Source organism: Pelobates fuscus, chromosome 1, assembly GCF_036172605.1.
Source record: "Pelobates fuscus isolate aPelFus1 chromosome 1, aPelFus1.pri, whole genome shotgun sequence".
Taxonomy (NCBI): Eukaryota; Metazoa; Chordata; class Amphibia; order Anura; family Pelobatidae; genus Pelobates; species Pelobates fuscus.
In genome coordinates this window covers 63,007,496-63,079,584 of record NC_086317.1, presented here as the reverse complement: position 1 = coordinate 63,079,584, position 72,089 = coordinate 63,007,496, and the positions used below count along the sequence as shown (strand labels likewise).

Here is a 72,089-nt window from a genome sequence, read left to right as displayed (position 1 = left end):
AAGCAGACAATGCATTAGCTGAGGTGGCAGTGACATAGTTAAGACCTGGCTGGTAGAAAGCCCAGCCATATATCTCTCCATTAGGTTTACCGTGGTTCCACTGAACATATTTCATTTGTGCAAGATTGTATATATATTTTATTTTACAACAGAACAATTTATTTACCTTCCGGTGTTTTGCCAACAAGCCTCCATCTGGACCAAACACAGCGCATGTATTGTACAATTTCCCAGCATCCTCCTCAGGGATTGAACCTGTAGAAAGGGAGAATTAATTTCAGGAACAAAAATCGCAAATACAGGACATGCGGTTTTTATATTTTCACATTCCTGAAAAGAAAGTTCCTTAACATATTTAGTTCCAAAAAGAAGTGTGTCATAATTTAAAATAAACACTTGGCTCATTAAAGGCCAAATGGATTGTAAGGTTATTAATATTGGATAACCATTGCAATAAAATATGACAGCTTATTATTTTCTTACAAGAATTATCACATTCACGCTTATGTTCATTACATAAATACAGTGTTAACAACAACAAAATATCTGTATTTTCTGGAATTAACAGGTCTAATCCAAAATAGCCAAACTGAACATTTTTCTAATTCAACTATTGTGGCCTAGAATTTGATATTCACTTTCAATTCCTCACAATTCTGAATAAATAAATCTGTAAGTGTCACTGTCTGATTCCTTCTGACTACAGGTATTTCATAGTAAACCATACGATCGATAGGTAGAATCCAGTGAAATTTGATTTTGGCAACAATAACAACATAGAAAGGTAACTGTGTAAAGCTAGGCTTTCACATTTTATCTTCTCACTCAAAACCAGTCTGGATTGGTGGAATCTATAGCGAAATAATATTACACAGTACAGTGCCGTGTGACATTTTCTGTATTCAGCACTAGGCATGAAAAAAACCAAACCTCCGACAACATAGACGCCACATTCTTTAGCTACTTGGGACAGCATCTGCGTAGATTGCCCCGGAATCGTCTCTGCATACTCCGCAAAATATTTAGTCCCATACGGAGAATTAAAGCATTCCTAGGATCAAAAAATAACAAATAAATAAGGATGTGTGTGACAACCAGAAAGACTGACAGTACAATAAAGAACCAGGCACTATGCATTACAGGAGATTGTAATATTAAATCAACACCATTCTCATTATTACTAAATAGACTCGGAAACCTCATAAGAACAAACATATTTTTCAGGTACTATTCCTGTTTGTGTTTATTTATTTCCTTATTTGTGCCAAAATATTCCTTACTGCGCCTCTTCTCTTATTTAAATTTTTGGTTCCCAATTTTGTCGCTTACAGTGTAAATAAAATAAAAACTACAAAAGAGTCCCTTCTTTTTCTCAGATTGGCGAGTTATCGTGACAAGAAAGCAGGTTTTACAATTTTCCTTTTTTTTTTGTTTAAGGATAAACAGTTAATGTGTAATAACCATTGTCTTATTTTGTGAATTTAATCAGTGGTGCAATCACATGGAAGAGACAAAGAGGGCAAAAAAAAAAATGTACACAAAAATGAATTTAAAAAAATTCAGAAAAAAAGAAAGTAGCAGAAAGATGGATTGAAAGGTAAAACAAGTCACCAATGTATAAAGATGTCTTCAACATAAGGCACAGTATTATAAATAAGCAAATGTGAAAGTGAATCTGATCATGTTTATACATAACTCCAATGTATGTATTGAAGAAAACATACTATCCTAACCTTCAATGGAAAACCACAGAGCTTTGGGACTGTGGACAAATACACGGGAGTAGAAATTGTTCAATTTCAAAATGTTTAAAGTGAACCTGTCCTTTTTCTCAGGACTGCTTCTCATGGCTTCCCCGCACTTAGCACAGTTCTCTAACTATGCGCCTAAAGGTTAAACGCTTTAAAGGTTTGAGAACAGCCAGATGGCGTGTTTTCTTGCAGACAGACATGGGCATCGAGTCTATGCCGATAGCCTGTCTGCCTGGAGGGAGGGAGGGAAAGCGAGGTCTTAGCATTGTTTTATAGAGAACACTATACATTAGCACAATTTATATATGAAATCTGAAGAGGAATTACTTTCTGCCAAGTTGATAGTGGTATGATAGGTACCATTTAAATGGGAAAAAAATACGATACTCACAGGCAGCGCTACGACATGAGCTCCTTGTTGTGCGGCATCTTTTATTAACTGGCTTGCTCTTTTTAGGTTCTGGGATTTGTCCGAAGTAACAAAAAGCTGAACTACTGCTAATCGGAATTCTGGAAATAGGAAATGTGTAGAGCAGTCATCAACTTGATTAACATACAAATCGAAAAACATATGACTGTTTAACCATGATTTCTTCTGCCATTTTACCTCACTCCCCTTAGAACGAAAGCTCATTTGAGCAGGACCTTCTGTTCTTGTACGTCCAACCTGTCTTGTTACAACTACGTATATGATAGTCCACCTATTGTACAGCTCTCCAGAATATGTTGGTGCTTGCTGTAGCAGTTATGTTGTCCACAATGTGTTATTTTCCAGTTTAATATGTACCGGTATACCTTTTAAAAGCAATAAACCCTTCTATTTCCCACACCGGGAACCTGCCCGTTTCTTGGCACACTGAATATGTAAAATTAAATCTTTGGCATTATCAATAATGTCCCACCAAGATGACATTGACAGTCTAAGATTGATGGGGACAGGTTAGTCCAGTTCTCTCAGCCAAGCAGTCCCCAGACGCTGAGAAGATTTTTGTTATAAATTGAGCTGTAGTCTGTGCATTGCTTAGCGTGTACCATTAAAACATGTGAATGATTTATTTAAGTTTGCATAATCTTTACATGAATTCTTCTTACCCATCAGCGGGTACACTCTACCTTCCAAAACTCTAAAGTCCATTTTGCCTTTTAGAACAGAACAGGTTACTCAATAATAAAAATAAATATTTGAAAGGTTTGGCTGAGTATGTTAGACCAAAGTTTAAACGGGATTAAAATTATTTTATTTCAGAAAAATAAATCTCTCTGCTTCTCAATGTGCAGGTTACAAAAACTGCTCCTGTAATGCTAATAACATGGATGGCACCATTACTAAGCTGATAAAAGCTACACAGTATTTTCCATTTTGTGCTATTGTTTCATTCATATATTTTCAAGAATGAAGCTGTTGCTGCTACGGAAACTACATATCTCAACATTCCCTGCTTTGCTGGAGTTTCGGGGATACAGAGAGCACTTGAATTTCATTTAATGAGAATTTTAGGATCGGCTGAAAGCATTTCCACTGCTTCCTTCATTTCGCAGCGCTCATTGCAGCAGAGGCTAATCTGAAGGACATGAAACTTCATTATCATTTAAATCTTTATGTTAAAATCTTTCAATCCAGCACTTCACTTTATATTATGAATATTTCACGCAGGTTTACCCTGTTCCTGTTTGTTTGGGTCCCCAGAAATGCTCCACGTATCCAACGCTTCAGTAAAATGCCTAACACGACCTACTAAACGTACCGTTCCCCCCACCACATGTCACCGGATGACCGCCTAACAGGCATAGACAACCTTCACACCCTGGCCTAGGTTATGTACATTCGTACTGAGTGGCCAGCACTAACCCAGGCCTACCATATTCATGTAATGCGGATTCCTATCGCGAGAAATTTACAGTTAGTGACTCCAGGTGAACTACCTTCCCAGTCAGGATAACCCAGTGTATTAAAATTACTTCAGCGTTTCTCTACGCATCTTATTATATCGTGTATGCCTTACTTTTCAAAAATGAGGCAGGTCACTAAGAGAGATGTAAATTCTACATTCGATTTTGTGTTGTTTTGATGTCGCTGACATGACTTTATTCTTCCTTTCTGTACCATATTTTTTGATGCCTCAATAAAACTAAGATTGAAAAGAAAAAATGACTAACGCTTTATAAAAAAAACTCTCTCTTTTAATTTAGAATGTCCAGTAGGGTAATAGTAATAAGTCGTTCCCTGTTAAAAAAACAAGCAAAATTAGGTTAAACGTACCTAGAATCCAGAGCGATTGAAGCTCCCTTCACTGGATTCCATGCCCTGTTTCAATTACATTAGATTGAACCATTCTCCAGAATCAGGGCACATGCCCTGCGCTGGGGAAGGAGGACGAAAAGATGGTATAAGGACTTTTAAAAAACAATTTCAATGCATGCAGAGAAGTGGGGTGGGTCAGCTGGAGTGAAGGAGAGGAGAGCAAGGTTTCCCTTTGCAGGCTTGTTGCATGCTAGGGAGAAGCTGATTACATCTGTCGTCAGTGTGCTGACAGCAGATGGACATTTTGCACAGAATTACTATTAGGCATTTCAGAACTATGTACCATGAGCGTGTGCTGGGGATGTAACTAGCCCCCAGAACATAGGTGAATATGTCTCTATATGTGCACGGCTTTAAAGCAGAAATGCTGTACATTCAGACACAGACTACAATGACGTCTTCTAAAAGCAGACCTGGCCATGGAGGGAGGATTAAGCCTTTAAGTTTGTTTTTGGTACATAGTCCTTAAAGGGGCACTATAGGCTCCCAGACCAGTATAGCTCATTGATGTGGTGTGGGTGCATATTGCCAGGTCCCTTAACCCTCCAGTGGTAATTAGTGCAGTTTTTTAATAAACTGCAATAATTACCTTTGTGGGTTAACTCTACCTCTAGTGGAGAGACACTAGAGGTATTTAGGTAGGGTCGGATTGGCCCACCGGGATACCAGGAAATTTCCCGGTAGGCCATCAGCACCTGGGGCCGGGCAGACAGCAGTCTGTGCTGACGGCTGCAGGGGAAGCTGTGATGGCAGCCGCAGGGGGAGCGGTGCTGTCTCTGCTCCCCGCGCTACTTAAAGGACCACTATAGTGCCAGGAAAACATACTCCCGCCGGGCTCTAGGGGGTGGAAGGGGTTAAATTGACCTATTTTTCCAGTGCCGGGCGGGGGACTCTCCTCCTCCTTGTCGTCGTTATTGGCTGAATGCGCATGCGCGCGCATATTCAGCCAGTCCATAGGAAAGCATTCTCAATGCTTTCCTATGGACGCTGGCGTCTTCTCACTGTGAAAATCACAGTGAGAAGCGCGGAAGCGCCTCTAGCGGCTGTCAATGAGACAGCCACTAGAGGCTGGATTAACCCTATTATAAACATAGCAGTTTCTCTGAAACTGCTATGTTTATAGAAAAAAAGGGATAATCCTAGCTGGACCTGGCACCCAGACCACTTCATTAAGCTGAAGTGGTCTGGGTGACTATAGTGGTCCTTTAATGAGACCGGGGCTGGAATATGACGTCATATTCCGGCCCCGGTCTCATTAAGCTGCGCACTGGTGAGCAGAGCAGAGACAGCACAGCTCCCCCTGCAGCCGCCAGCACAGACAGCTGTCTGCCCTGCACGACCCCCTGGCCGGTCGCCCACAGGTAGCAATTATGTGTGTCAGTCTGAGTGTGTGTGTGTGTGTGTGTGTCATGTAATGTGTGTCTGTCATGGTATGTATGTGTCTTATAAGGTGTGTGTGTGTCATGTGGTGTGTATTTTTAAAAAAAAGCGTTTTTCCCACGACGTGCAGGTCCCCCCTCGACTGGCCCTGCCTCTATGGCTGAGATCATCAAGCCAATCCAATGCTTTGCCATGTAATTGGCTGAAAAACGTTACACCAATCAGCATCTCCTCAATGTATCTCTATGGGGAACGTTCAGCGCCTCCAGAGTGTGGAGGCCCTGAATGTAGGTGCTGCACACTGTGCAGCACTGACACAGGAAGCACCTCTAGTGACCGTCTGAGTGTCTGTCACTAGAGGTGTCACTAGGAAGCAATGTAAACACTGCCTTTTCTCTGAAAAGTCAGTGTTAACATTGAAAAGCCTGAGATTGTTTGTCTATGAGGCTGTGCATCAATGAGATTGTCTGTGTCTGCATATTAGTATGCATAATTAAAGTTGTACTCTGAAAGGACCAATATTTTATATTAGAAAAAGATATATATATATATATATATATATATATATCGCAATCATATCATCTGGGGTGGCAAGACATCACCGAAAACCCCATAGAGGAAGTATTATTGTGAGCGCTGCACTTGCCTCGCATGCACATTAGGTCTCCCCCGGCCAGCATGGGGGATGAGGGGCTTGACATAGGGGGGCACTATAGGGAGATATCGTGCCAGGAAAACAACTTTGTTTTTCTGGCACCACAGTTTCTCTTTAATCCTGCATTGTCTCAATGTAGAGCATCAGAGTAATGGCAATGTTTACATTAAGCCATAAAAAAAAGTCTCCAATGACTGTCAAACTGACCGCACTAGAGATGCTTCCATATTGAAGACTATAAAATTATTGAACACCTTCACTATCAGTGTCGTTATGCACAGCATGATAATTTTGTGAGAAACGACACTGATTAAAATCTGCAATTTCTAAACCTACTAGGGGCTTCCAACACAAATGATTAGTGAATTATTTAACCAGCATGCAAAGAACACTGATGCTGGATATTGTGTGTCCCCAAATGCTTCTCTATGAGAACCACAAGATCTCATGCTTTCCATGGAGAAGCACTGGGTTGGCAGATTGTACCAGCTGTGCCGGGTCTTCTCAGAGAAGCATCCGATTAGACTAACATTACCAGGATTGACAGTAGAGGAGGAGTATAAGGCTGCAGGAGTCTGCCAATCATTGGTTTGAAGGTATTCATTAACCCCATGATGGAAATGTTTTATTTATGAAGCTGTATCCTTAAGGGGTTAATCTAAAATAAAGGCACACACTGAAATATATAGAGATAATCTATGCAATACACAATTCTCAACCGGAATTGTTTAGTTTACTTTATGTTTATAACCAGCTGACTACATACACTTTGCTGGTGGTGTGTGCTTGTTAGAGGTCCTGCAAATAATATTAAAATAGACTGAAGATAAAACAAATGCATATATCACTTATTACAAATAGTTTGAACAGGAGTAACACATGAACATACTAATGTCACTTACTTGTCATGGCTCTGGCTGCTTGCATTCTGTGACCTGCTCTACAGAGCACTAACATGTAACTCAGGCAGGAAGTTCAGCCCTCTCTCTACCAGCAGAGGGTGTAGGGAAATGTAGTTTATAGCACAATCCATGGACAATCCATAGCAAACGTGGACAAGAGTAATAACAGAAGCACTTGATTTATGTGGATTTGACGCATGGTTTTATTGATTGAAAGGTTTAAAAATGAGCCTGGAGACCTTATACTTACAAAAAGAACAATAAATATCTATTTTCCATTATTTTTAGTGTTTTCCAACTTTAAAGAGCAGCTATCACTGTTTTTATTGAATAAGTTACTTTGATAAGTTTTAAGTTGTGTTAACCAGTTTTTCACGTGATGTCTCATTTTCATTCAAATAAAAAAAAAAGGGCCCACTAAAGCACTTCAGCACTGTATGTCCCCTATGTCCCAATTCATAAAATCGCCATTTTCAAGATAAAATTACACTTCTATGAATTGATTTAGGAGCTGACTGACAGGAAAGCTTCCTGGTTCACTCTGCATAAACGTCTGCCTCAATTTTGTCTTAAAAAAAAAAGACTGTGTCACTGACAGTCTCCCAGGGGTGGAGTGGATCAGCAGTGAGCAGGGCCGGACTGGGAATTAAAAGCAGCCTGGAAAAAAATATTTACCAGCCCCATAATGCGTCGCGCCAGCATAGTGTGCAGATACAGAGTTAGAAAAGATAACTTAAAATTAAAATTATTACTCCAACGTGAAAAAAATCACATATAGGCTTAAAAAAAAAGAGTGCAGATTTATTTTAAGCAGACGTGCCTTTGCATATAACCAATGTTTCAGTCCAACTACCATGACATATTAAAGGGACTCTATAGTCACCATATAAAAGCAAGAAAGACAGGTCCCCCAGCCTTCCTTCTTGCTTTTATATGAACTTTCATTCATTAAAAAAAAAAAATCGGTGTTTTTATATTAAAAACTTACCTCCGTTCCAGCGCCGAGCTCCCCGCTAGGCCGCGCCCCCTTTTTCGTCAAAATGACGAAATCGCGGGGCCCAATGGGACGGCTTCGCGCTGGACCAATCGCGTTCTTCATAGAGCGGCATTGAATGCCGCCCTATGAAGAACCTGAGCGCTTTACCGCGCATGTGCGCGGAATGCGCGTTCGCGAGCTGAGCTGTCTGACTGACAGCTCAGCTCGCTTTCTAAAATTATCAATAATAATTTAGGGCCCCCACCCGCCCTGTGCGGCGGGTGGGGGCCCTAAAATTATCAATGAGGGGGGGGACCTACTGTCCCCCCCCCCGGCCCCCACCCCTGTGCGGCGGGTGGGGGCCCTAAAATTATCAATGAGGGGGGGACCTACTGTCCCCCCCCGGCCCCCACCCCTGAGCGGCGGGTGGGGGCCCTACAATTATCAATGAGGGGGGGGACCTACTGCCCCCCCCCGGCCCCCACCCCTGAGCGGCGGGTGGGGGCCCTAAAATGATCAGGAGGGGGGGGACCTACTGTCCCCCCCCGGCCCCCACCCCTGTGCGGCGGGTGGGGGCCCTAAAATGATCAATAAGGGGGGGGACCTACTGTCCCCCCCCCCCGGCCCCCACCCCTGAGCGGCGGGTGGGGGCCCTAAAATGATCAATAAGGGGGGGACCTACTGTCCCCCCCCCGGCCCCCACCCCTGTGCGGCGGGTGGGGGCCCTAAAATTATCAATAAGGGGGGGGGACCTACTGTCCCCCCCCCCGGCCCCCACCCCTGAGCGGCGGGTGGGGGCCCTAAAATTATCAATAAGGGGGGGGGACCTACTGTCCCCCCCCCCGGCCCCCACCCCTGAGCGGCGGGTGGGGGCCCTAAAATTATCAATAAGGGGGGGGGACCTACTGTCCCCCCCCCAGCCCCCACCCCTGAGCGGCGGGTGGGGGCCCTAAAATTATCAATAAGGGGGGGGGACCTATTGTCCCCCCCCGGCCCCCACCCCTGAGCGGTGGGTGGGGGCCCTAAATACAAAGGGGGGGGGACCCTAGTTAACCCTCCCCCCCCCAAAAAAAATATCTCCCTACCTACCCCCCTCACCCTAAAAATAATGAGGGGGGACCATTAACTAAAAACCTGTAAAAAAAATGAGATAAAATCAACTTACCATTCGATGTTTTCTTTCTTCTAAAATCTTCTTTCTTCAGCCCCAAAAAAGGCCAAATAAAAATCCATAATAACCGACGCAATTAAAAAAAAAAAAAAAAAAACGAGCGCAAAAAAAAATAATCCATCTTCACCCATGGAGGGCTCCGCGCAGACTGAGCTCCGCAGGGCGGGGGAAGGCTTATAAAGCCTTGCCCCGCCCTGCAATTAGGCTAAGAACACTCTGATTGGTGGGTTTAAGCCAATCAGAGTGCTCTTTGTCATTTTACAAGCGTGGGAAAGTTCTTTGGAATTTTCCCACGCTTGTAAAATGACACAGAGCACTGTGATTGGATGGATTTCAAGCCATCCAATCACAGTGCTCTGTGTCATTTTACAAGCGTGGGAAAATTCCAAAGAACTTTCCCACGCTTGTAAAATGACAAAGAGCACTGTGATTGGATGGATTTCAAGCCATCCAATCACCGTGCTCTGTGTCATTTTACAAGCGTGGGAAAGTTCTTTGGAATTTTCCCACGCTTGTAAAATGACAAAGAGCACTGTGATTGGATGGATTTCAAGCCATCCAATCACAGTGCTCTTTGTCATTTTACAAGCGTGGGAAAGTTCTTTGGAATTTTCCCACGCTTGTAAAATGACACAGAGCACTCTGATTGGCTTAAACCCACCAATCAGAGTGTTCTTAGCCTAATTGCAGGGCGGGGCAAGGCTTTATAAGCCTTCCCCCGCCCTGCGGAGCTCAGTCTGCGCGGAGCCCTCCATGGGTGAAGATGGATTATTTTTTTTGCGCTCGGGTTTTTTTTTTTTTTTTTTTATTGCGTCGGTTATTATGGATTTTTATTTGGCCTTTTTTGGGGCTGAAGAAAGAAGATTTTAGAAGAAAGAAAACATCGAATGGTAAGTTGTTTTTATCTTATTTTTTTTTTCTTTACAGGTTTTTAGTTAAAGGGTCCCCCCTCATTATTTTTAGGGTGAGGGGGTAGGTAGGGAGATAAGTTTTTTTTTTTTTGGGGGGGGGGGGGGGGGGGAGGGTTAACTAGGGTCCCCACCCCCTTTGTATTTAGGGCCCCCACCCACCGCTCAGGGGTGGGGGCCGGGGGGGGACAATAGGTCCCCCCCTATTGATAATTTTAGGGCCCCCACCCACCGCTCAGGGGTGGGGGCCGGGGGGGGGCAGTAGGTCCCCCCCCTTATTGTGAATTTTAGGGCCCCCACCCGCCGCACAGGGGTGGGGGCCGGGGGGGGACAGTAGGTCCCCCCCTATTGTGAATTTTAGGGCCCCCACCCACCGCTCAGGGGTGGGGGCCGGGGGGGGGGGGGGGCAGTAGGTCCCCCCCCTTATTGTGAATTTTAGGGCCCCCACCCACCGCTCAGGGGTGGGGGCCGGGGGGGGGCAGTAGGCCCCCCCCCTTATTGTGAATTTTAGGGCCCCCACCCGCCGCACAGGGGTGGGGGCCGGGGGGGGGCAGTATGTCCCCCCCTTATTTTTTATTTTAAGGCCCCCACCCACCGCACAGGGGTGGGGGCCGGGGGGGGACAATAGGTCCCCCCTTATTGATAATTTTAGTGCCCCCACCCGCCGCACAGGGGTGGGGGCTGGGGGGGCAGTATGTGCCACCCTTATTTTTAGGGCCCCCACTCACCGCTCAGGGGTGGGGGCCGGGGGGGGGGGGAGGAGAGTAGGTCCGTCCCCCCCCTCCCTTCAACCACTATTGTGGCCAGACAGCATCCCTGTGGGTTCGGGCTTCAGCTGTCAGCTGAAGCCACGCCCACAGCAGTGCTGACAGGCTGTCAGCACACAAAGCGCGTTCACAGTGCTTTGTGTGCTGATAGCCCGTCTGATGCATTCACCCAGAATGCATCGGACGAGAGGCCTTTTTAGGGCCTCTGAACTCGGAAGTCCCTCTGGTGGCCGTCTGATTGACTGCAACAAGAGGTGTTCCAAGCTTCCAATGTAAACACTGCATTTTCTCAGAAAATACAGTGCTTACAAGAAAAAGGCTCCGGGTAGCTGTAGCACTCACCTAAACAACCTCATTAAGCTGAAGTTGTTCAGGTGACTATAGTGTCCCTTTAAGGAAAGCTTGGTAATGGGACTGAAATGGTGAATGTATGTAGGGCACAACTGTAAAAAATTACGATATCTTGTTTATTTTGAAGTCCTGTGGGTGCGCTCTTCACTTTAAATATGTTATTGTGCTGGAGTATGCACCTAGCAACAAGACTGGGCCAATATCTGCTCATTACATATTGTACATATCAATTACATTTCTCTGTGTATTATGCATATATAAATGTACATTAACCCCTTAAGTCCGGAGGGCGTACTATTACGTCCTTTTAAAAGCGGCTCTAAACGCCGCCGGACGTAATAGTACGCCCTCCGGTTTTTAGTAACTTACCCGGTCGCTGGCGGTCCCACGCCGGCGATCGCGGTTCGGGGGACTCCCAGGGAGCCCCCCGCGGCACGTCCGCCCTCCAGGAGCCCTCCCGGCCATGTGAGAGTGAGGTCCTTGCGAGGACCTCACAATCACATGGCCGGTATAGCTGCCTGCTGCATTGCCAGCAGGGGGACCAACTGTAATGACAGTTGGTCCCCCTGCTGGCTGAAAATAAAATAAAAATGTTTTAAAACAGTGTAAAAATAAATAAATTATATACTTAGATCATATATATATATTATATATATATGATCTAAGTATATATATACACATATACACACATACACATACACCGTCTAGGTGTATTTTAATATTAATATATATATAATTATATATATATATTAATATCAAATTACACGTAGACTGATACTGATTAAATATATATATAATTATTGTTATATATATATTTATAAATAATATAAAAAAAATTAATATGTAAATACGTAAAAAAATTAAATAAAAAAAATAATTAAAAATAAAATATTAAAAAATATATAGATGTGTTTTATTTCGTTCTAACTGTATTCTGATATTAATATATATATATTTATATCAAAATACACTTATAACGAAATAATATATATCTATATACATAAATATATACGTATATATCACTATATATATATACCTATATATAAATAAAAATATAAAAAAAAATATATATATATATATACGTATATATACACATATGTATATATATACATATATTAATTCTACACATATATTTATGTAATAATTTTACATAATTAGGTATCCTAATTAATTACAATTAGCGGGACCTGCCTGACCACCCATGCCGAAAGTATAGGGAATTTAATTTGCTAGCACTATATTTAACCCTATAACTTTCCAAGACACCATAAAACCTGTACATGGGGGGTACTGTTTTACTCGGGAGACTTCGCTGAACACAAATATTAGTGTTTCAAAACAGTAAAATGTATTACAACCATGATATCGCCAGTAAAAGTGACGTTTTTTGCATTTTTCACGCACAAACAGCACTTACAGGGACGATATTATTGCTGCAATACTTTTTACTGTTTTGAAACACAAATATTTGTGTTCAGCGAAGTCTCCTGAGTACAACAGTACCCCTCATGTACAGGTTTTATGGTGTTTTCAAAAATTACAGCGTCAAATATAAGGCTTGTGTTTAATTTTTTTCACATTAAAATTCGCCAGATTGCTTACGTTGCCTTTATGACCCTATGGTAGCCCAAGAATGAAATTTACCCCTATGATGGCATACCATTTGCAATAGTAGACAACCAAAGGTATTGCAAATGGGGTATGTCCAGTCTTTTTTAGTAGCCACTTGGTCACAAACACTGGCCAAAATTGGCGTTTTTTGCATTTTTCACACACAAACAAATACAAACGCTAACTTTGGCCAGTGTTTGTGACCAAATGGCTACTAAAAAAGACTGGACATCACTTATTTGCAATACCTTGGGTCGTCTACTATTGCAAATGGTATGCCATTATGGGTGTAAATTTATTTCCTGGGCTACTATACAGTCTCAAAGGCAACGTAACCAATCTGGCGAATTTCAATTTCAAATGTAACACGCTATATTTGACCCTGTAACTTCCCAAAACACCATAAAACCTGTACATAGGGGGTACTGTTTTACACGTGAGACTTTGCTGAATACAAATATGTGTATTTTATTGCAGTAAAAGCAAACAGTATTATGACATTGACAGTTAAAATGTCATGAAGAACGAAAAAAATAAAAAAAAATCTTATTTTCTCCCATTTTTTTGATGCAGTATACATTTGTGTAGCCGAGCACCGGGCAGACACGCTTGGATAGCTGGAGTGCAACTCCCATCAATCTTTGTATGTATTTTGCCCTATAGACACTAGGGTTTGGTTTATGCACCCGCTCCATTGCTTTTTTTGAGCAATTCGTGTCATTGTCGAGTTCATTCACTTTCATGGGATTTTTTACTTTTTTTATTTTTTCTTCACCCGTTTGCTGAGGCAGTTTTTTAAAGTGATAAATATTAAAGATTTTTTATTTTTTATTTTTAAGACGGATCTGCTTATCTCCACTAGAGGCTATTAAGGATATTAATATATTTGGATATATAGCCAGATGGATAATAATTTTTTTGTTGAAGCTGGGGCCACAGCGCCACAAGCCCTGACACTCCAGTTCACTGAGGAGGAAACCAATGACATACTGTGGGAGGTTACAACAGCTACACTACCTAATACTACGACGGTGAAAGATGTTTATTTCCAATTGTTGAAATTAAAAAAGAAAGAGATTGATTTAGACCTGCATGGTCTGTTTCTCTCAGACTATCACCGGGCCAAACAGATCCCACGGGGATTCTGTGTGAATAATATTCCCACTATAGGTCGCCTGAAGGCTCACGTCTGCAGAGACTGGACGGCCGTCCTAAATAAGTGTTCCCTGGACCTCATGTTGGTCATTATTAAAGACGTAAAGGATGACTTACAGAATATTTCCAACAAGATCCTAGAACTAGAAGATCAACATGCAATACTTTTAAGCTCACCAGAGGGTGTCTCCCTGAAGTTGAAATTGGCCGAGGAAAGCCTGAAATATAAAAACCAACTGATAAAATTTAAAAGACAAAAGCAAGAGAGAGTCCAGCAGGACTATAAGGAACACCAAGTATATCGGTGGCTCTCAGGCGATAGGCGCCCTAGACCAAGGCGCATGAGAAAACGTATTGTTAAGCCAAACATCAACACCATTGATATCACATCTGGTGAATCTGGCTCTGAACAAGAAAATACCCACACCCATAAGACGGACAATTTTTTAGCCCTAGGGATGTCACAAGACCAACAGGGCACGGTCACAAGGAGCAGACACAAAAACGTAAACGAGGGAACACAAGGAGAGGCCAGAAAGGGCACTTACATTGGTCTCGGAGGGAAACCTCCGATACGACCCTGACTCCAGTATTCAACCTTTCAAACAGAACATTGACAGACCCGGAATTGGACATCCTCAGTAAAGGACTCTCTTTTATTCCTACCTCTCAGCCGAACAAATTCCAATGGCAAGTAGAAATGTTTAAATTTGGCAGAAACCTCCGGCTCAAGGAATTCTTTGGGAAAGACAATAAGCGGCAACAACAGATTAATCCGACATCTAGATTTAAAATTAAAAGTTCATTTGATCCCCCGACAAGCCATCCTGCCATTAAGACCTTCCTTACATCTTTGAAGACAGATACGGATAGAGTCCTCAAGGAACATCGAGTTAAACACAGCAATTTTTCTAGAACCCAACATAAACTCATACAGGGTCTGTCCAGCGATCCATCTATCGTGCTGAGACCGGCGGACAAGGGAGGAGGGATAGTGCTCCTTAACTATAAGGACTATGCAACCGAAATCAATAGGCAACTAGCAGATCGTAATACATATACCCCTTTGAAACACGATCCAACTATTGAAGTTATGCAAAAGATTGAAGATACTCTCATCACTGGACTACGAGCAGGCTATATTGAATTGGAACTATTTAATTTTTTGAAGAAGAATAATCCCAGAACGCCAATCATTTACACACTGCCAAAAATACATAAGAATCTGCAGTCTCCCCCTGGGCGCCCGATAGTCTCAGCTATTGATGGGGTCTTAGAACCGATTGCAAAATATCTCGACTTCCTATTCAAAGAACCAGTGGAGCATCTTCCAACATGTATAAAGGATACACAAGATTTGATTGGGAGACTAAAGAAAATTGAACAGATCCCCACGGACCTAGTGCTGATTACATTAGACGTACAGAGTCTTTACACCACCATCCCTCACGATGGAGGTATAGATGCCATGCGACAAATACTTTGTGAGTCTCCGTTCTACAAGGGTCCCCCCATAGAATTTATCATGGAACTACTTATGCTTACTCTACAACTCAACTATTTTAGATTTGAAACTCGATGGTATATGCAATGCTCGGGAACATCGATGGGCCCAGCAATGGCGCCAATGTATGCGAACGCATACATGCATATATTCGAAAAAGAGTATATTCTCTATCCATATAAAGAACAGATTGTACAGTACGTACGTTTCATTGATGATATCTTGATCCTCTGGAAGGGCTCTACTATGGAAGCCGAACAGTTTGTGAAGGACATCAACGACTTACCTTGCCCTATTAAAATCACGGCTAATATAAATGGCAAAACTGTACAGTACCTGGATCTGGAGATTTTCATCGAGAAGGGCAAAATTGAATACCAATTGTATTCGAAGCCCACAGATAGAAATACAATACTCCATTTTTCAAGTGCGCATCCAGTACACTGTAAAAGATCATTACCATACACCCAGTTTCTCCGGGTTTTTCGGAACAACTCTTTAACCGAACGTGTTGAGAAACAAGTGGAGATTATGTACAACAAATTCCTTACGAGGGGATACAATCGGCATACAATTGATACAGCGCTGAGCAAAGCTCGTTTGGAAGTTGGCAATACTACGAGTACTCAGACACCATTAAAAGCACCTAGATTGACGTTCCCGATGAAGTTTAATTCGGCTAGCACCAAATTAGCGCAAGCGGTGAACAGAAATTGGAATACCTTGACAGGAGATCCAACCTTACCAACAATCTTTACTCAAAAACCGATGTTTTGTTATAAAAGGGAAAGAAATTTGCGAGACTTGTTAGTCCGCACTGATCCGGAACAGAGTTATCTGCGAGATCAAAGTCAATTTCTTAACCCAGGATGTTTCCGCTGCCTAGGATGTGTCACGTGTGGGCACTTGATCCCCACAAAATCATTTCTTCATCCACACACCCAGAAGAAATATCTGATCCGACATCGCATTTCGTGTAAAACTGACCATGTTATCTACAAGCTGTCATGCCCCTGTGGATTGAATTACGTGGGGAAAACGGATACACAACTTTGCGAAAGAATTAGGGGGCATCGTTCGAGTATACGGACAGCAATCAGGGATGGCCACACGGATAAACCAGTGGCACGTCATTTTCTTGAACAGAAACATCCGCTGACAACTCTCAAATGTATTGCCATTGACCATATTCCAGCGCCCAGGAGAGGAGGAAATCGATCTGTAGCACTACTACGCAAAGAGGTCTTTTGGATCCGAGAACTTAACACATTGGCACCGCTAGGTCTCAATGAAAAACTGTCCTATATATCCTTCCTTTGATGGAATAAGCACCCTTAATTTAATTAATTTTAATTATTAATCTCTCTGTACTTCATATGAATATGTATGCTTTGTGATAAGGCCTGATGAATTAATATATAATTATTTCACCTTCATCACCTATAACTCAGCTTAGAAGCTGTTGACTTTATTATAAAAAATAAGTCATAAAAAATAAGTTATAACTGTAATGATTTTGGTAGAAAGTACCCTACATTAAGGCCTAGAACTCCACACGGGAGTACAGAGAGTAATTATTTTATATATCCAGTGTGTGACCCACACCCAACTTATGTCTTATTTTCTTTATTATTTATATGTCACTCTGCAACCCCAAATAGCGTATCGTCCCCTTTCGATAGTGTTCTATAAATAACATGAATTACATAGAGTAATACCTAGTATCAGCATATGTCACCTTAGAGTTAATTACTATCGTATTTGAGTACATCAGTACACGGCACTTAGAGTGGAGATTAATCACACATTTGTATATTTTCACCATATTTTTAAGTTTTTTTTCATACAACAATGACACACAAATATTTAAGTGTTTGCATGTTGAGCACAGGATAACTAAGAGATATATATTTAGACCCTATAATTTGGTCCATACATGGAACCACGTTCCCTTTAAAAGTATTTGATTATACTAGAGATGGAAGTTCACATTAGATTTCACTTAGTTTAGATTAGTACACATAGATCATAGACTATTTTGAGTATGGTCTTATATTCCTAATATGATGATTAGCACATATCGTCTGATAAGATTATATGTATTCATGTAACCATGGTGATTGGCACGGCACTGCAAATGCCTTGAAATGCTTTGTAAATAGCTGCCACCTAGGCACTTTAGTAATTTAAGTAATTTTCCACACTATAAACCTCACAGTGTATATATATTCACTTGATGCACCCCACCGATCTAACTGGGTACATAGCCAGGCTCTATACTCTATGTGTATACACGTAACCATGGTGATAGGCACGGCACAGCCGATACCCGGAAGTGCTCTGTGTGGAACTGCAACCTAGGAATGTGAGTAATCTAGGCAATCTTCCACACTACAAACTTCGTAAGTGGAGACACATTTATTTGATGCACCCTATTGATCTAACTGGGCACATAGCCAGGCTCTATCTTATGCTATTCAGCAGACATAGATCGCAGTGTGGCGATTTGTTGATATGTCACCATGGTGATAGGTGGTGACGGGGTTAACACAGACACACCGGAAGGGGAAGTACCGAGAATCACACTTGCGCACTGGGGAACAGACCACGCTAATACACAGGTGGTGGAGGTTAGGTAAGTTAAGTATCTCCTATTTAAACTGAATGTTGTTACATTGTATTTTGTGTCCTGATGAAAGTCCACAACGGTGGACTGAAACGTCGACCCACAGACATTTCGGAATAAAAGGTTTTTACTTTTTATTAATTACAAAAGTCCTTGAGTGCTGGCTTTTTTTGATGCAGTATACATTTGTGTAGCCGAGCACCGGGCAGACACGCTTGGATAGCTGGAGTGCAACTCCCATCAATCTTTGTATATATATATATATATATATATATATATATGTATGTATGTATGTATGTATGTATATATATATGTATATAACTAATACACACATTAATATACATGTCATATACCAGTGGAGGATCCAGAGCCTGATCCCGGGAGGGGCACTTGTAGATAATTTAAAGAAAAAATCCATGCACAATAACCACTACTGCTCTGTGTAGTGGTTATGGTGCAAGGAGTGCCGGCACCCCCTCACAGAGTAAGTAGTCAAACCGTTTAAGAACAGTTTGACAACTTACCTGGGGTCTGCTGGGATATGGGGCTGTAGTAGGGTATAGGAGCAGTGGTGCAATGTGTGAGGGGTGCAGTGTGTGTAAAAGGTTCAGTGTATGTGTGGGGGGGAGAGGTGTAGTGTGTGAATGCGTAGGGTGTGTGGGGAAATGTGTGTATGGTGGGGCTGTGAATGTGTGTGTGGGGGGCTGTGTATGTGTGTGGGGGCAATGTGTGCATGGGGGCAGTGTGTGAATGTGTATGGTGTGTGTGTGGGGGCAGTGTGTCTATGGGGCTATAGTTCACTCTCAACACTGCGACCACCAGGAATTCATGGTGGTCGCAGTGGTGAGAGTTGTCAGGGTATTTATATCGGCAGACATTTTGTGCTATGATAGAAATTAAAATGTATATTGTCAGAGTCACTCTGAACAGAGCAGACTCCATTTTGTTATTTTCAAGCTAACAAAAGACACAAGATTTCTATCCTTTCTGTAACGCTAACTACTGAGCTGGGAGCTTAGGAATGTTTGTATATACAAATCAAGTGATAAGAAATGAGAACGGGGGATGGACAGACTGTCTAAATGCTAATGGAATAGAATAAATTCTAAACCCAGACATTTGTGACAGAGAAGATTAAATAATTTAATTTTACTTTCGATATTGTATAAGATCCCATTGTAATTTAGGGGTCATATTTAGTCATAACTGTCATATTAGAAATTATAGCAGAATTTGCCAGACACATAGTCTGAAGAAAGCCCAAAGAAACTCTTTGAACTGACAGAAAACTTAGATTATAAATAACCATAAAGATAAGCTAAATGACGTCAAAATAGCCACCAGGAAAAAGTTAACTCTTTCCTAGATAGGTATGTTTAGTGGGACGAGACTGCCCTCTATAGACCAAATACTTACATTGCTATCTGGAAGGTAACCACACCTCCAGTTTTCTATTGGTCTATCACCTAGTGACGAACAGAGAATTTTTCCCTTTAAAAAAAAGTTAAGACAAAGGGAAGAGAAAAGCAGGAAAAGCAAAGGAGTGAGCAGTCGGGGGAAAAAGTCGGAAGAGTCGGAAGCAGGCTAAGAAAGAAAAACAGAATCAGAGCGAGAAAGAAACATTCCTTGACACTTAGCTACCTGAGAACATCTGATGAGAATGTATACTCAACTGGTAATTATACTGGTTTCATTTAATTAATCTAAATTAATTAAAATTTTTCTAATAGCATGATATATGACTGGATAAATCACGATCAGATTTCGATATTTAGAAATCTTAGTTAACTAAGAAGTATATAGTTATAACCATTCCATTCTGCAGATGGGATTAGAATAATTATGAATAATTATGTATTTATGTGATTTATCACATGTTAGCATATCGTGATATTTATCCGGGTGTATTGATTTGCTCTAAAATAAGATAAAATATCTGTTTAGGCAAGTTAAAATTCTGCTTATAGAACATGGTAGATTACTCTTATTGGATGGTTCCAGGAAATGACTAATGAACTGGTTTAAATGTTATTTTATTTAAAATTACATGAGAATAGATCTTAATTACCTAGGAGGTCTAGCCAGCATTGAAAGGGTTATTCTAACTGTTAGCTAAGTTTTATGGCCTTACGCTGCAAGCTCTGTGAAACACCGTCATAAATCTTGTTTGACAATTGCTATGTTAACCATTGGAATGTATTGCCATTGTATTGCATACTATGTTATACTAAATATTCATTGATTATTATCACGCATGTTACATATTATTATTATTTAATTTGTCACAATAAATTGTATCTATTTTTATAACAAATTGTGATTTTATTTATATGGAATACATTTCACTTACATGATAACGATCTTTGGGATCTGAGAATTGAAATAGTGGGCAATTCTCAACTGTTTACTATTATCATCCCATAAATATCCCCACAGAGTGAACTCTAGCCCATAGCTCCAGGGCTAGAGTTCACTCTCGTGAGAGCCGGAGCATTGCCGTGGTAACCGCGGCAACGCTCTGTGCTCGTGCGAGAAGGACGCAGAGGAGCCGGCTACCTGCATGGTGCCTGTGGAACGGGGAGGGAGATCGGCTGGCAGGGGAGAGCCTCGTGGGGGGGGGTCTCCCCTCTCCTTCCCAGTCTCTCTCTTCACCCTCTGCCTTTCCCCCCCTCCCCTTGTGTGTCTCTCTCCTTTCTCCCTCTGTCTCTTTCTACCCCTTTTCCCTGTGGCACTCTCCCTCCCCCTCTGTCTCTCTATTCTTCCCCTCTGTCTCTTTCTCCCTCCTTTCCCTGTGGCACTCTCTCTCCCCCTCTGTCTCTCTATTCTCCCCCCTCTGTCTCTTTCTCCCTCCTTTTCCTGTGGCACTCTCCCTGCCCCTCTGTCTTTCTATTCTCCCCTCTCTGTCTCTTTCTCCCTCCTTTCCCTGTGGCACTATCCCTCCCCCTCTGTCTCTATTCTCCCCCCTCTGTCTCTCTATTCTCCCCCCTTCCCTGTGGCACTCTCCTTCCCCCTCTGTCTCTCTATTCTCCCCCCTCTGTTTCTTTCTCCCTCCTTTCCCTATGGCACTCTCCCACCCCTCTGTCTCTCTATTCTCCCCCTCTGTCTCTTTCTCCCTCCTTTCCCTGTGGCACTCTCCCTCCCCCTCTGTCTCTCTATTCTCCCCCCTCTGTCTCTCTATTCTCCCCCTCTGTCTCTTTCTCCCCCCTTTCCCTGTGGCACTCTCCCTCCCCCTCTGTCTCTTTCTCCCCCCTTTCCCTGTGGCACTCTCCTTCCCCCTCTGTCTCTCTATTCTCCCCCCTCTGTCTCTTTCTCCCTCCTTTCCCTGTGGCACTCTTCCTCCCCCTCTGTCTCTATTCTCCCCCTTCTGTCTCTCTATTCTCCCCCCTCTGTCTCTTTCTCCCCCATTTCCCCCGTGGCACTCTCCTTCCCCCTCTGTCTCTCTATTCTCCCACCTCTGTTTCTTTCTCCCTCCTTTCCATATGGCACTCTCCCTCCCCCTCTGTCTCTCTATTCTCCCCCTCTGTCTCTTTCTCCCTCCTTTCCCTGTGGCACTCTTCCTCCCCCTCTGTCTCTATTCTCCCCCTTCTGTCTCTCTATTCTCCCCCCTCTGTCTCTTTCTCCCCCCTTTCCCCGTGGCACTCTCCCTCCCCCTCTGTCTCTCTATTCTCCCCCCTCTGTCTCTCTATTCTCCCCCTCTGTCTCTTTCTCCCCCCTTTCCCTGTGGCACTCTCCCTCCCCCTCTGTCTCTTTCTCCCACCTTTCCCTGTGGCACTCTCCTTCCCCCTCTGTCTCTCTATTCTCCCACCTCTGTTTCTTTCTCCCTCCTTTCCATATGGCACTCTCCCTCCCCCTCTGTCTCTCTATTCTCCCCCCTCTGTCTCTTTCTCCCTCCTTTCCCTGTGGCACTCTCCCTCCCCCTCTGTCTCTCTATTCTCCCCCCTCTGTCTCTCTATTCTCCCCCCTTTCCCTGTGGCACTCTCCCTCCCCCTCTGTCACTTTATTCTCCCCCTCTGTCTCTTTCTCCCCCCTTTCCCTGTGGCACTCTCCTTCCCCCTCTGTCTCTCTATTCTCCCCCCTCTGTCTCTTTCTCCCTCCTTTCCCTGTGGCACTCTTCCTCCCCCTCTGTCTCTATTCTCCCCCTTCTGTCTCTCTATTCTCCCCCCTCTGTCTCTTTCTCCCCATTTCCCCGTGGCACTCTCCTTCCCCCTCTGTCTCTCTATTCTCCCCCTCTGTCTTTTTCTCCCTCCTTTCCCTGTGGCACTCTCCCTCCCCCTCTGTCTCTCTATTCTCCCCCCTCTGTCTCTCTATTCTCCCCCCTCTGTCTCTTTCTCCCCCTTTCCCTGTGGCACTCTCCCTCCCCCTCTGTCACTTTATTCTCCCCCTCTGTCTCTTTCTCCCCCCTTTTCCTGTGACACTATCCCTCCCCCTCTGTCTCCCTATTCTCTCCCTCTGTCTTTCTCCCCTCCATCCCCCCCACCCACCTGAGAGGAGTCAGGGGGGGCGGCCGTGTTCCACGCTGCAGCCTCGCCAGTCCGGCGGCACTCCTAATGCTGGGGGCTGAAGGAGGAGGGAGCATGTCTCTCTACCATGCTCCCTCGCGGTTTCGGTTCCTGTGCTGGGAATTGTGGGAACCGCGAGGCTGCCACCCGGTCCGGCCACCCGGTGGCACATACATTCGCAGCGCAGCCCCCAGGTGCCGCGGCCCACCGGGACGCTGGAGTTTTCCTTTAAAAAAATTAGCCATTGACAACAAAATCTAGCTCAGTCCTGGCACATCCATGGCACACATTGCATTGTAGAATGGAGCCTCTTTTTATACATGGACAGCGCCACTAATTATGTTCAGTTACACCAGTGGTAGTCAACCTTTTTCTAATTACCGCCCACTAATGCATCTTTCTTGATGGAAAAATGTCCTTACCGCCCATCAGTTTTCGCACAACTGCAGAATATTTTTTAGAAAGGAGGGTGTATTGAAAGAAAAAAAAAATGTACGTACATTTATCTTTTTATTTCTACTTAATGCATGTTTAAATATTTTTAACTTTATAAAGTTTAATGAGAAAGCAATAAAGTAAATTGAAATTACCTTTACTAGTGATTAATGAGATCCTTGAGGTTGATGCTGCGAGACTAAATATTTGATATCTGGTTCGTTTTTCGTAAGGAACAAACGAAGGGCTCCTCTTTCGGTGATATTCAGACGATTTCTCTGTTTGCTCATAATATGATTTCTCATCTGTGCATCACCTTCCCTCCTCTCCCTCCTCAATTCCCCTCCCCACCTTTTTTTTTCTATTTTTTAACCTTCCTTATAGCAATGCCCAGTAGGAAGGCTGAGCTAGGCAGCCCACTTACTATTATTAGCCAACAACAATTCTCTCCTTTTCCTTTTTATTTTCATTCTTTCTCCTTTTTTACAAGTACTCTACTCCTTCTTTCTCCTACTCTACAAGTACTCTACTCCTTCTTTCTCCTATTCTACAAATACTCTGCTCCTTCTTTCTTCTATTCTACAAGTACTCTGCTCACAGACAAACACACACACACACACACACACACACTCACACATACACTTACAGACAAACACACACACATACACTTACAGACACACACACTCACAGACAAACACTCACACATACACTTACAGACACACACACACACACACAAACACACTCACAGAGAAACACATACACACATACACACAGACAAACACACACACACACTCACACATACACTTACAAACAGACACACATACACTTAGACACACACACACATATACTTACAGACAAACATATATACTTACAGACACACACACACACATACTTACAGACACACACATACACACACACATACACTTACAGACACACACACACACACACACACACACATACACACAAATTATTATTAAATGTCCACCCAGCCTCCCTACCTGGAGAGCTGGTGTGGATCTGTCCCTGGGGTCCAGCGGGCGGCAGAGTTCAAATTTCATTCTTTCTCCTTTTTTACAAGTACTCTACTCCTTCTTTCTCCTATTCTAAAGTACACTGCACCTTTTTTCTCCTTTTTACAAATACTCTGCTCCTTCTTTCTTCTATTCTACAAGTACTCTGCTCACAGACAAACACACATACACTTACAAACACACACACTCAGAGACAAACACTCACACATACACTTACAGACACACACACACTCACAGAGAAACACATACACACAAACACACACACACTTACAGACACACACATATACTTACAGACACACACATATACACATATACTTACAGACACACACACACATATACACATACACATACAGACACACACACACACACACACACACAAATTATTATTAAATGTCCACCCAGCCTCCCAACCTGGAGAGCTGGTGTGGATCTGTCCCTGGGGTCCAGTGGGGCTTCACTTCAGCGGGCGGCAGAGTTCAAATCCGAGGGGGTGAGGGAGCTCTTACCTCTCTGCTCTGCTCCCAGAGAGGTTAGAGCTCCCTCGCCGCGACTGATCTTACCACTGCCGCATGCCATGCCGGGGATCCAGACGGTGGCCTGGCAGGAGGGAGCGCTTCCCTCCTGTCGGTCACTGAAATCTTGCGCCTGCATAGCCATTCGCGCCCGCCAGCCCAAAAGGAGAAATCCTTAAAAAAAAGAGGATTTAGCCGCTGAAATCCCTACCGCCCACCTGGAATCCTGAAACGCCCACTAGTGGGCGGTAGGGACCAGGTTGACGACCCATGAGCTACACAAAGAGGAACATTTTGGCATTTAAAAAATATGTTGCAAAATAAAAACGAGACATAAAACAGGAGCAAATAGATGCGCAACACTCTCTGAACATGGCTCCCATTGTTTCTGTTTCTTCACTTCCACATACTATGTTCGATGTGAGAGCTTGCAACAATTGACAGGAAGCCAAGATGGAGGCACTCAGTTTTCAGATAAAGCGGTGTCAGCGTCTTCAGCTAATTTTTATTTTTCTTCAGTCCTCACAAACAAACATTTTGGGCATTGAGGACTTTTAAATGAGTAATGGGAGGTGGACAGATTACTGTGACCAGTGGGTGGGGATATGTCATAAAAATAAAGGGTGTGGGAGCATCCTTAGGCCCAGGGGCGGGCAGGGCCGGGGGGCAGGGAGGCAATTGCCCCCCAGGCCGCCCGAAATTCTTTTAGGACCGGCCACGGCGGGCCGGCCCTTTAAATGCAACAGCTGCCTGAGTGCTCTGTAAAGAGCCTCAGGCGGCTGCAGTTGCTTCTCCCCTACCTCCCCTCCCCTGTAGCGTGGCCGAGCTGCTCTCCGGTCCGCGGTGCCCGGCCGGAGTGATGGTAAGATGCACGCTGAGTGTGCACTTCCTGTCAGTCCGGCCGGTTACAGGAAACAGAAACTCCTGTTTCGCGGGAAGATTGTGTTTCCTGTAACCGGACGGACTGACAGGAAGTGCACACTGAGCGTGCACCTTCCCATCACTCCGGCCAGTCACCGCGGACCAGAGAGCAGCTCGGCCACGCTACAGGGGAGGGGGTAAGAAGAAGGGGGGGGGATAAGAAGAGGGGGGAGAAAGAGGGGACGGGGGGAGTAAGAGGGGAGGAGGGGGAGTAAGAGGGGAGGGGGGGAGTAAGAAGAGGGGGGGGAATAAGAAGAGGGGGGAGTAAGAAGAGGGGAGGGGGAGTAAGAAGAGGGGAGGGGAGAGAGTAAGAAGAGGGGGAGAGTGAGGGGGGAGTAAGAAGAGTGGAGGGGGGAGTAAGAGGGGAGGGGGGGGTGTAAGAAGAGGGGAGGGGGAGTAAGAGGGGAGTAAGAGGGGGGAGTAAGAAGAGGGGGGAGTAAGAGGGGAGGGGGGAGTAAGAAGAAGAGAGGGAGGGGGAGTAAGAGGAGAGGGAGGGGGAATAAGAAGAGGGGGAGTGGGGAGTAAGAAGAGGGGGGAGTAAGAAGGAGGGGAGATAAGAAAAAGGGGGGAAGAAGAGGGGGAGGTGGAGTAATAAGAGGGAGAGGGAGAATAAGAAGAGGGGGAGGGGGGAGTAAGAAGGAGGGGAGATAAGAAAAAGAAGGGGGTGAGTAAGAAGAGGGGGGAGTAAGAAGGAGGGGAGATAAGAAAAAGAGGGGGGTAAGAAGAAGAAGGGGAAGTAAGAAGAAGAGGGGGATGGGGAGTAAGAAGAAGAGGGGGAAGGGAGTAAGAAGAGGGGGAGGGGGAGTAAGAAGGAGGGGAGATAAAAAAAAGAGGGGGGAAGGGGAGGGGGAGTAAGAAGAGGGAGAGGGGGAATAAGAAGGAGGGGAGATAAGAAAAAGAAGGGGGTAAGAAGAAGAAGGGGGGAGTAAGAAAAATAGGGAGGAGTGAGAAGAACACAGGGAGGGTGGAGGGGGGATGAGAAGAGCACAGGGAGGGTGGGTGAGTGTGAGAAGAGACCGCTAAGGGAGGGTGGGGGAGAGCTCTAAGGGACAGAAGGGACAGCTCTATAGGACAGGGGGCAAGACAGGGAGCTCTTTCACACTATGCGCACGCGCACACACACACACACACACACACAATGCATCCCTATACATACACAGAAACACACAATGCATCCCTATACGTACACAGAAACACAACATGCTTCCCATACACACAGAGAAACACACAATGCACCCATTACACACACACACAATGCAACCCTTACACACAAAGACAATGCATCCTTTGCACACACACACACTGCTTTTCTTACATACACACAGAAACACAATGCATCTCTTACACTCAATGCACACACATACAGACACACACCTTGCATCCCTTATGCATACAAACACAGATTCACACAATGCATCCCTTACACACAACCAGAAACACATAATACATCCCTTATACACAAATACACACTGCTTCCGCTACACACAAACACACTGCATCACCTGCACAAACTGGTATCACTATACACTACATAAAATAAGCACACATATTAGATCCTCTACACTAACACATAACACATCCCCTACACACTCCACTCCCTGTGAGCGAACTCATGGGTGGCTGGAACATGTAAGTGGACTTATGAGTGGGCCTTATGGGCATACTCACCGTCAGGCCCTGGGGCCCAGACCTTGAGCTGTGTAAGGGGCCCCAAAAATGGAGCTGCTTCCAATTATCCCAGAACATTGAATTTTGTGACCACAGTTGCAAACAGCCTCCAGAGATCCTGTTCTACACCAGACCAGTGGAGCCAAACTGCAGCCCATCATCATCCTCATCTGGTTGTAAGTAGGCAATCTAGTATATTATTAGTGACACTAATCTATAATTTACCTCACATTAAAGGGACACTATAGCTTAATGAAGTGGTTCTGGTGTCTATAGCTGGTCCCTGCAGGCTTTTTAATGTAAACACACACTGTGTGCAGCACTGGCGTTAGTTCATATGGCAGATCATATGGGTGGGGCATTGTGATGTCACATGGGGGGGCGGCAAATTTTTATTTTGTCTAGGGCGGCAAAAATCCTTGCACCGGCTCTGATCCTGGGCAGGTGCACCAGTCTACTGGAGACCCACAGGAGGGGAGTGCACTGATTGCACTGCACTCTCCTCCTGCCCAGACCCGTCTTTACCGCAGTGCAAGTGCCCTCTGCCCCTAATTTACAGTGGCTCACACTCACAACAAGCAGTGCCTGGAACCATTTGCAGAGACGGGAACAAAGAGGTTCTGCGGCAGCTGGCTGTCCTGCAAGCATTACATTAAACAGCTGTTCCCCATGCAGGCCACAGGTGGCGCTGTGCTGGGAGAATGTGATTACTCTTCACTTGCTCCCAGCCTACAGAGCAGCGCATGGGAGAGAGAGAGGAGGAGGCATGATTTAATCTTACAATAAATCCACTAAGCAAATCTTTATAAATTTTGGGGGGTCAGCTCTGTTTCCACAGTTTATTGGTGTTTACTCTGATGTCTGTATTAATATTAAGGGCTGTCTAAGTAGTTACATCAGTGTGTGTCAGCAGGGCCAGCCGTTGGGGTGTACAAGCTGTGTGGTCATGCAGGGTGCCATGACAATAGAGGCGCCCGGCGGCCAACACAGCTCACAAGTTGGGTACACCAGCATATTTAATTTAAACGATTCGCTGGTGGTCCACTGGTGCGCACCAGCAGTAGGTGCAGTCAGATCATATCCTCTCCCTCGTGGTTCCGGTGCTCAGTTAGTGAGTCAGAGCACAGATTCTCAGCCTGCACTCTGACAACATTGAAAGTCAGAGCTGTGAAAGAGCGGGTATGGCAAAGAGCTACTGATTAGTATAACATCAATATCCGTTATAAAACCAGGAAAAGGTGGGCATGGATGGTGAACTGATTTGGTGGTTCAATGGGCCACTTGACTGATTTTGCCCCCCAGGCCTTAGGCTGCCAGCCCTCCCCTGCTTAGGCCCCCTTACCCCATGATCAGCGGGTGGGGGTAATTATAATATTAATATTAAAGAGAGGAGGACCTCATTTTATGACAGAGCATTATCACGATTTGGCTGTCAAAGCACTCTGATTGGTTGGCTTACAGTGCCAGGAAAACAAACCCTTTTTTCTGGCACTGTAGAATCCTGGAGTGACGCCCTCATCCCATGTCGCTGAAAGGGTTAAAACCCCTTCAGTCACTTACCTGAATCCAGCGCTGATGTCCCTTGGCTCTAGGTCAGGCTCTGCCCACGCTAGGTACATTTATTTATTTATGGGGGTGGCGAAGGGATAGGGGACCCATAGCCACCTGGCAGGGATTGGCATGCCATTATTTGAGCATGGGGGCTTAACGATAGCATGTCCAACTCGTTATATAATAAGAGCCCCCACACACTAGGTACACTAGTAATATAATTAGGGCTCCCACCCACCACTTTTGAATATGTTAGAGGTCAGCTAATATTGTGGATATTACTGTGCACACACTACACTGTGTGTACAGTAATACCAGTCGTACTAACTGATCTATGTGACTACAGTAATACCAATCGTACTAACTGATCTATGTGACTACAGTAATACCAATCGTACTAACTGATCTATGTGACTATAGTAATGCCCATAATACTACCTGATCTCTGTGACTACAGTAATACCAATCGTACTAAATGACCTCTAAGTATACAACAATGCCCATTATATTAACTGACCTCTGAGTACAGTAATACCCATAGTACCGAACTCTGTGTGTACAGCAATACCAGTGGTACTGTTTTTCAATAATACTTATAGTACTAGCTGATCTCTGTGTGCACAATAATACTCATAGTACTTATCTCTGCGTGTACAGTATTACTCGTAATACTCATAGTACTAGCTGATCTTTGTGTGTACAGTAATAACTATAATACTAGCTGATCTGTGTGTGTACAGTACTACTCATAGTACTAGCTGATCTCTGTGTGTACAGTAATACTCATAGTACTAGCTGATCTCTGTGTGTACAGTAGGTGCGCACCAGCCCAGGGTGCACAGTCTCTGGGTGACAGGCAGGAGCGGAACGCATAGCGCTCCCCCTCTTACCAGTTACTGCATGTAGCATGGCCGATATGGACAGTGGATAGAGGATCTTCTGTATCCTCTACCCGGTCTGACAGGATGTGCACAATGGGAGCAACAAACTACCCGTCTACCTGCCTTTCTGTTTATGGAAACAGAAAAACCTCCACCGGGGGACAAAGAGGCACACTGAAGGGAGGGTGGGGCAAAGAGACAAACAGAGAGGCTGGTGGGGACAAAGAGGCACACAGAAGGGATGGGGATGACGACAAAGAAATACATAGACATAGAGAGGCTGGTGGTGGGGCGGGGTACAAAGAGGCACACTGAAGGGACAGGGACGATGACAAAGAGAGACATAGAGAGGCCGGGGTGGACAAAGAGACACACTAAGGGGACAGGGATGGACAAAGAAACACACAGAGAGAGGCTGGGGGGACAGGAGACACACTAAGGGGACAGGGATGGACAAAGAAACACACAGAGAGAGGCTGGGGGGACAAGGAGACACACTAAGGGGACAGGGATGGACAAAGAAACACACAGAGAGAGGCTGGGGGGACAAAGAGACACACTAAGGGGACAGGGATGGACAAAGAAACACACAGAGAGAGGCTGGGGGGACAAGGAGACACACTAAGGGGACAGGGATGGACAAAGAAACACACAGAGAGAGGCTGGGGGGACAAGGAGACACACTAAGGGGACAGGGATGGACAAAGAAACACACAGAGAGAGGCTGGGGGGACAAAGAGACACACTAAGGGGACAGGGATGGACAAAGAAACACACAGAGAGAGGCTGGGGGGACAGGAGACACACTAAGGGGACAGGGATGGACAAAGAAACACACAGAGAGAGGCTGGGGGGACAAGGAGACACACTAAGGGGACAGGGATGGACAAAGAAACACACAGAGAGAGGCTGGGGGGACAAAGAGACACACTAAGGGGACAGGGATGGACAAAGAAACACACAGAGAGAGGCTGGGGGGACAGGAGACACACTAAGGGGACAGGGATGGACAAAGAAACACACAGAGAGAGGCTGGGGGGACAAGGAGACACACTAAGGGGACAGGGATGGACAAAGAAACACACAGAGAGAGGCTGGGGGGACAAAGAGACACACTAAGGGGACAGGGATGGACAAAGAAACACACAGAGAGAGGCTGGGGGGACAGGAGACACACTAAGGGGACAGGGATGGACAAAGAAACACACAGAGAGAGGCTGGGGGGACAAGGAGACACACTAAGGGGACAGGGATGGACAAAGAAACACACAGAGAGAGGCTGGGGGGACAAAGAGACACACTAAGGGGACAGGGATGGACAAAGAAACACACAGAGAGAGGCTGGGGGGACAAGGAGACACACTAAGGGGACAGGGATGGACAAAGAAACACACAGAGAGAGGCTGGGGGGACAAAGAGACACACTAAGGGGACAGGGATGGACAAAGAAACACACAGAGAGAGGCTGGGGGGACAAGGAGACACACTAAGGGGACAGGGATGGACAAAGAAACACACAGAGAGAGGCTGGGGGGACAAGGAGACACACTAAGGGGACAGGGATGGACAAAGAAACACACAGAGAGAGGCTGGGGGGACAAGGAGACACACTACATTGGCATTATTTATTTGGGAGGGGGAGTGTTGAGGGTACAAATAGCTGGTTCTGTCTGAGGTATCACCGGCCCTGGCCATAACAGTAACCGATCTCTATGTGTACAGTGATAATAGCTAGCACTTATTTCAGTGTTGTCCCTAGAACAGCCTGTGAACGGCATAGACGGATGACGTCACATGCTCTGACGCTGCAGGTGGGCGAGGTTACTTGTATATCCAGTCCAATCACAGAGACCCCGCCCGCCTTCCCATCCATCACGGAGAGCATGACCACGCCCCCTCCATCACACAAAGACTAACCACGCCCTCCTCATCACATAGACTGACCCGCCCACTCGCACTATAGACGGGCAGCGCGGAGGCGGAGAATATGGCAAGACCGGTAACGTCATATCCCGGCGCCGGAAGTCGAGCTCCAAATCTCAGCTCCACGCGGCGCGGATGGAGGAGGCGGCGCGGGAACCCCTATTTCGTGTACCATGTGGTGGGCAGGGTCCGGCGCTCGCCCTTGCTGATCTCCAGGATCACCGCGTTACTGGAGTCCCTGGTTGCCGCTGTGTTTAATTATGTAGAGTATGAGAACAGCCAGCTGGTGCCTGGCGGGGGGAGATACAACCATGTCCTCTGATTCATCCCACCAAAGAAACCAATGAGCTCCAAAACCAGCCTCAATAGGCCTCCTACTGCCAATAAACTGGCTGACCTGCTGCACACATACATTGAGCTAGTTTGTTCATAATAACCACCATTTAAAGGGACACCTCCAAGATGTATGGCATTCCATTTTATATTCCCTGTATAGAAAGACAACTATTCACTGAAGTGTAAATTATTATGAATTCAAAGGGATTTTCCAATTTATGGCCACATTAACTTAGCTGGGAAGTGTCTCTGTTTTAATATTCTGGTCCAAAAATGTTAAATTCCCTTTAAAAATTTGACGTTTCACGTTCAGGTAATGACAATGTAAGTGTTAACTGAACGGTCCCCCCATTTACAGAAAATACTGCAGGGACAAGAAAGTGGCTACCTCTCCATCATTAAAGCACCTTTATTGATGGTTTCAAATAGGTTTTTATTCATTAAAATACATTAATTTTAAATAACGTGGCACAGAAAACACATCACATCTATTGACTTCCCAAATAAGTAAAAGTCCTGATTTTCCTAATGCGGGTTGCACATGTGCATGGCTGGAGTATAACTATTTTAGCTTTTTTATAAGAGATTTTTGGAAGGCTCTTTTCAGCTGCTTTGTAATTAATTTCAAATTACAATGCAGTCAAAATAGAGTTTATCTTTAAGGAATTTTTTAAATTAGCTTTTTATCTACATTGTTTACAGGATTGTGGGAAAAGTCACAGGAGAAGCAGTTCACTTTATTCTGAGTATATTTCTATTTCACACAGTTTGCATGGTGAACTCACTAATTTTATATAATTACATTACATATATGCTCTTTTTTGTATACATACATTATATACATGAGACCATGCATTATATTGTGCAATAGTTGCGTTGTGGCAAGTGTTACCCCCAAGCTTGCAAAGTCCTTATATTTGAGGGCGCAAACCATGCTGCTGCTTATGTGAATGGTGCTGTACAGTATTCTTGCTTTATCATGATCTCATTTCCATGCAAGAGGGAATAATATAAGAAAAAGTAAGTGTTTTGCAGCAGCATCCATAAATCGGTGATGGCAGTCCATAGGAGAAGCATGGGCAGGAGATTCCAAGTAGCATGTGAGAGCTCCCATAACCTACCACTTATTTATGTGTGAATGCATCTTGGTATGTATCTGTGTGCCTCTGGCTGAATTGTGTATGATTGACTCGGAGATTACATACGTGTGTGTGGATCTGAATGAATAAAATTAAAATACTGCTGGAATTGATCTCAAAATGTGCTTCAAGGTTGCTTGTTTCTTTTCAAGCTTTGTGTAAGAACTTTAAATTCACACATGGGGCTGCTGGCAGTGCTACTTGCTGGTATTAGATCAGAATATGAAAATGTAAACAGTTTTCAGGATGTGTGTAAGAAGACTGTTTGAGTAACAGCCTGGAGAGACGTGGCTAAGGCTGCCAATAAGCAGGGTTATTTACTAAAGTGATAATTGTTGAAAATTCAAAGTAAATTTAAACTTTGAATTCCTGACAATTCCCACTTTAGTAAATAGCCCTGAAAGTGGTTTAACGTCAAATGACAAATTAATTTTGCGGTAGACTGTATGTGTATGATCTAAGAACCAAGTCTACTTCAGTCAGCTGAACTGGATTAGGTGCTTAGTCTTGGCATGTGAATGTTAGGATGTAAATATTGAAGAGCACAACTGGCAGTGGCTATGGTGGTTTGAATGTACGGAGGAGCTGCTCAACATGGAGGACTTTATTTTTGGGTATTCATATGCAGAGTGTTCCCATGGTTGACCTTCTTACGAATTCTAAAGTGTGCTAATACACAGCGCAAAGTCGGATAGAAAAATCAGTGGCAAGTTAGCAAAGTCGAATAGAAAAATCTGTGGCACGTTTTCAATCTCCTTTTTATATCCCTTTTTACACAGTGTAACATATTGTTTCTTGCTAAACCGGTCTATTTTGAGAAGCATTTTATCTTGCAACTTTTCTTGAGGACTGGATTTGGGAGATTAAATAACTTTTGGACAAAGCTTTAACATTTGTTGTATGTTAAATGCTACATAAAAAATAAAATATGATTTACAAAAAAAAAAAAAAAAACCCCATTGAATAATAAATAACTAAATACTTATTTCCTGTGACAGATATAAAATGTATATAATCAAGTAAAATAATGAAGGAATGCATAAAAGGAACAAGACAATATTGTGTCTTACACTTAAAATGATTTTACTAATGTTTTATTTACCAATTGTGGATTATTTTGTTAAATGCAATGTACAAGTTAATATAACAAATTCAAACTACGAATTAGCATTAGAATTTTAATGAGGCCTATTTTCTTCATTGACATCTCTGCATTATCCCACGATACCTGGGATTTTGTTATTTATTTATATAGTTTTAATCGGTAAAAGATTAAATGCATGTAAGGTTCAATCTGGCCTTGTGTGCTTAATAAACATTCCCCCATGCCCAATATTTCTTAATTTCACACAATGCAGGATTTCTGGCAGTGAAAGTACAGCCCAATATCCGCTGGGGCTGTCCGATAACACATTGCACATATGGGTTTTATTCACCTCAAAGTGGCATAATATCAAAGAAACAACATTTTTTTTTCCTGTATACAGCTTTATACATCTGAAAATTATAAAAAAAACTTTTTATTTAGTGCAGTATTTAGCAGAAGGAAAAAAAATACTGTGTTCATAGAAAAGGGCTAAGCCAACTTAAGCTGCTTTATGTTTAAGACTAAGGGAGTGTTAATGTTTAGGTACGTTAGCCGTAGTGATAGAGTCATCAATAAAAAGACACCAGTTATCACCTCGGGGCCTAACCTAGCCAGCTTAATGTGACTGGCTCATTCATACTCTGAAACTAAAGCAAGTCCTATGTAAAAGCAGAAATTCTTTAATAGCCCTGTTGTGGAAACCTTACTCGGCATTCAATTCCTGGGGCAAGTCCCTTCCAAGCCCAAGGATAATCTCTAAACTGCAATGCTTTTTCCTGCTCAACTAGGCTGGGGAAAATTGGCCTTACGTCAATCAACCTCTGGAAGTGTGCAAGCCGTTAATATTCACCTGGTAAATTATCATCCCATGTACGTCATCAGCTATTGAAGGTCTTAAAATCTGTAATCAAATTAATAATGGCAATTACATTACCATAGCAGCTAGTTGGTCGTAAACTGAATTAGAAATACCACTTGTTTAGTACAGCGCAGGTACTAGAGATTTGGTTTAAATTAAACAGGAATTCTTTCTGTAGGCTCTCATCAGACCTCCATTTTGACAGATCCCTGAATCCTTTCAAGAAACATTTCCTGTGCTTCACATTGCAGACTTGCAAACTGTAAATCCAAATTCACAGCTGCTCCCCCTCCTTTTTAATCCAAGCATCTGGAATATATTAACACGGGTTTCTGCTGATATTTTTTTTAAAAACTGCATCATTTATCTTACATTTGTTTTTTTAGAATTTAGTTAAATACCTCCTGTATGGATTTTATATTCTAACAGTCAAGTCAGATATAATGATGCTTGTCTCAAAATTAATATACAAAAAACGTATGCAAAAGGAGTGGTATGAAATAGAACCCCAGGAAAATTAAATAAGTCAAACTATCGTATCACCCCACCAGCAAAGTTCTCTTTTCCTGCAGTCGGCATTCATTTGAAATATACCAAAGATCGTGTTGTTAGCTTTCTAAGGCATCGAGGACTTTAATAATTTGCTGTTTTATGGCTTTGGTAGCATCTCCTGCATTTGGGATTAAGTACCTTGGAAGAGAGGAGAATGGTTTGTTTTAATAACCCAAAATTAGTAGTAATAATAAAATAAATAGTAAAACTGAGAAAAGATATTATTGAACACAAATTCTAAATATAAAAAATGGGTATAAGTATGGCTAACATTGAACAAAAAATATAAATATGTGAAATGAGTATGATTAGCTTAGTTTTAGAGGTTTAAGTAGCCTTTCCACAGCAATGGTTCATTGTAAATCTTTTAAAAGACATATTTCCCTCGCTCAGGATGACTGATCATACCTTTCCACAGCTAATATTTCAACACCAGAGGAACTGCTGTTTCCATATTTAAAGGTGATAAGTTCTGGATGTTTCTTTTTTGATGTAATCTTCACAACAGAGCTTAATGCTTGCCGAGACTGTATATAGGCAAATCCTTTTCTAGACTGAATTTCTCGCAGACAATACATGTGGGTTGCAGTTACCAGGAGGTGGCTATTAAAGACACAACAAAAAGATTGTTTACACACGAACATTGCCAAAACATGCACATTTAAATAGATAGGAAAATGAATGCTTCGGAACTGCTCTAGTACACTGATAAAACACCATGTCACCACTCACCTTACTAAAGATAAAGGAAAAATCAATTGCAAGACAGAAATTTGGTTGGATGACGCACACATTACTTGGAGAGGTACATTTTATTGCACATTTAACCACATGTAATTTTTCAATACAAGAACAGAGCTGTAAATAATCTGGTAACTATAGAGAATGAAGAAAATAGTGCTGGTAGCCAAACATGTATCACGGAACTATGTGCATATGAGAACAAGTAGGGAAGTGACCATACTTTCACATAAAACATGATTTTTGCTGTCCGTATAGCATCAGTCTGTAGACTTGCAATCCCATTCCACAGCAAGAGACATTATTGGACAATGCTGCTTAGTAGGGATCGACTGATTATCGGTTTTGCGAATATTCAAATTTTTTTGTAAGTATCGGTTAATAATCACCATAGGGATTGGTAGGCAAATAATTATTATAATTAAATACAGTGAGTGTGGGAAAAGTCAGCATAGTTAATCTAGTTCAGTTTCAATAGTATTGGGGATCAAATCTGAATTTATTGTCCGCTATGACTGATTTGGATTGTTCTAATCTAGTAAATGGAAAATGGCCCGTTAATATTATTGATTAGCTATTTATCTATACAATGTCTATTTCTCTACTTTATGTCTAGATGTAGTCAGTTATATAGAAAGCAACCAAAATGACACCGGACAAATGTGAAATCAATCTCCTGTTTTGGTTTCACATAAATGAGCACTAAACTTTAACAGCAGCTACTGTATTTGGGAAATATGTTTGATATTTTTATTTCAATGATAACTCGTGCTTGAAATAAATCTAGAGACATTTTTTCATGTTAAAGCTATAAATGTGAGCTCGGCCGGAGGAAGTAACTTCATGCTCACCATATGTAAAAAGACAAGGTTTCACACCGTCATCATAGAAGCAGAATAATTATAGCACACGGAAAAAACTCAATCTGAATTAAACTTAAGGTGCCCAAAGTGTTCCTTTAACATACATTTTTACACTGATACACTTACCTGGGAAACATGTGACCATTTTCCTTCACCTCGTTACATGGAAAATGATGTTTGATGTCAGGTTTGTTTATCCAGGTTTGGATGTTAACAATTTCTTTGCGATCATCGTCCGACATGGAGGAGCTGTCAATTTCATCTGAAAAGGATGGCAAAGAGGCCAATTTAAATACAGTTTTTGTATTTGGCACTGGCATTTAAAGCTATATCTCAGTACTGTATATATGTATGTTTATATTTTGCTGCATGGTTTTTAGAAAGCTATGCAAGAAGACCAGCCAATTAAGTCTCAGAGAAATAGGCTGGTTTAAAACATGATTGGAAGTGTGAGTTACAGTACCCTGGCATATGTGTAGGAATTTAAAGGATTAAATGCCACATATGCAGTTCACAAAACATTGCACACACTACCATTGATTAGTTAAATAAATATATATATTTATTTTACGTTGCACATCAGTTTACGTGATTGATTTTATTTAACCCTTACTGACCTTCCATATGAAAAGGAAGGTGTTTGAAACAAGCCAAGTGACTTTTTTGTTTTAATTGCTATAGATTTCATTTGTGAACGGTGCGTAAAATAAAAATGAAAACTTTTTTAAAAAGTGTATGCATTCGTGTTCTGCAAGCACAACTGCATGAACACTGTATAGAAGCACAATGTATACATTGTAAGTGTGGCATATAACTTTGGTTTGTTCCATTCATGCTTTGTGCATGAACTTATGAATTAAACAAAAACATTTCTAAACTCAATATATAGTTTTAAGCTTTTCCTTAATGTACACAGAGTCACCTCATACATATTAAAGACTTGAAAATGCAGACTGGACGCCTAACAAGTACGGTCCAACATTAATACATTACCGCTGCTTGACTTCAAACAATTATTCACACGTCGGTTACACAAGTGACTGTCAGTAAACAGTTTGATTTTAGTGAATATATCAGCATTCTCAAACAAGATATTTATAGCCGTACCCGTGTCATATTCCTCTTCATCACCAATGCTGAATACAGGTTTTACACCACGATACGGCTTTCCAAGTCGATCACTGCTGCTTATGTGCCTGTTGGTAAAATTTTATATAAGTATTTTTTTTTATCTTTTATAACGCCTGTTCAGGTTTGGGTTTTCTGTGCGCTCCCAAAAGTACAGCATTTATTACCAAAAGTGCAGGCAAAATTAGGCAGTGCTGTAAGTGAAGCATGGCATCCAGGAAACATTAGGCTGACAACTAGATGTTAAAAGGATTACATTGCGTTTTTACCATTAACACAGCAGTTGAAAGTAAGCAGTGAGATGGACAAAGTCTTACGTTTACTGCATAGAGATGTAAAAACAGTCACTGTAAAAGGCCCTTTAACGCAATTTCATGTATGCATGTATACCCATATGAATATTGCATATATGTCGAGAAGCACAGTCCATACAAACATATTCAGATCTACATGGCCAATGCATTTAGCAGATAAATCTGTAAATGTTTGGCTCACATACAAATCTACTGCTTCCGTGAAGACAGGCACACGTACCAATATTTTTCATTAATCTATGGTCTTTCTGGCCACAATTAATATAAATAATAGGGGCACCAAAAGGGTTGATTCAAGTCTCAGAGCTGGAGGAGAAAGGAGTATTACTAATTCCCTCTAATTTCACTTTTGGTAAGTATTTACGGTGGCTAGAGGAGTGATGGGATGCTGCATGCGTGGACTTCACAACATTCCAAATAAAATTCGAAGTACTGCGTGTGCTTTGTTTATATCCTATACAAGTTTAGACAAGATAATTAACTTTATATGTTATCAGAAGATCGATATGGGCAATTCATTTTAAATCCATTGACAATAGTTATCCACGTGTTATCTGTGTCTGACCAATTGATAGTAGGTATAATTTATCTGTTGTTAAAGAGTCAGATATTGCTATATGGGTGACTGCCTACATTCTGTAAAAATAAGACACATAAAATCAGGACACAACTTTAGAAATTTTACTGATCGCTTATAACTATGATATATGGATAGCTTATTCTTTTTACTTGTATCCGTAAAGTCAAGTTATAAATAAGTACAATCGTTTTAATCCCCTCACATAAAATTAATTCATTCTACATAATAAACAAGTTCATACTTTTAATTGTTCATAAAAGTTCAAGAAAATGGTTTTGTTGCCCTTTATAGAATAAAGAAATATTACCAAATTACAACTTATGTTTGTTTTTTTCCCCTGATTTATTTATGCCAGTTTTCATCAATTTGAAAAGCACCCACTTAGCCTGCATTATTATGTTGTTTATCACTAAGGACTCTGTTGGCATATTTTAAGAAATAAAACAGTAATGAACAATGGAACCAGTTTCCTTAATGATCACGAAGCATCAATCCCCTGAATTGCAATGTTAGCAATCATGTAATCACCATGCAATGAAAGGGATCACTGCTTGATGAGTGACCAGACAAGAACAGGAACTAAAAAGTGGGAATCTACATCCTATAAAGGAACACATGTTGAGACTACTCTCACTATTTTCATTATTGTACTATGGAGTTGGTTTTGCGTCGGCCTGTCCAATGAACAGCCAATCAAGTCAAACACAGGCATATTCACTACAGCGTGTTATAGAATATATTCCAAATTGAGGGTTTAAAAAAAAACCTTAAAACAAAAATGCTGCTGCTTAGTATAAGCATTGAAATATTCAAGACTGAAATGTTATGGACAAGACGTGGATTAGCTGTAGATGGAAGAGAATGTTAGTGTTCAAGTGCAGTCAGGAGAATGCTAAAGTCAAGGTGTAGTAGAGGTGTGCATCCAACTATTGAAAACTAATGACAAAAGCATTAATTACACTGACCGGCCACAGCAACCATATTGGATTACAGTATAAGGATCAGATTCTGGATTGTTTGCAAAATTATTAGTAGAAACACTTGGTAAGTGATTGTCAGAGAGACCTTCATAAGGTTCTGTCTCTATGAAAAAAATATTTAAAGTTATTCCCCGTTATTAAAGTCAAATGTAAGAACTGGATTTTTGACGATTAACCAGGCAACCTTACCGGAGTTAGTTAAGTAAAGAGGTTTAAACTTTCATATTCTAATTAGTCTAGAGGTAGAAGCACGGCTTGCATAGGATGTCAGTGTAATTCGTGCTTGCATACAGTGAGACGTTGTGCTCAGGTACAGAGGTGGTGGGATCACAGCTCACTACTGAGGCCTTACCGCTCCAAACTCGCCCTCTCTGGCCATGGAAGATTGAAAGAGATTCTATTGCAAATTGGGGCACAGAACACAAACCAGAAAGGGTTACATGAAACCTTTGTGAGATACCAGCTGACATTTCAACACAGCTCTATTCAAAGCAGCGATTCTTTTAAAAACAAAAAACAAAAAAACAGCACAGGCATCAAACACCTTTGTTAAATGTGTCCTTTGCAATACCCTATTGTGATATTGCCATAATGAGGCAGGCACTAAAATGAGATCTCTGCCACCAACATTATTATGGAAACGTCAAGTACCATCAACATTTTGTTCCCCATCTTGAAAGAAGAGGCTGAAATTACCCTTCTGTGACTTTAACTACTTGTTATATTCATACAGAATATCTATTTACACAAAATGTAACATTTAAAAAAGGAACTAAAAGTCAATGTAAAAATAGAGAGAAACTAAACAAATAGTCATAAAAGATAATGTATTTCCTTAGAACACTGTGTACTCCAAAGAATAACTGCTGATTGCCAAATACACACAGCATCTTTTTTTTTTTTTATAACACCCTGCTATCATAGAATTGTTCAACAAAACCAAAAGACATGGAGGTTATGAAAACAAACAACTCTCATCTACATACAGTTTAGCCAAATTTCTGGAAGAAGGAATTTTTACATTTTTTTTTTTTTTTTTTTTAAAGGATAGATTGGATTTTATTACTTTTCAACTCTACCTAAATATTATAAATATTGATTCGCAGGCAAATGCCCTGTACACAAGTAAATCTATCTGGGCCGTAGGAGGAAATTAGTCAACAAAGCACATTTATTTTCAGACATATGTTTGTTGCCAATCTTTATTAGGACAACATGTAGAGGAAAATATACCTATTTAAAGGTGACTTCTTATGTCAAACAATACAGGTCGTCTTCCAGCACAATGTGTTTTACTATGTATTCTCCAAACACAGAGCACTGCGAATGCATGTATTGGTTGACAAATACAATCACTGTCCTTCAACCGCTTAAAAAGACACAAGCAATACTTTTGTAATTCGCTCTTTCGATTCAATGCTCTGTATGATAGCCGCATGGTTGACTACATCACTATATTCCAAATAAATAGTCCTTTTTTTTTTTTTTTTTAGAGGAAGTGAATGTTATGCATCAGTTTCTCTTTCCCGCTACAATGGAGTCATTCCCACAAAAATTGCTTCTCCATTACTTACTAAAAGAAAACGAGAAAAATAATCCCATTCTCCCACTTAAGTACCCCCTAAAATAACATTCAGTATTTTGCAATTACCTTTGCACTACGGTTACATTAGCTTAGCTAAATTTTGTGATGTAGTGTTTATAAACTGTAGAAAGTGAAGATGCATGGTAGAAGAGTAGCTGTGATCAATATGGTACCAACCTTTCTACTGGCGTGGATGTGTTCTCGATGAAACTGATTACTTTTTCTTTCACGTTGACAGACTTTGTTTTTAAAGCCACTGTCATTTTATTTACAAGGGACTTCACCCCTTTCCCATCTCCCATTCCATTAGAAGAATCACCCTGTAAGGAGAAACATTCTTTGTTTTATACAAATCAAAGCTTGAATTCCAAGTGTAAGAATTTCTTGTTTAAAAAATGAAAAACAAAGTAAGTTTTGTTCATATAATAAAATTAATGTGTTACTTCTTTTTGCACAGTCAGGAACATTCAGCCTGAAACACCAGTCAGTGGGACCAGAAACACAAAGAAAGCAATTGTTCATAGACAGAATCTCAGCATGAGAGAAAGATAGGCTGCGATGAAGGCTGTGCACAATGAAATGCTGAAGCAGTTCTGGACAAAATGCTAACTGTGCAGCAATTAGTATGAACATTCTAAAAGTTCACATGGACATTGCTTCACTTTTCGAACTTTGCCAACAGAATTATCCTTCATAAAGGACTCCCTTTGTAGTGCCTTCATTTGCAACAAACAAAACAATACAACGGCGTACTGTTTTTAAACTAACCTGTTTGGTATCCAATTAGTTTCCTGTTAGCAGGGTAAATTGGCTCACACGACCTGTGTGAAGCCAAAATGTAAAGATAATACAGCATCAAATACTTACATCAGCATAAGAACTCATGCTGCTCCGGGATCCAGTTGTGCTAATGATCCAGTGTCCATATCCATTATCTGGGCCATCAACGTTGATGTCAGCTAAATGCTGCTGCAGCACTGCCAAAAAGGTTCGAGAATACACAATGTAGCACACGTAAATTCATAAAATCATCAGAACTATTTGGTCAGTGATCATAATTTACCTGTGTAATGTAACTGCACAGCCAATAATCAATTACTATTGAGATTTGTGTTGCTGTAATTGATTTAATTAACTCCGTGAATCCACAATTTGTTAGAGGCAAAATCACACAGGATAGTCACTCAGTAAAATACACAACTGTCTAATAAATCAAATAGCCAGATCATTCTGTAAGGTAAAAATAACTCACCCATGAATCCTCCTTTGGCTATGCAGACGTATTCCTTGTTTTTCTGCACATAAAAAAAATATATATATATTTAAAAAACTATTTAAAAAAAAAAAGAAAAAATGAGAAGGGGTTAAAAGAAAATCAATAAAAATAAACTGAACAAGTTCAACATCTATGTCCCTCAATTAGCACTCTGTGGGAACTGGGGCTGTGGACAAAAGGAAGTAAGACAGAAAAAAAAAGTCACTATCTTGTCCAACAGGCTATTTTCTGGAAGGCAAAATATAGCAAGCAAAATCCTGTAAACATACAAGACGATGTAGAAATTCTAAAGTATACATTAACAAAAAGGGAGAAAAAACCACACCGTAAGAGGGGTTATTCACTAAGATTACATTTGAACTTAACTAAAATAAACGAGAACTGTTTTGGAAAAACTCTCCACATCTGCTATAATCTCAGCTTGGGTACTTTAGCCCATATTTTGCAAATTGGATTTAATTGTCTGAAATTCAGAGTAGAGCGTGAGCAAACCTGTAAGATGCTCAACTGTGTGAGAAGCTCCTGTGTGGACATAGATTTGTATTCAGGGTAAAGAAAAAAATGTGACTTGTCTCATTTGTTTATGAAAAAATAAATTCCTCGAAAGGGGCAAGTGATCAAGAAAAAAAAAATAATCCAAAATAAATAATAAAAAGAAAAACCAAACATAAGCAAGCAAACAAAAAAAAGGAAAAAAAAAGAAAAAAAGAAAATGGGCACACAAATGTTGAGTTAATCTGATAATATTTTTCCAGTAAACAGTTTGTTTTCGGGTCATTTTCATTACAACGTTTAATCGTGGACGATGAACATTTTCTGAGAGAAACTGAAAGGGGAACAAAAGTACCTGTAAAAAATGAGCCAGGACCATATTCATGTACATGTCTTCCTCTTCCCTACCACTGCCCATAAAGCACAGGTGCTCTCCGCCAGCCACAGAGCCTGACTCAATGGACTGTTTCTGAGCTTCCAGAAGAGATTTCACAGACAGAGCAAATTCCCCTGGGTTTTGCAGCATCTATTAAACAAAACACACCAGGCAGTTTACATTTTTTTTTTAAATGATATATATAAAATACATTTGTAAATAAGAAAGAAGACCAGCGGTACTAGCGTTTATCACATTATAAATATCTCTTCAAGTGTCAAAACGATATTCTACAAATTTCAGAAATATGAAAACAACACAGTGAGTGAACTATGACTTTATCCTAATTTGCCGAACATTTCAGTACTTGATTGACAAAATCAAATCAGGCATTTTCACAACAGCAAAGCTTTGAAACACAAACAAGGAAAAGAACACATTACACAAAGACAAATTAAAAATGTATGGCTTATACATACCAAGTCAGAATCCAAGTGAAAGGCTGTTGAGAGGTGGCCAGAATTGTACTGCTCTGCAGGTCGACAGTCCACCACAAAGAACCGTACTCCGTCCTGAAACACGTTGTACATCATAAATCATAAATTATAAGGTTAGGTTAGGTGTGCTGGATAAGTTCTTCACTAATATTTATTTTTTCTAAGATAATTCTTTTATTATTGAATTTCTTTAAATAAATCTGGGTTGGTAGAATCCCATGGATGTTCATATGAAGAAGCGATATTATATTGCAGAGAAAATTACATAAATATATAAAAACAGGAAAGGGACTTGGCCAGATTGTGTTGTTTTGTTTTTTTCTAAGCACAGTACCAAAGGTTGGCCTTGATTCTCACTAGGTGCTTGTTAGGGGTTTCTATTATTTTGTCCACCCTCTTAAAATCAAAGATAGTATAGTGCACTGTATAATTCATTCAGTATTGATCTCATAACTAAAACAAAGTGTAAATTACAGGAACCAATAAGTACTGGAATCAATATGGTAACTGACACACTCCAGCATCAATGGCAAATTATTAATCTTTACATAAAATAAATAACATGATCTACAACGCAAACTAAAAACAACAATTCAAAGTAGGACTATTTATTAAGATTTCACATGTTTATCATTAGTGCCTCTGTACCTGTTAATTTGTTACGTTAGTAGTGTCATTTATTCACCCGTGTCAAACATTTCCCCTCAGCAAAATGGTCACGGAGCAAGATTTTTCAATGCGCTATTGATTTTTTTATTTTGATATGTGATCATTCCATGTCTCACCCTCTAGATACGTTTTGTTATTTTCTGTCCACTGGCATTAATCGTTACAGAGTATCACTCACTCACCCCTTGCTGCTGATTTGCTTGAAGAATTTCCGATACAGAAATTGATAAACACAGAGCCTGGCTCAGGTCAGTATCATCTTTGAGAGCTATCAAACTGCTTCCGAACAGACTGTTGTGATTCTAGAAAGGAGAAGAGACATTCACATAACTGGGAACGATACAGATACATCACCTACTACAAGATATAAAACTTACACCAATAGTATGACTTCCATTACACTTGCAATACAGATTTTAAGTGGTAAGCTTACAATGATCTAAGCAGTTTTTGCAGATAAAGTAATTAGCTACCACCCTGACTGCACAGACGGTTTGTAGTGATACAGGGAAATGTAGACTCCTAACAATTCACCTCTAGTTCTTCAGTCACAATTTTGCATCAAGTATTATGCTCTAAATATGTTACAGATATGGCTAAAACTAAAAACATACAAAATAAAGAAAGAAACAATCAAAAGCAATATTTACTTGGAAAATGAAATTCAGTGGACTAGACAGAAAAAAAAAAGTTAACACGATCTATATTACAACAGTGGGACACACCTTAAGTAAGTTCCAAACATTTCAAAACCCATAGAATAGCAAGTCTACTAGCAAGAACGGTCTAATTATACCCAATTCCCAGTCAAAGTGGCTCTGTCACTCCCACCCCAAAACCCCTCTCAGTATTTTATAAAGAAACATTTTCTGAAATACTGACATTGACTGTTTGAATTTCATTGAAATTGCAATGCAGTCAAAAGATGTTTCCTATGCTTGACAAAAGGGAGAGTTACCAATGTCAATTCCTCCAGGCTTCACTAGTAACGACTGTGGAAAAGGGCATTGTCTCACTGATCGAGAGACTAATCTATTGAGACTCAAGCAGCCTAACGAGATCCTCAATAGACAACAGTGCGTGCTCTTGTGTCTATTCCAACATGAGCTACTGGTGGTTGAAGCACTAGGAACAGAAGAATGAAGATAGCGGCACCGACAAAGTAAGTATATCTCCCCTGCACCAAAAGCATCAAAACAGCCAAAGATTTAGACATACCTTACATTCATCATTCCTGGTTAACAAGTCCCTTCATAGATACATTCCCACACAGGCCGGCCTTTGGGGTGTGCAAGCTGTGCGGCTGCACATGGCACTATGGCAACAGGGGCGCCGGGGACCCAACACAGCTTGCGCATGCTTGGACACTAGGGCTTGTTAATTCTTCCCTTGCTCCCTCTGCTGCACAATATGGAGGAGAACCGTGGGGCAGTAGCCATGCTGAAGTGGCACACAGATCACGGACATTCCTGGCTTCACTGAACTCCCAGCTCCCTGATAAGATGCATGCAGTTTAAAAGGAGCTGGAAGTGGCTGCAGAGGTAAGGAGGAGGAGTCCTTAAGGGAGCAGACACTCACTCTGGAAGCTGACAGGCCCCTGTGCTTACTCATCCAGTAAGCATGCCCCTCCAGCCCCCTCCCTCCCTCCTGTCCTTGGCTGACAGTCACTTGCCTGCATTTTACAGCACTGGCCTCTTTCATTGCCTCTGTGCTGCCTGTAGATTATCCTTGGAGGAGTGCCAGCACCTCACAGCCTTCCTTACCCTGCTGCTGTGTGACACCCTGCAGATCAGCTAATCCGGTCTGGGAGCATGGCTGAGGATGGAGCTATTGGCTGCTGCATGTCAGTACTCTATTACCTGATATATCTATTAACTGTCTGTTAGTGCCCCATCTCTGTCAGTGCTGCCAGGCTCCAACCATTACAATCCTGTGGGATCTGTCAAACTAATGTCTCTGTAAACCACACAGTGGAAATATGCATTTGTAAACTGTTGTATGCCAGTGTCTGTGTGTGTCATAAAGTGCAACTCTCAGTGTCACGACGACTAATGTGATCCAACACGCAAAACTATGTAACATCTACATAGAATAGAAAAATAGACAGAACGTAAACCGGTAGAATGGCCGGATTAATACGTTGAAAGACAGAGAATGGTCAAGGGAAAGCCGAGGTCAAGGAAGCCAGAAAAACACAAGATCGACAAGAAAGCCAAGTCAGGAAAACCAGACATTGGAGTAGTCAGGAATAGCCAAAGTCAGAATACCGGAAATATCAATAACAAGGACAAGAATACACACTCTCTGAAACCAGGAACAGAAACCACGACAGGGCAATGAGCTAGGGAAATTCAGGGATTTAAATATCCCTCCTTGGGCAGTGATTGGTCAGAGTTGTGTGTCAGTGAGTGCACGTTAGTGTTTATGTCATTGATTGTATGCATCATTGTGGGTGTAGATAAGTGCATCTGACAGTGGTTCTATGTTTATGTGTCATTGTGTGTGCCAGTGAGAGTGAGTATGTGTTGGTGTGCATCATTTTATTAAATAGACCATTTGCAATAAATATATATATATATATATATATATATAATTAAAAAATGTTTTACTTAAAGCAACACTATTGTCACCGAGACCATTGAGGTGAAGTGGTCTGAGTGCAGTGGGCCTGTGTTTTTGAGAAACTGCAATGTTTAAATTGCAGGGTTAAGTCCACCTCTAGTGGCTGGCAGTATAAAAGCCACTGGCCGTATAAATTGGTCACGTGATGCAGGAGCCCCATAGGAAAGCATTGATTCAATCGTTTCCTATGGGAGCATTTTACTGTGTGCGCGACGCTTGCTTCCTGTGTGAAAAGCATTGGATTGGACATTGGCAATGTCTCCTCCATGACATTGTGGGAGGCACTGGAAAAAGGTGAATAAATCTTTATTATTTTCTCATTTTAATTGCAAACACCTTTATAGCTATATTTATATTGCACTTATGTAAAATTAGTATTCTGATACAGCTTTTTAATCTTTTTTTGTGTGGGGTTAATAAGGAGCTTTTAAATGGTGAGAGGGATTAATGGGAGGGTGTGGTCCGAGAGGGCATGAGGCCAGAGTAGGGCGCTGTGAAGATTTTTTACGCAGGGCACATACAGGCGTAAGACCGGCCCTGTTCACACACTACCCTGTCCAAGCCCATATATTAGATCCACTCCTAGGTCTTGTTTCAACAAAGAAGTGCAGCCTTCTCATATGGAAAATAGCAAATGTTCCACAAAACTGCGTACTCTGAGAAGATCTCTATCTTCAGTGAAACCAAACCTGAATTAATCGCCAATGGTTATCAATGTTTTCCTTATGTTAAATGTGTAACCTTGTACTGAATGCCCCCGGGCTAACTTAAACTAAAATGAAAAAGAAGAATTTGAAAATATTCTTCCCAGCAAAACACTAAGTAAACAAATATTCTGAAAGGGTGAGGGTGTATGGATGAACTGGAGGAAACGGCATGGGGAATCCATTAAGGTTTAAAAAGACTCACTTTAGAAAGCCTGTAACCGACGTACCTTCCCTTATACCAAGCAAGGCAGGAAATTTCAGGGATGTGTAACTTACCTTGCGAAATGAAGCGGGTGTCTTACTGTAGTAATACTGTGCTAAATTAAATAGATCCTCAATATCCCCTGCTTCCAAATTTGAAGGAGAGCTTTCCAGAAGTTCTAAAGAGAAGAACAGATGTATTGAAACCGGCCATGTGTAACGAGTTCAGGTAGAGAATGAACCATCCACGGTGTTCTCTTTCCAATGTAATACACAGAAACATACTTTAGCTACTTCTGTGAGTGATCAGTCTTCAATTAATATATTATACTATGGCAATGCACAGTCTCGGGATGACAGGACTACATTAGAAGACATTATACAAAATAATCTGCATTACAATTATAGTATTTTTTACAAACATTCAATTAGTTTCCTTTGTAGTATAAGAGGCTATTAGATGTAGTGTTGTGAGACAAGCTGCTACTTTACAAATAAAAAACACTGATAATATATACATTTTCTGCTCTCACTCCCTATTAAAATAAATGAGTAATGAAGAAAAAAGTAAAAGAACAAACGTACTTATATATTCTTCTTTGCCATCAGTTTCTTGAGCAAGAAGAATTTCCCTAATAGAAGAAAAAGACACAGATCAAAGAGCGGTAAATGACTGTTTTGACAGCTCGTGGCATTACTAGAGGCACTCACTTGGCATTGACGAGCATGATGAGCATTAAGAAGTACATAATAAACGGATCCCCCTGCTGTAAGTAACTGTCCCAGATAGCTTGAGTGACGTCCACTGGGCAATGATATGCAAAGAGGCTCCCAAACTGAAACAGACATATCGTTAATAACAGGAGAGTCAGAAAGAAACACACAAAATACATGGTAAACAGAGAAACAAATCTGGCTCCATAGTTACCCAATTTAGTGCATAGAGATCAGGAGTAATCTTCTTTGTGTCTAGAAAGGAACATAGCTCTGGCTCGTGGTACTGCAGGAGCAACCGAAATAAATGAAAAGGTTTTCCTTTTTTGTAACAATCCCTAAAGAGAATAAAACATTTTTAAGCAATATAAAAGGCGCCAACAGATATACTGGATTTCATTGGACACTCTGCCATACAGGAATGTACCAAACAAAACACTTTCTAATTTAGGTAGAGAGCAAATAGATCATTTTACAACAAAGCCTCTTCACTGCAAACTTATTTATTTTATTTCACAGCATTCTATTTAAATATTCTGAACTGTACTGAGCTTCTGTTAAAACAAATGGAGTGGAAGCAAGTAGTGCATGAAGGTAATAAATTGTATGTGTATGTTTTTCCCTGTTATAATACTGATGTGTATATATATATACAAAATAGTGAAAACAAAGTGAAAACAAAGGCTTGCACTCACTTTTTTGTTTTGCTGAACTGATTATGACTAAGATGTTTTAACTAGAAATGGAATAAAGAAAGAAAACTTTTATAAAAGTAAAAGACCGTGAGTGCAAGCCTTTGTTTGAACTATTTTTTCTACTATCTTTGGCTGTGGCTGGAATGCACCCGGCATTTGGAAATATCTGAAAGTGTGTGTGCAGGGATGGAAAGGGAAAATTATATATCTATCGACTGATGTGAGAACAAGAGAGTTGAAAACAGTTCTACATTTATAGGAAGCAAACTGAAATAATCTAAGTCTTCCAACATTAGCTTTTGATAATGAACTATGCACTTTGCTCTGTGAGTCACGGTAATAAAAATTAAATCTCGCTCGCCCAAAAGCAAGACCGGAACACAAATTGTATTCAGCAGGGCTCAACTAAATATTGTAACCGAGTCTTACACGAAAATCATGTTTCATTTTGTATTTTACTAGAATGTAAAGTATCTTATGGTTATTAGTTTAACATGGACTGAACCCTTTTATGCCTTAAGTTCAAATCAATTTTAAGCTATTTTTCCTATCAGGGTTTTTCACTTGGATCAGCCTAACCAGGTGAATTGGGGAACTTTAACAATCCAGACTTTTCTAGGATATCCTAAGTGCTGGGTAAATATATTTGATGCTACCAGAAATGATTTCTACTCCTGTTGCCCATTTTATTACAAAATAGTGCTGGGCTATATACCAGGCGTATGTAATGTTACACTGTATCGGGTCTACCAGAACATTTCATCAATATATACACTAGCTTTTCACAAAAGTAGTATGCCAAGATCTCACCCTAATGTCTCATCAAAAGCTTTCAAATTAGAAATCTCCCCTGGGTACAGGTCGATATGTTGTAGGGTTCAATAAATCTGCTTAACCTATCACAGTGAGTGTCTGATATTTTTTCTTTTATACTTTCTCTTATGGGATATGCTGACCCATGCTCAGTTAGCACCCTGTGATTTTTACGATTGTGTGCAATCCCATTTTATTTTTATATTTTTACAAATCTCCTCCGACATTCTAATATACTGCTAGTGACTCATTGGCTGACACAGCTATTGTCTTTACCTATAGAACCGGTCTTCAACACACCTTTTTCAGTATTTCACGACCATAAGCTAGAAGTGGCTTCAAAACTTAGATTCTAGAATATCAGTAGGTCTCCTTCAAGATTCCCTTTGCTAACCATGCATAATCTGCATAATGTATTGGCACTAAATAAATAAAACCAATAATGCTATACTGAGGACTAAGGCTATAAAGTATTCCTAGTATTAACCCCTTATGGATCAAACTTCTGGAATAAAAGGGAATCATGACATGTCACACGTCATGTGTCCTTAAGAAGTTAAACATGCCCATATTTCAATTGGGCTTACAATACTGAAGAAAATCAGATTATTTTGATGCAATAAAACATACCTGGGGATGTACTTATTCATGATTGCATAGAAGCAATTGTATAAATCACTGCGTGGCAACTGTAGGTCCACTAGTGGCTTCAGAAGATATATCCAACTGACACCTTCATGGTATTTAACATTGCGGGATTTACAGTAAAAAGTCACAACAGATTCAACATCCTTCAGAACTGCAGATTTCTGATCTTCTGGTATGGCGAGCTGATCTGACAAAATCCAAAGAACAGGTATTAACTGTTGGTATACAATAAGTGGTAAAGATAAATATATAATGTGATTTTACAATAAAACGTTTCACATTCCCTAAGAACAATCCATAATAAAGGCTAATCTAGAATAGTAAAGTGACACATCAAACTTCAAAAATATATATTTTTTTTTTTATAAAGTTGAAGTGTTCCTTTAAGTAAACTCAAAGAACAACATTTTTTCCCATCATAGTCTTTGACTGATTGCTGTGTACTGGTCAGGTATACAAATGAAGCATGCCAGTTACAAGCAATGAGCAGAGCAGGAGACACAGACGTGTATTAAAGTACAAAGTAGGTCAATGTGACATTCATTTGGCATATTGACTTTAAGGCAATTAATGTTTCAAATAGAGGGCATGGTGTACAACAGGTTGGATGGTATAACAGATCTATTGAAGCTTATCTTACATTGGTCCACAAAAAAATAAATAAAAAAAATATCAATGCTTTAGAGCTGACATTTTTTCCACTTTGTAAAACAAAACCGAAGTGGACGGAGTTGGATAGTTTTTTCCTGGTCACAGTGGGTACGCAGGAAAGGTTGACCAAATCAATTACAGTTGGAAATAAACTGAACTGAACTACAGAAACCAAGTAATTAAGTAGACCTCCTTCTGTACAGTCCTCAGCTTAGTGAATAATCCTTGATGTGTTTTAAGCACTGTGAGCTTGAAGGTGAAAACACAGTGTGATCTGGTGGATGAGTCACTCAAAGTTCCTGCAGTGGGATCCTCACTTGAAATGTGCACAGAAGATTCCAATTCCAACACCAATTTTATGTGAAAGGAATTTGAAAAGCAACAACCATTTCTCTTTGGAATTCTCTGGCACTACATAAGATATACCTACAGAGAATGAATTCAACATTACAGTGCAGCAATACACTTGGGCCTTACCGATAAGATTCTCACAGTCCTGGTGAATCAGTGTCTGTTCTGGAAGATCTAAAGAACCATCCCACGAGGCTAAACTGTCGCCTTTTCCTGCCACGTTTAGTGCAATCTATGAATTAGAAAGCCAAAATAAAATATTGTGTTGCTGAATTTATTGTCGGTGGTGTCAGATACGCAGAAAAGTAAACGTGTGTACTTACAAAACTTATCTCAAGAAGGCAGGAACATACTTGCATTGTTCACTAAAGTGATAATTGCTGGGAATTCAAAGTTAATTTCGAAACTTAGGCCAAAATAGCAGATTTAGAAAAAATGATTGTGGTCTGAAACAGAGCTAGTATAGAAGGATGTGGTGTACTACATTTGGCTTGCATCAGACGTGACATTACAAGCCACCATGTATTACACATTCGAAAGCAAGCCGGCAGTAAACTTGTTAGAACAGTCATGGATGTGTCACTACATACACGGAGAAGGAGGATCATCCGGTGTCAATGCCATACAATTTGAACTCTAATGACTGCTACTACTCTCAAACAGGTAATTCTATTACATTATTCAACGTACAGGTGTGTTACATACTAGCACCAATTACGGAAATGATTATTTTATGAAAACTTACAATATATGTATTAAAAAAAAAAAAAAAAAAAAGATTGGAAAAAGAGAGGCATGCACACAAATTAATATTATAATCCAGCTTTCACCTACTGTTTTTGATAGTGGAGGTCTACCAAAAACTGCACCACACGGGATATCCCTTTAAAAACCCTCGACGCAGGAGTTAACAAGTGCAAATATAACATTTGTTATTCTTTATCTTCGTTTAGTAGATTTTCGATTCATAGTGCATAACCTCTCTTTTTATTTCAAACACCGACGCCAACATACTGATCAACGTGCCACTCATTATTCTTTGTATGTTAATGAATTATGTTCTACTAAAACCTGAAATAATATTCTAGTTTTCATCGAGACTCTACCACTTGTGAGTAAGCGCAAACATATAACCAATTGTTATTTAAAGCGTTTTCAATGTCAATGGCCTTTTTAATATAAAAATCAGAGACTTCACATGATGCCTGGTAGTCGATAAGGATACAGTGACATGCATTTTCATGAACACTTGGCTCTACTCGACTGAAATTTGTTTTCTGAGGAGTAATCTGAAAGACCAATGGCATTGCTCATCCTCAGTCATCAGGTATTTTGAGGTTTCAAAACATTTGTATATTTCACTTCAGGGAATAAATTGAAGTGATCTATACGGAGTGGACAAAAAAAAGGGGGGGGGGGACGGACCAAAAATGAGATGAACAAATCTGAATTAATGCTTTGTACCAAATGGTTCTGTGCTTGAGTAAAGTTAACATTAAAAATGCATAGATTCATAAGAACTAATCCAAACAACTCCTGTCTATATTGATTGCAAAAACGTTGGAGACTCCAAAAACAAGGATCATTCCAAGCAACATAACCACTAAAGTGTGGTGGAGTAGTTATGGTGCTTGGTGTGTTTCTTTAATATTGAAAAGATAAATATGAAACTATGGTTCAGTGGTTGAATACACACTTACCTTCCATACTTTTGCCCTGAGATCTGATGGAATTAGCCGTCCTTGGATGATGTTCCGTACTGTTTCAAGGTCACAGCCTCCTGCTTCCAGAGCCTCGGCAAGATCTGTCTCCCTATCAAAATATAAATATATGTAATTGATCGTATAGCTTCCCAAAGATCTGGTACAACAACAAAAAACTTGTTGCCGTTAAGGAGCAATGAAGCAGCTCCATATTACTTGAGGTATCAGGTATTCCGTGGGTTTCATTCTTGATTGGACAATAAAAACAGTATATACAGTGTTACAGCAGTTCAAGTAGCATAAATTTGTTAGTTTGTTTCTTTTTGAACAGTTTTAGCATCCTGCATTATTGTTTTGTCTCTGTTTACCAGAGATATACAATCTGCAGACCTGGATAAAGATCTTGAAGAGCTATTGTTCAACGTTCAAAGCATTATTTTTATGGCACCTTGTAAGCGCCATATTTATCTACATCTATATTGTGGTGCTACAGGATACTCACTATTATTTTCTTTTATGTTTGTCAGATTGGCTGTATCCCCCAATTTGTCTGTATTTACTGTCTATGTAGGACCAGGAGCTAAAGCCATGCATACAATTCGGGTCACTTGCTGTATAAATAGTATATTGAACATTATAAACATTTTCTAAATTATCTTAACCCAAACAAAACTGTTAAAATGTGTACATACAAATAAAAGTAAAACAAAAAAACAAAAAAAAGAGGCCATGACACTATTTAAAAGAATACAATACAAACCTGTATTCCAGCACTGTTCTAGTCCTGATCTAGATAGGTCTCCCCGTCTGGCATAAAATCATTTAATAAAGCTTTTTACTTCCCTTTTTACAGGATCCCTCTGGAGTCGGTCCAATTCATTGCTTCTTATACAAGAGTGTTGGGGGGCTGATAAGCATGCGTGGCAAGCGTCACACACGCATCTAGCCTCCCCATAGGAAAGCATTGGTGGTTGAAGTGTTTTGTCATTAATTCAGTCGTTAATTTAATTAGAGCATTGTTTAACAAAGTATTTGGGTGTCAATTAACAACTTGTTTTCTTAACTTGTATCAATGTAAAAAAAAAAAAAAAAAGGTTTTCAGCCGTTTGGTTTTTAATATGTACACAAATGGGCGTGATACCATTTTCTTAATTGTGACCTGCAGTGTGTGTAATGAATAATATTCATATTTTCTGGCATAATGTGTCTGACAACTTTCCTACGGGGGGGGAGGGTTACAGCCATTGGAGGAGTGTGTAGCCCTGCAAATAGAAAAAATACTTTCTCCAAAACTGCAAATCTCTGCACTGCAGGGATAAACCTACAGAGCCACTGCACCCAGACCACTTCATTGAGATGAAGTTGCCTGGGTAACTTTAGTGGTCCTTTAGCTAAAGAAGAAGCAGTTGATGGTCGTAATTAATATTCTGAATAAGTTAAGAGAAGAGCAAACAAGCTCTACCCGTGCACATCAAGCGAGATTTGTATAACTACAATAGGTCAGAGTAACTAATAGCATAAATAGTCCAAAAATATCTATTTTAATAATAATAATAATAAAAAAAGGAAAAATACTTGCATAAATGTGTGTTCTATTTACACAATGCCAATGTTTATAGCTAATGCAATTGATCTTAAAGATCCCCGATTTTAAATGCAACCAAAATACAGTACTAATGAAAATACAATACTAATGATTTGTTGACTTTAAAACGACACAGAAGTAATCAACGATGTGATTTTCACTTCCTGAATGTACTTGGTAAAGTGAACTGAGCAAGCACATGCCCTCTGACTAATCACAGTGCTTCCTCAAATTGGGTTCTGCAAAATCTTTTTTTTGTGTTTTTTTTTTTTAATATATATATTACGATATTAATTTTAGTTAAAGCCATACTATAACATTTTAAAAATACAATTGGTATGTAACGTTCATAATTCAAAGCCACAAGCAGGTGACACTGTAAGGATCAATGTAACTAGCAGATACTAAGTACTTCTCTACAAGTAGCTAGTTATTACATGGAGTTAAACCAAAAAAGCAATGTCTGGCACTGTATACACTGCATCTGGAACTGAACTATAACCCAGAGATAGGGATATGTCATGCTTAGTCCTTTGTAAACATAGGACTTCTCCTGTTACAAAAAGTGTGCAAATGTTCAATAATTCTGGGTTCATTGTATGCATTGCAGATTTGTAAACGTCAAAAGAAGTAGAAAGTATACCCAGACCGTACTTGCATATTACACCAATAACACAGTACAAACTTCGTCAGTAGTTAGTAATTAAAACTACAGATATAAAAGTTAATTTGGATTTGTTAATCTCATTCACACTGCATCACTTGACGTAAATATGCAGATGTGAGTAAGATCGTGTGCAGCTTAGGTAGAAAACAGCGCAAATTAGCAAATTATGTTTTTGCACAAGCACATACTATCAAATACATTATATAACGAAATACATTGAGGGATAAATACCTGCTGCATTGTGTTATTGAGACCACGGGTAGCAGCCACTGTTAATACGTAAACTGGACCGTTGTCCTTGCTTGCATGGGTATTGTTTTCTGAAGTGTACCCATCTATTTCTTACCATTTGCTTTCTATTGCAGACACAAAAGTTTCATGCAAAAACAGAAAACAGGTAGGGCTAAAAGATAGACATTGCATGCCCAAAAAGATCCCCATATGTTGTAGAACTACAACTCCCATGATGCTTTGCTTGCCTTTGGAATGGCAAAGCACATGGAAGATGTAGGTTTAAAACATTTGGGGATCTACCTTTTGGACACCCCTGGTGAGAAAGGCTGGAGTTGTAATACCACATCATCTGAGGATCCACATTTGGGGCACCCCTTGATTATACAGAGGAAATCACATTGTATTGTTTCCCATTCTTCAAATCTGTGTCAGTGTAATGCCCACACACATAGCTTTGGTAAGCTCACTGTCAGTGTAATGCCCACACACATATCTTTGGTAAGCTCACTGTCAGTGTAATGCCCACACACATATCTTTGGTAAGCTCACTGTCAGTGTAATGCCCACACACATATCTTTGGTAAGCTCACTGTCAGTGTAATGCCCACACACACAGCTTTGGTAAGCTCACTGGGTCTCCCTCTCTCTGGGAGATGCCTGCCTGTTTGTCTCTCAGAGTGCTCCCACACAGTTGGTCCCCTGCTCTAGGCTACCTCTGATCCCGTGGTGCCCCTGCTGATGTTCACTGCTCAGGACTTCTATGGAATGGAATCTTAATTGGTGCTTAAAGAGTTACGCCAAACACTATAACCACTTCAGTGCTATGAAGTGGTTGTGGTGCCTGAATTCTTTATGCATAGTGTTTCACTTTGAAGTGCTGCACATATGAAGTTTAACCTCTCTGCTGTCAGTAGTATAGATGTGCATTGTCAGAGCAGAAAGAACCCACCCTTTAAGGACAAACTGAAGACAGTGATATCACAGGTCCTTTTTCCTATAACATGAATGTATGCACAGTAATGTTTCCCTTGCAATAAACCTCCCTGTGTGCATTATCTGTGTTCTAACACCAGTCTCATCCAAACTACAAGTTTAACTTTGTTATAGTGCAGTTTTAGGCAACCTTCAGCACTCCGGGTGTTGTGGACTACATCTTCCCTGATGCTTTACCAGCATTGTGGCTGTAAGAGCATTATGGGAGACGAAGACCACAACATCTAGCGTGCCAAAGGTTGCCAAGACCTGCTCCAATGTCCCCATATCTTTGCATTAAACCAAAATGAAATGCATATTTTGTCTTTGTATGGGATATTCTATCTAATAAAGGAAGTGCTTTCTGCTAGTATACATATAAATTTGCTTGGTCCCTTACCTAATCAATACAATCTGCACTGCTTGTCTTGTATCAGTTTACCAACTCCTATACAATACATACGATCTGCATTGCCCTCTTGTATCCTGGCATCCAGCTTGATTCCGACTACCTGTATAGCCTTGCTCGAGTGCTCCTATACCTGTATAGTGATTCCTGCCAGATCCTACCTATTCACATTTTGATCAGAGTATCTTGATGTCCGTGTACCTCCGCTTGCCTGTTCCTGACTATGCTCTGATTCCAGATTTAACATATACAGAACCTAGCCTGTTCCATCCTCTCCTCATACTTACTCTAGTCCAGGCAGTTTGTCGTGAGATTATTGCAAATCCAGCTAAACCTGTCCAAATATCTGTTATACCTCTGTCACACTGCTCACAAGCAATGCTCCAAGGGCTGCACAATTCTGAAAGTTTAACCTGTGGCCAAGGCAATATCAGCAGGTTCTACTTGATCAGCAAAACAAGTAACTTCAAAAAATATGAACAAGGAAGAAATAGGAAAAATAAATATGTGGGTTTCTGGTAATGTCAGGTATAGTGAATTCCTGAAACAAATCGTATTGTTTTATTTGGATGAGAAATGACCATTATGAATGTATGTGCATCCACCGTCATCTTTTTTTGCTATACTAGTACATATGAATTAACATTTAGCAGGGGATTAAAAAAAAAAACAACAACTTTAATTTCTTGAATGAATGCATTACACGCAAAAGGCTTAGTCCCATTCTACTGCACGGATAAATCAATACGATAATTAGATTATATTATTTATGAAAAAAACATGCAGGCATGTGGATTTACTGCATGTCATATATGGCTTGAATTGCAAGGAGGCAGATTTTCTGAGCACATAATGATTTCCTCTTGTGAGTTAGATCAAGTGTACAGAGTGTAAGTGGGAACAGAAAACACACGTTTTGTGGATTCTTTGCATTTCATTTCCAAATACTCACTAGACACAGAAGATTGATATCTTTATCCAAAAGGCAAATCCAATGACAATTAAGTGTGTATTTATTAAAGCAGATCTTCCCCTTCCAGAAAAGGGCCAGTTCTATGTTCTTCACCTCAGTAAACACGACGGCAGCATTTCATAAAAATGTCTCTTTTCAAAAATGTTCAGCTTCATTAGAACTTACATGCTGTGCCAGGCATGGCATGGCATGGCATTTTAGTAAACCTTCCCATAAGCACAATGCAGGCCTATATGGTACTGCTAAAAAAAAATGCTGGGAGCATAGGCTTGTACAGAATTATTACATAGATGCCAGAGTGTACCCAATGCATCATGGGACAACTTTGTCCCCCACAACAGGAAATGACTTTATTTAAATCCTGAGTATCCCATTTACATTTGTTCCTATGGGTAAAAAACTAAAAACTGTCACATTGTAGGATTTTTAATATTAATATATATATATATATATATATATATATATATATATTTATTTTTTCATAAACGGTTTAACCTCTTAAAGGGGAGAAGGTAACCATGACCTCCAGTCACTAGAACAGACAAAATTTAGATTGCGTTGTTATAGTGCCCGGATTGATTCTTTACGTTTATCTGATATTTTAGAATCCATGTTAAGAATTGTAATGTATTCTCTCTCTTCTACCAGGTAACCTCATTCATTGTTTATGTACATCCTGAAACCTATTGTCATCTGACTTATCATTTCTGTAATGGAAGGAGGATATCCACTGTCAAACACTAAATGAATGGAAAGCTATATAAAAGATTAAAAAGATGGCCTTAGGAAAAATGTGTCACAACTTTTCTCTACATTATATAGATCTACTTTTCTTTTGGTAGACTGCCAGATGTCTAAGCTTCATTCAGACGTGAGAGCACTCACAATGCCAAAATCCCCCTGTTACATCAATGTAGGACATCACCAGATATCTGTGGGAAGCAGTGAAACTCCACTGACTGAACTTTGGGTTTTGTTTGATAAGTAACTTTGTGTTTATGTGTTCAGTCATCAATCCCAGCTTGAAGAAAGTTTGCTAGTTAGCATGTGACCATAATAAAAAGGAACTTTAATCTGTAAAATGGAAAAGAAACTCTACGTTGCTATACCCTTGGCAAATTAGGGGCACAGGGTACACAGATACACCCAGAGATGTAATGACACAGACCATTATAAATTGAACTTTGGATATACTGTGCTTACAAGCACCATCATTGCATTGCTGCAACACTACTGAATTTGCTAGTTTAACACTGCCATTTCTACAGTAAACTTGCACACAGAAACACTGCCATGGGGAAAAAAAAATACAGAATGAACAAATACCAAACAGTGAAGTACTTAAGTGAACAACACACTGATCTACAATATATAGTGGTGCTTCAATATACACTGAGATATCGAGAGGAGAGAAAAATAAAAACACTGCTCTGATTATTTTAAACATACAAATCCACCACAGCCTGTAAAAAGGGCTCCCCAAAGTGTGTTGCTCTTTTAACCCCTTAAGGACACATGACGTGTGTGACATGTCATGATTCCCTTTTATTCCAGAAGTTTGGTCCTTAAGGGGTTAATATTTGTTCAATTCGTGTTAAGGGGTTTCATACAAATGATTTGAGCAGCTATTTTATTTATTTACTTACAAGACGATATAGGCTAGTTTTGTGCTTTGGGAAACACACAGACATAACTAGCCACTCACACAGACACACTGTCACACAAAGTGATATAACTAATGAAAAAAAGTAGAAGATGGGGGCAGCAATATTAAATATATAAATGCTTACTGACCACCCAGAACTGTCACCCACTCAGGGCTCATGCTAACTTCAGAAAAGATGCCAGGGGCCCTACTGATGTAGCTGCCGTATGCGCATTTCCTGATGAGTGCACCTGTCTCCCTGCTTCCTTGTGGCTCAATGCATGTGGTCAGGGCAATTTTCACTGTCATAACATCATGTCCTCATTTCATTCACACAGATAATAAACGTAAGACAGATAAAGGGCAATGCCACGGGAAACAAACACCTCTCCTACTTCACAACTGTCAGTGGCCAATAGTCGGGTGTAATAAAATAAATAAATCACCCACCTCCCAAAAAAAAATAACACTTTTTTTTTTAACCAATAAGGAGTATACATCTTTTAGCTATAGAATACATAAATAAAATTACAACAAACATGTAGCCACTAAAAACACATGGATTTCAAGATCAGAGACAACATGGGTTTACTTCAGGGAGATCATGCCAAACTAATCTTATTGATTTTTTTCATTGGGTAACTAAAATTATAGATAAGGGTGGTGCAGTAGACATTGCTTACCTAGATTTCAGTAAGGCTTTTCACACTGTTGCACATAGAAGGCTTATCAATAAACTGCAATCTTTGAGTTTGGATTCCAATATTGTTGAATGGGTAAGGCAGTGGCTGAGTGACAGGCAACAGAGGGTTGTAGTCAATGGAGTATATTCGAAGCTTGGGCTTGTCACCAGTGGGGTACCTCAGGGATCTGTACTTGGACCCATTCTCTTTAATATTTTTATTAGTGATATTGCAGAAGGTCTTGATGGTAAGGTGTGTCTTTTTGCGGATGATACTAAGATATGTAACAGGGTTGATGTTCCAGGAGGGATAAGCCAAATGGCAAATGATTTAGGTAAACTAGAAAAATGGTCAGAGTTGTGGCAACTGACATTTAATGGGGATAAGTGCAAGATAATGCATCTTGGACGTAAAAACCCAAGGGCAGAGTACAGAATATTTGATAGAGTCCTAACCTCAACATCTGAGGAAAGGGATTTAGGGGTGATTATTTCTGAGGACTTAAAGGTAGGCAGACAATGTAATAGAGCAGCAGGAAATGCTAGCAGAATGCTTGGTTGTATAGGGAGAGGTATTAGCAGTAGAAAGAGGGAAGTGCTCATGCCATTGTACAGAACACTGGTGAGACCTCACTTGGAGTACTGTACACAGTACTGGAGACCATATCTTCAGAAGGATATTGATACCTTAGAGAGAGTTCAAAGAAGGGCTACTAAACTTGTTCATGGATTGCAGGATAAAACTTACCAGGAAAGGTTAAAGGATCTTAACATGTATAGCTTGGAGGAAAGACGAGACAGGGGGGATATGATAGAAACATTTAAATACATAAAGGGAATCAACACAGTAAAGGAGGAGACTATATTTAAAAGAAGAAAAACTACCACAACCAGAGGACATAGTCTAAAATTAGAAGGACAAAGGTTTAAAAATAATATCAGGGGGGGGCGGAGCTAAGCAGGCAAGCTGAATAGAAGCACATTGCATGAGCTCCTGCAGAATAGGCCCAAATTCTACAGATAATCGGAAACCGATTGCTACGATTCCCCTACAAACCTGCCAGTAAGCTGGGGGAAGCAGCCGTGAATATGCCGGTACCAAACTTGAAGACAGACACGACCGGGAAACGTGGCAACGAACTGAGGCCTAGTGGAATCATGGGGGGAAGGACGGCCGCCTTCCCGCCGGATCCCAACACTGACAGGCGAGTGCAAAACACACACCCCCCCCCCCCCATGGACCGGTGGGGGATATCCCGGTCCCCACCAAGAGGGCTGCCCCGAACCCTACACCAAAAGAATGGCACACTGACCACCATACGAGACGAGGGGACGGGAGCGGCCAAGATGGCGGACAAGCGACAGCGGCCTCCGGATGCAGGGGACACCGGGGACTGCGTAACAGACTCCATCACACTAATCTTCGAATGCTTCTGGGCCAAACTACAGGCACGCATACAGCCTGCGACCCACGGCCCACCGCTACCCACAAGGGTAAGAGCCGATGGCGGACGGAAGCATGGGAGTCCTCCTCAGGGCAACTCTAAGATCCCTGCATCTATCCCCCACATCCTGAGCCCTCCTGGGCTGAGAGCAAGACGGGGAGTACCCCAGAGGCGCTGGCCACATAAGCGGAGAGGGGCAAGACGACACCACAAGCGACCCGATCTACCTCCCTGCAACAACCCGAAAGGGCCGATCCTGGACCACGACGGTTCCCAGGCTCGTGGCCTGCAAGCGCCAGCTCTCCCACAGCTCCAGGGCAAGAGGGGATTCCCACATCCGAGACACCGCGGCACTACCCAGAAAAGACGGAACTCAAGCGAGAGGCCCAAACCTGGGAAGCAGCAGACAACCGGAGATCACCGGGCCTACAGCGAACAGACCAGCATTCTGGCACAAGCTCGAGGGATGAACTTCCTCATCGCCATCTCAGCCCTAAGCGACTGTCTAGCTGTCTCCATCCACACCAGACAAGCAAGACTCTACAAGGCAAGACACCGAGGCCAACAACCGAAGAACCCCGGGGACGGTACGGACCTACCGAGCCGAGGCATCGGCTAACAGAGCCTCATGCCCCCGAGCGAGGTACCCGTGCCCCCCTCAGGACTTACGGCTATCCTGCTCTATATTCACCCATTGATACCCAGGCGGATGATTACACTAAGCCAGGCCGAGACGCCGAGAAAATTCAGCTGTCTGCCGGCAAGCACAGAGGTTTACAATGTCACCCATTGCCTGAACATTTTCTTTTTCGTTAGCGCTTATTTTTCAGGCTCTTAACTTCTGTACTGATACACTCAGGTTTACTTGTTTAATTATAGCTTGCACCACCTATCGTGCAATTAGGGAGCCCTAAAAGCTTGTCCAATCGCATTGAACCTAACATGCTAGTAACTTTCGCCATCTTGTTTAGCCAGACCTTACAAGTGAAATGTCTACCAGCTTGAGTCTTGTTACAGCTAGCCGACTTCTTTTTTCTTGTGTTATCAGACAACTGTATAATTTAATTGGCAAAGTTTAAGGTCTTTATGTTTATCAGTCTGCCTAACAAACGACGACATCCTCAACCTAAATTCACTATTTTATTATTTCGTATTATTAAGATTAACACGAGACATGTATATTACACCATAAGCACAAGTGAGCTAATCTCTGATACTCAAAAATATACGCATACTAATACTGATAATATGTTACCACTGTGCACACCGCTAATATGTTTTAAGCTTTAGTCTATAACTAACGTAAAAAGCATGGCTCTTTTATTTTATTATTATTTTCTTTATTATGCTTAACACGAGAATTATATAAGCTAACCATTGGATGTTTAATTAGTTGCTCTCCTCACAGATACTAGGCAGCATTGTTTGGAAAATTACCCACTCAACTGAGCATACCAATATTATAAAAATTGTGCCTGTATTTCATTTGTCCCGCATGTTCAGCGAGGAAATGCCTGAGGACTGCTCTTGGGGCACCTCAAAACTGCTTGTAAACTTTATATGCACAACAAAAATTAAAAAAAAAAAAAATAATAATAATATCAGGAAGTATTACTTTACTGAGAGGGTAGTGGATGCATGGAATAGCCTTCCAGCTGAAGTGGTAGAGGTTAACACAGTAAAGGAGTTTAAGCATGCGTGGGATAGGCATAAGGCTATCCTAACTATAAGATAATGCCAGGGACTAATGAAAGTATTTAGAAAACTGGGCAGACTAGATGGGCCGAATGGTTCTTATCTGCCGTCACATTCTATGTTTCTATGTTTCACTAGTGGTACATAGTGTTAGTAGTCAGGCAACTTGGTTCATGAAATTAGTCAAGCCTTTCTCTTTATACAGAGTAACTAGAGCCCTGGTACAAGGATGAGGAATGTCTTTCTGCTCTAGAGCCAGAAATAAAGTAACAAAATCTGAAATGCCTATTTTTTTCAACCTTTCATGAATTCACTCTGATTTACCCCTCTTCACATCTGTGTAACCTCTTCCTGTTTGTGCTCTCCGCCTTACTTCAACCCACCATGAAATCAGGATGGGCAGTGGCAGGTTACCGCTTGATAAAATCAACGGCCTCTCAGCACCACTAGAGGTACCTGTGGCATGTTAACCTTCACTAGCATTGTGGTTTGATATTTGGTGTGCACAGTATAAATAACTCTGATAAAACATACAGTTACTAAACTTCTGATGAACTATTTTCATCACTACATCCTTTGATGCTATGGGAGCACTGCTGCATCTAGAGAGAAATGCCATTTTAACATATGCTCACTTGGGCACTAATTATATAGCACCACAACATACATGCCATGTGTATGGCACTGCAGTGGTTAATTAACACGCTGTGCCCACCTTGTTCATGTAAATTGAAACCAAAAAGTGAGATTTAAAAAGAAAGAAAGATCATAAATCACAGTTTTAGCCTGGATGTGCAAAATCTAAGTGAAAGTTTCTCTTCAACCCATTAAGTACCAATGACAGTCTATGCCATCATAACAATCCAGTCATTAAACATAGAATTGACATATGTGAGATAAGAACCATTCAGTCCATCTAGTCTGCCCAATTTTCTAAATACGTTCATTAGTCCCTGGCCTAATGACTATCCCACGAATGCGTATACTCCCTCACTGTGCTAACCTCTACCACTTCAGCTAGAAGGCTATTCCATGCATCCATTACCTTCTCAGTAAAGTAATACTTCCTGATATTATTTTTAAACTTTTGCCCCTCTAATTTAAGACTATGTCCTCTTGCTGTGGTAGTTTTTCTTCTTTTAAAAATAGTCTGCTCCTTTACTGTGTTGATTCCCTTAAAGGGACACTATAGTCACCAGAACAACTACAGTTTAACCCCTTAAGGACACATGACATGTGTGACATGTCATGATTTCCTTTTATTCCAGAAGTTTGGTCCTTAAGGGGTTAAAGTAGTTGTTCTGGTGAGTATAATAGTTCCCTTCAGGCTTTTATCATGCAAACACTGCCTTTTATCTTGCCTCTAGGAACACCTTCAAGTGGCCACTCCTGAGATGGCCACTGGAGGCGCTTCCTGGGTCAGTGCTGATCCAGGCAGATCCTGCCACGGTGAGACCATCACAGTTTGGGGGGAAAAAGTGAGTAAAACCATCTTTCCCATGCAATCAGAGGGGGACAGGCCACCTAAACAAACATACTCACTAAAAACAGACACTAACACACAAACAAAATGACAGACACACACACTCAGAAGTTGCAAAAAAAAATAAAAATTATTTTAATTGAAAGCCTCCCTACCCTTGGAGAACTGGAGTGGATAGGCTTTCCCTGGGGTCCAGTTAGGCTGCTGTCATCTCCCTGTCACGCATATTCCAGTGCTAGGCATCACTGCAGGGCATGCAAGGGAGCAGAGCTGGGAAACTACAGCTCCCTCACTCGTCCCCCAGCTCCATTCCACACAGCGGCTGATGGCTCTGCTTTCCCACAACACTGGACGGCTGCCTCTGCGGGCCGACATATGCCTGGCGTCAAGAAAAAAATCCTAGTCGCTATGGCAACCTGGGATTTGTCGAGCCCTGCCTTAATGTATTTAAAGGACCACTCTAGTGCCAGGAAAACACTTGTTTTCCTGGCACTATAGTGCCCTGAGGGTGCCCTCACCCTCAGGGATCCCCTCCCGCCCGGCTCTGGAAAGGGGAAAAGGGGTAAAACTTACCTTTTTCCAGCGCTGGGCAGGGAGCTCTCTGCCTACGATCCTCCTCCGTTCCGCCCCGTTGGCTGAATGCGCGCGCATTCAGCCAGTCGCATAGGAAAGCATTTACAATGCTTTCCTATGGACGCTTGCGTGCTCTCACTGTGATTTTCACAGTGAGAATCACGCAAGCGGCTCTAGCGGCTGTCAGTGAGACAGCCACTAGAGGATTTGGGGGAAGGCTTAACCAATTTATAAACATAGCAGTTTCTCTGAAACTGCTATGTTTATAAAAAAATGGGTTAACCTTAGCTGGACCTGGCACCCAGACCACTTCATTAAGCTTAAGTGGTCTGGGTGCCTAGAGTGGTCCTTTAAATATTTCTATCAAATACCCCCTTTCTTGTGTTTCCTCCAAGTGTTAGGATCTTGTAACCTTTTCTGTTAAGTTTTACCCTGGAACTCATTAACCAGTTTTGTAGCACTTCGCTGAACTCTCTCCAAAGTGTGTGTGTGTGTATGTATATATATATATATATATATATATATATATATATATATATATATATATATATATATATATATTTATTTTTTTTTTTTTTTTTTTTTTTTTCTTTATTAAGATACCCATTCCAAATAAGCCTTTAACAAAAGCAGTAATTTGAAATGGCCATGATGTCTGTATGTGCAATGTTTAACTTTGAAATACTGCACATACATAAAAGAACGCATTTACTGTGTCACTCCACCTCCAGCAGCGACATAGGGTTGTCATCAGCCAGCCCAAGTAGAGTTCCAGACGAGCAAATGTCAATTCTGTGCAACTTTCTTTGCACAGAATGCCAGTCATAGGCCTAAAGCTGTCAAAGGTTGCTTTCAGCCTATGAATATTGAGCACAACGGTTTTGACTACTTTAGCTCTGTTGAAGTCTGAAGCACGTCACTGGATCACCAGGCTGCATCGGTGCCTGGCAGGAACCCTGGTAACAGGGCATACTATTGCTAAGCGGTTTGCCCAGCAGGTTGTTACAATACTTGAGTAATGCTTTAAGGAGTTCATTAAAGCACTCGTACAATTTAACTGTAACAATAGAGGTTATGTCTGAATTCCTAATTAAAACGCTGACCAGCAGTTCTTAATCAATATTGACAGTAAACCATATTATTTAGCAAGGCAACTCATTTTTCAATTGTCATATAACGAAAATTAAAATCAGTTCTGCAAAATACCTCAATCCTCTTGAATTACACTCCCTGACCAGTGTCAGTAGGCTTTTCCATTGCATTTGGGGAAAGGTAAAAAAAAAATAATTAAAAAAGACAAAAAAAAAAAAAAACACACTACAATAAGTTGTTTATAGTGGGCAGTTGCCTGAGGATAATGAACAGAATGTTCCTGTTCCAAATGCTGAGAACCAGCTACAGTAACAGAGGGGAACCCAGAAACACTGCTCTGGGAGTTATATTCCAGCCTATACTTTCTATTATTCCACTAGATCCTAAACTGCTACAAAACTAAAACTCACATGTTGCATTGCTAGCTGTGATGTTGTCAGAGCACGATGAGAGTTGTAATTCTGTAATCACAGTGATGATGGTGGTGGTAGTCCTGATGATACCCAGTCACTATAGCTGACACTGGTCGCAGCTCTCCTCACAGGCTGCCTTGGCAGGATGGGAGTTGTGCTCCTGGGTTTGTTTAGCAGGATGGGAGTTGTGTTCCTGCCTTGGCAGGATGGGAGTTGTGCTCCTGGGTTTGTTTTGCAGGATGGGAGTTGTGCTCCTGGGTTTGTTTTGCAGGATGGGAGTTGTGCTCCTGGGTTTGTTTGGCAGGATGGGAGTTGTGTTCCTGGGTCTGTTTTGCAGGATGGGAGTTGTGCTCCTGCCTTGGCAGGATGGGAGTTGTGCTCCTGCCTTGGCAGGATGGGAGTTGTGCTCCTGCCTTGGCAGGATGGGAGTTGTGCTCCTGCCTTGGCAGGATGGGAGTTGTGCTCCTGGGTTTGCCATGTCTGCTCTGTGTCTGACACTGTGACCACCTACCCCAGCCCCCCCATACACACTGAGAGCCCCCACCAGCCCTGCCCCCCTCGTCCCACCCCGTGTCTCTCACCAGGTGTCCGGCTCTGCCTCCTCCAGCGGGACCGGTGCTGGGGACCCGGGAGGAGAAGGCGAGGAGAGCGACGACGTTTCCTCCAGCTCCGCCATGATGCAGTGTTGACGTCCACGTCACTGTGCCGTAAAGCAGCGCCGCTGCCCAGTGTCGGAAACAGAGCGGCTGGGAAACGAGGGCAGGGTGGGCGCGCGCACGTTCCGGGTGCGCGGGCACGTCGCATCCCGGAGCTGTAACCATGGAAACGCAGGATGTGCTTGGCATCGCCATAGTAACATCTTAACTTCTTAAACCCAACTACTGTCATCTCTGGGACACACACCTTCCTACTGACCTAGTATCACAGAGCTCCACAGCAATAACACTCTCAGTAATGTACAGTGTGTATCACAGAGCTCCACAGCAATAACACTCCCAGTAATGTGCAGTGTGTATCACAGAGCTCCACAGCAATAACACTCCCAGTAATGTGCAGTGTGTATCACAGAGCTCCACAGCAATAACACTCCCAGTAATGTGCAGTGTGTGTAAGAGAATATCAGAGCTCCACAGCAATAAAACTCTCAGTAATGTGCAGAGTTTGATCTCTATAGGCACAAGCTGGTAGACCTGGGCAACAAATATGGTGGTTCAGCCTTCTATGATTACCATAGGTCTTTTTCTGCAAAAGTGTCTGGAACCTTCTCCCAGTACGGAACAAGATCCAACTGGGGAAGGATTGATACCGTCATTTTTTTGCAGACACTTTGCAGGTCTAAGAACACCGGCTTGTGCATACTGCTCCTCCACAGCCCATACTACAAACTTTTGTCCCAACACGGCGGACGACCATGCATCCACGCAAGGAGCTAGTTCCTCTGGGGTTCCAGAGAAGTTGTCACGGGACAAACAGGGACGCCCAATCAAGTTTCTGGGCAAGTCCCAGATATGTAATAATTTTAATGTTGGGTCTTGTAATTACAGTGGATGTTCAAAATGTTTTAGGGCACATGCAAAGACCATGTGTCCAAATAAAAGGTATTCCAAGCCTTACCTAATGGCCAGTATTCACTGCATTTATGTCTCAGCACCCATCTAGACACCTAATAGACTTTCTTATCTCTGGTTTAACTGGTCGGAACTCTGGAATGCCCTAATCTACAATCCGCCCAACACAACTGTAACGGAATGCAATGTATCAGCATACGATATCCGTTGGTACATCTAGGAAATCCACAGTCAGAGTAGAAAGCAAGGCAATATCCCCAATCCTCCCAATAACCGGACGAAACACAGTTTGGGAGTCAACTAACTCGGTTTATTCACAGGCAGCATATTTATACAGTTCCCCATGCAAGGGGTTTCCATACAGTAATTCCAGGGGATTTCTCCCAACATGCACTGTGACTTTCCCAACAGGCATTGCTGCACGAGAAGGATACTCCCACTAAAATGGACGATTAAGTGGATTATCCCCTCGTGCAGCAAAACGGACAATTGACATTAAAATCTGTAATTCACACAATATTCGGTACTTCGGAATAACTGAACGTTCGGTAGATAGCTGGGGTCGGGGCGCACACTTTGGGAGAATACCGCTCCGATCCCAGCTGATTTGACCGAACGCCGCACATAATACAGTTAAACATTAAAGTGGGTTTAAAAGTACCGAATAAGTACGGGACACATAATGTACCGAACGCGGAACTCCCGAACGCTCTAGAAGTCCAGCGGTGTTCGGATCATTGAGTAGCCGTTTTCAGTTCCAGGCTCTCGACGACCGAACACCGCTGCAGAGACAAAGGATCCAAGATGGCCGACCGCCGCATGGTCGGTAGTCGAACGACGGCCACCTAGGAGAGCCCTTAATTACCGATTGCAACAATGTTGCAACCGGGTAATTGGTGCCACACGACCTGTGAATGTGTGGTCTACCTGGGGAGTCCACATTCGTACGGTGAACGGCCAGGATAGCCGTGTTTCGCCGTATGAATGCTTTGTATGCTGGCAGCATACGGCTGTCAGCATGCGAACGGCCATAGGAAAATACATATACAGTTAACGTTACATAGTATAGCTTCAGCCTACGGACAACCTGCAATGAATATAGTCCAGAAGTGGCTAGGTTTGCCACAATGCTCCCCCAGAACCAAGCCGGCATACACAGTCTGATCCCAACGGATCGGCTTGGGGATGTCCGGGAGAGTACTCACAGATCACTTCTCGAGTTCAGTCTGTCTGGATAACCCGTCAGCGTTACCGTTTTGTTTTCCTGGCCGGTAATGGATAGTAAAGTCAAAGGGCTGCAGCGCCAAGCTCCAGCGCAGCAGCCTGGCATTGTCTCCAGACACACGGTTTAGCCACACTAACGGGTTGTGATCTGTGAGTAAGGAAAAAGGTTGTCCGTACAAATATGGCTGTAACTTTTTAAGGGCCCACACCACGGCCAGGCATTCTTTCTCGATGGCGGCGTAGCTCACTTCACGAGGCAGCAACTTGCGGCTTAAATAGGCTACGGGGTGTTCTCCGCCATCGGCTCCCACTTGGCTCAGTACTGCCCCCAATCCAAACATTGAAGCGTCTGTGTGAACAAGAAATCTTTTAGTTGGATCAGGAGCAGTTAACACAGGAGCATTAGTGAGAGCAGTCTTGAGTTGTTGGAATGCCTGCTCACACTCTGGGGCCCAGACAACCAGTCGGGGAAGGTTCTTCTTCGTCAGGTCGGTTAGGGGTTTGGCCAGGGTGCTATAGTCAGGGACAAACTTTCTGTAATAGCCGGCTGTCCCTAAGAACGCCAGCACCTGGGTCTTAGTCCTGGGGGTAGGCCACTTGGCTACGGCCTCAATCTTGGCTGGCTCGGGCCTCTGCTGCCCACACCCTACACGGTGGCCCAGGTACTGCACCTCGGCCATACCTATGTGGCACTTGCTAGGTTTTAGCGTTAACCCGGCCTCCCCAATGCGATCTAATATCGCCCCTATGTGGTGTAGGTGATCTTCCCAGGTCTGGCTAAACACGGCTATATCGTCTAGATAGGCACAGGCATACTCCTGAAAACCGTCCAGTAGCCGATCTACCATCCGCTGAAAGGTAGCCGGAGCGTTTTTCATCCCGAAAGGCATGACCTTGAACTGGTACAGGCCAAACGGGGTGACAAACGCCGACTTGGGGATGGCGTCATCGGCTAGCGGGATCTGCCAGTACCCCTTACACAAATCAATGGTAGTGAGATACTGGCCCCGTGCCATCTTATCCAACAGCTCGTCTATCCGGGGCATCGGGTAGGCATCAGACACCGTTTTGTCATTTAGCCTCCGGTAGTCAACACAGAATCGGGTGGTGCCATCCTTTTTAGGTACCAGGACTACCGGCGATGCCCAGGGGCTATCGGAGGGTTCGATAACCCCTAGCTGCAACATTTCGTCCAGTTCGGCTTTCATATGGGTCCGGACGGATTCCGGAACCCTATATGGAGCCTGGCGCATAGGTAGCTGTCCTGGGGTCTCCACTCGGTGGGTGGCTAGCGGAGTGTACCCAGGTAAATTGGAGAAGGTAGTCCCCTTGGCTACAATCAGCGCCTGTACCTGGGCACGCTCTTGGGG

General features: G+C 41.8%; 2 protein-coding genes across 3 annotated transcripts in view; both read right to left on the bottom strand.

Annotated features, from left to right (window-relative positions):
• Positions 1-7,087, bottom strand: part of NIT2 (nitrilase family member 2) — a 12,691-nt gene extending 5,604 nt beyond the window's left edge. Inside the window, exons 1-4 of the mRNA XM_063443410.1 lie at positions 6,991-7,087; positions 2,143-2,261; positions 931-1,051; positions 167-255 (exon numbers count right to left, since the gene is read on the bottom strand). Coding sequence (XP_063299480.1) covers positions 167-255; positions 931-1,051; positions 2,143-2,261; positions 6,991-7,045 — 384 coding nt within the window. The 5' untranslated portion in view covers positions 7,046-7,087. The remainder of the gene's footprint in view (positions 1-166; positions 256-930; positions 1,052-2,142; positions 2,262-6,990) is intronic.
• A 26,946-nt stretch (positions 7,088-34,033) lies between these two features.
• Positions 34,034-68,648, bottom strand: TBC1D23 (TBC1 domain family member 23). Of its 2 annotated transcripts, XM_063448957.1 has the most exons (19): positions 68,509-68,648; positions 54,057-54,168; positions 52,483-52,588; positions 51,337-51,541; positions 49,413-49,536; positions 49,196-49,320; positions 49,070-49,116; positions 48,560-48,663; positions 45,137-45,256; positions 44,268-44,360; positions 43,768-43,938; positions 42,897-42,939; positions 42,512-42,621; positions 41,822-41,964; positions 40,412-40,456; positions 38,165-38,253; positions 37,184-37,319; positions 35,862-36,056; positions 34,034-35,591 (listed from the first exon to the last, which is right to left on the bottom strand). In XM_063448957.1, exons 1-19 carry the CDS (start codon positions 68,601-68,603, stop codon positions 35,510-35,512), a joined length of 2,145 nt encoding a protein of 714 aa, XP_063305027.1. In that variant the 5' UTR covers positions 68,604-68,648; the 3' UTR covers positions 34,034-35,509. The 2 variants fall into 2 exon arrangements, with proteins under 2 accessions (XP_063305027.1, XP_063305036.1); XM_063448966.1 differs by lacking the exon at positions 40,412-40,456.
• Positions 68,649-72,089: the final 3,441 nt, after the last annotated feature.

Excerpts from the sequence above, each read along its gene's own strand:
- TBC1D23 (XM_063448957.1), bottom strand. The coding sequence starts at position 68,603 with ATGGCGGAGCTGGAGGAAACGTCGTCGCTCTCCTCGCCTTCTCCTCCC. Across the intron at positions 43,939-44,267 it reads TTCACTTGGATTCTGACTTG|ATGCTGCAAAACCCAGGGGA; the intron begins GTATGTATAAGC and ends TTTGTTTAATAG. Across the intron at positions 42,622-42,896 it reads AGCCAAAGGAGGATTCATGG|TGCTGCAGCAGCATTTAGCT; the intron begins GTGAGTTATTTT and ends CCTTTTTGGCAG.